We start from the raw sequence: 72,089 nt of genomic DNA on the forward strand, positions 1-72,089 counted from the left end.
TAGCGGCAATCAAAACCCTTTCCAACGTTTCCATGTCCCAATTAAATATTAGCCCAATGTACAAATTTAAAATTAAAAAGAAAGAAAGAAAAGGATGAAAAATGATGGGCTGCATTGCAAGTCCAGTGGATGCACGTCATGTATAAATTGTGTCATTCTTCAGTTGCTAAGCAAAGTCTGAGTTTGTTAAATTGCCTTTGCCGACTCAATGTAGTTGCAATTGCAGCAGGAAATTAGCTTTCAGTTTAATGGTGATGGGGCCACTCCTTTATCCAACATATATATTCTCCTAGTTGTAAAGACATTTCTGTGTCACCAAACCAACCAAATATCGATGGCGATATCATATCATATGATACATCGTGTGTCTCATGTATGTAACTCAGTAGCCATGTAAACAGAGTCAACTCAGCAACCATACCATAAGCCATGCAACTTCAAGTTGACAGATCCTACCGAGTCAACTCGGTTGACATGCAAACAGCTATCTCAAGATCCAACTGGAAGAAGACGTGGTGTCATACAAGTCAAGAATGGACAGCTAACTAGGTTGACTGTCAAACAGCCAAAGGTTGATATTTTCTCGTACATGTATGTTTTACTTTGTACGAATTCTCTTAAACATTTCATATTCCAGCCTTTCCATATATTCCGTATAATCAAATATGAACAATATAAATATCACACTTTCTTTCACTCTAACTCAACTTGATCCTAGAGTATTTAAACTCATCTGTGTATAACAGTATAAGTCTCTTTAATATCTTTATATACATATTTTTTTAATGAAATAATAAGTATCAAAATAAATTACAATTATAATTAAATAATTCTTAATATACATCTTGTTCTTTCTTTTTTTTTTTAATCAAAATCCACCACCAATTTCAACCAACAATCGGCCCCATAATTAGATCAAATTTACTTATGATAAAACTTTAACTTTGAGTAGACATGATGTATTTGATTTCATAGATTTCATGTCATTTTTGTTATTTACAAATTTTGTGCTTGAATACTCTTCACATCAAGCACTCTTTTTTTATTCTCACGAAATTGCATTTGCCCCGCAATTTCTCATTGTTGCTTCCATCTTAATGCTAGTATTCCCTTTTTTGTAACACCACGCCACATATTTATATCAGGAAGGCATTATACCTAAACTTTCTGTGCCGTGAGAAGATGGTGGGGTGGGGCATCATCAGGCATATGGAATTTTTTTTTTTTTAATTAGTCTTTGAGGATTCATGTTCTTCTTTTTATTGAAAAAAAAAAAAAAAAACCCTACTTAACGGTTTTACAGACCGTGGATCAGATTGGGCTCTGAGAAAAAACGGAAGAACAATATATATATATATATATATATATATATATACACACACTATGGGCAGCTCACAGAATAAACAAAAATCACATCAATAGTCCATATGATAAAAAAAAAAAAAAAGTGTTATATCATCAATTAATTTGTAACTTTGTTCAAATTTAAATTTAAATTTTACAATCTGCAAAGTATAAGGACTAAATCTATAAATGTAATATCAAATAGTTAAAACACATTTATGACATTAAATTATGGTAAATTGTCAATAGAATATAATGCCTGATTGAAATTACTGAATGAGTCAAAAGGCTTTTCAGATGGATTGAAAGCATTTAAGAAGATTAAATGGTTAGAGGATTTTTTTTTTTTTGTCAAATATGAAAATGAATTACAAGCTTTAAAAAAATAGCGCTTGAGATGGATTTGATGTCGTTAATGCGATATCCTCTGATTTGTCGAGCTACTATTTTATCCCTATCCACCCCATCCCTCCATCTCCAAACATAAACAAATGTAATTTCTGTTTCGCATTCTTTTACATATAAGATTCTTAAGTGGTTCTTAAAAGTTTTCCTTAAAAATTTAGAGAATAATAGACAATACTAATGAACTTGTTAAAAATAACAATAATATACATGATGCATCTATGTAAATTTTGAGTCAAAAGTGAATACATTTAAATAATGATAGAGTTTTTATTATTAATTTTTTTCTACATAATCATTGAAAGCAAATAGAAGCTTCTATCTTTTGATCATTTTGCAATTAGAAGATCAATTCAGTGTCAAAATAGAAGTTATTATCTTTCCTCACTTGCAAAAGTTTTAGCTGAATCTATTAATTTATCATAACATATATTGAATTTAAGAAACATATATCTATAATATAAAATCTATAACAGGCTATATTATATTTAGCAAATTCACATCTAAAATGTTTCGTTGGTTCCTAAAGATCATAGCATTTAAAAAATAACAATGCTAATTATATTTAACTAACAAAAACTGATAGATTAATCGTGTAATTTGTCATTAACAAATATATACATAATCCAAATAAAACCAAATATCTATTGAATTCATTTTTAAGTTATCGATATAAAATTTAAGAGTTTCATAGCATGCATAATGTAGTACCGATAATTTTGCAAATCTGCATCAATATTTCATTAAGATGGCATAATTTAAAGTTGCAAATCTGTGTCATTGCTTTTGAAAAATTTGTTTCACTTGAAGCAAAAGTCATGGATGCCATTAAACAAGCCCAAGCCTGTTGGATGCGCGTTGTTCTTACGTTGGGAATTTATTCTTCATCTCATCAAAATTTATTATATTTTGAAATTTGTAGTGTACTTGCAAAACGTAACTAAAAGCTAAAATCCAATTTTCCTTTTCTCAATCTCTGCCTCCGCCTCCAAAAACGTCCCTGCAAAGAAGAAGAGCCAAATGGAGGAGGTGTGTGAGGGAAAGGACTTCTCCTTCCCTTCCCAAGAGGAGCACATCCTCTCCTACTGGTCCCATATCGATGCTTTCAGGGGTCAGATGGCTCGCACCCGCAACTTACCCGAATACATTTTCTACGATGGTCCACCTTTCGCCACTGGCCTCCCTCATTACGGCCACATCCTCGCCGGCACCATTAAAGATATCGTCACTCGCTACCAGTCCATGACTGGCCACCACGTCACCCGCCGCTTCGGTTGGGACTGCCATGGCCTCCCTGTTGAGAACGAGATCGACCGCAAGCTGGGAATCAAGCGCCGGGATCAGATTCTGAACATGGGCATCGATAAGTACAACGAGGAGTGTAGGAGTATAGTTACCAGGTATGTGGAGGAGTGGGAGACCATCGTCACCAGGACTGGGCGTTGGATTGATTTCAAAAATGATTACAAGACTATGGACTTGAAATTTATGGAGACTGTCTGGTGGATTTTTTCTCAGCTTTACCAAAAGGGACTTGTCTATAAAGGCTTTAAGGTCTGTTTACAATTACATTCTATTTTTCTTGCCATTGCTTCCTTCAAATTTTGCTTCCTTCAAATTTCCTTCAAATTTTCAGGTCATGCCATACAGCACGGGGTGCAAGACCCCGCTATCTAATTTTGAAGCCGGTTTGAACTACAAGGTACTTTTTTTTTAATTATTACTCTAATTATTTCTACTCAAGTTCGCCTAATAATTTCGTCCTTTTAGTTCTTTATATATATATATATATTTATATTTATATATTGTGTTATTGTGGGCCTTTTGAAAATGTTCCAAGTTCAACACCGATACTATTTTTTTCTTTTGTCCCAATCATGTCTAACAACACTTAAATGTGCAGCTTGTGCCTGATCCTGAAATAATGGTTGCTTTCCCCATAGTTGGTGATCCAGATAATGCTGCTTTTGTGGCTTGGACAACAACACCATGGACCCTCCCTGGCAATCTAGCACTTTGTGTCAACGCAAATTTTGTCTATGTGAAGGTCTGTTGGCTTTCACTTGTTACTTATTTAGGTCATTAGCACGAGATGGACGAGTTGTTTATCATGCCATATCTACTGCATGTTGGGCTGATGTAATAGTTAATCTTTGTTTTAGCGAATACATGATACCGTACCACTTGTTATTTTGTTCCTTGACTCCCACACCCAACAAACCTGTTTCTCCATCATGCTTCCCGTAGTCCTTTTACTTTGTTCATTATTATTTAATTTATGTCTTCTTCCTTAAGGTGTTATATCTCTCTTCAAGCGAAATTGATAACACATTTACAAATAGATTGGATAGTAACATTGAAATGCATGAATATTTTAGCCTTCTTACTAGCACTTTCTTGGTTGATGCATGAGGCATAAATAAGTTGAATCTTCTTTTGTCTCTGAGGACTATAACTCATGGATTGTGGAAATTTTATGTGAGTATGCTTGCTTGCATAATGTAGATAAGGAATAACCTTTTCTCCCCTAAAGAAAAATTGGGTTTTGTAATTAAATTTCAGGTTCGCAATAAGTACTCTGGAAAAATCTATGTGGTTTCTGAGTCGAGGTTGTCTGAGCTTCCAACCGAGAAACCAAAGTTTGATGCTGCTAATGGACCTTCTGGTGATTCCAAGAAATCTAAGACCAAAGGATCTTCAGGTGAAAAAACTAAAGATTCTGCAGCAGATTCCTATGAAGTCTTAGGCAAATTCTCCGGTGCTTCACTGGTGGGGATGAAGTGAGTATTCATGGGTATAGTTATCTTTACATTGTCCTAGCAGGCTTTATAAAAGAACTTTATACAGGCTGTATCCTAGCAGTTCTCTTTTTAGTATAAATTGCTGTTTTGAATGGTGATGTATTTTTACCTGGCTATCCATTGAAATTATCTTGGATTGCCAACAACCGTGTGGTGTGTTGGTAGAGTGCTGGACTCTCAGTTTTAGTGTTTGGACTTGATCCCTGGTAACCTAAATTATATAAAAAATTTATCTTGGATTTATTTGTGTTGAGGATGTCAAATAATGTTGAGTTTTTTTTAAGGGGAGATCTCTAGTTTTCAGCAACTTGGCCCATGTTTCAATGATCCCCATCTGGATGATCTCTAGTGTGCAATATTATAAAGCTACGGTTCTCCACAAGTAGGGAATCGTGTTAATGTATTTTATCTGCTGCACTACACAAAGTACATATAAAAGATTACCTGCAGAGTTGACAATCGATTTTGGCTGCTAGTTATGATGTGTCTAGAGAAAATTAAAATTTGTGACTGTGGCTTTTTGAGATATTTAAAAATGGTTTTGAGCCTAGGCCAGTCTCTTTGTAGTGAGATACTTAGAGGAAGTATATGTTGCAGGTATGAACCATTGTTCAACTACTTCTTGGAGTTCTCAGATGTTGCTTTTAGGGTAATTGCTGACAATTATGTAACAGATGACAGTGGGACTGGAATTGTTCACTGTGCTCCTGCGTTTGGTGAAGATGACTACCGGGTTTGCATTGGGAATCAAATAATCAATAAGGTTTGCCCTAAATACCTTCTCTGGATATATTTTTCTATAGGTATTAATTTCTTTTATCCTTGGATGTATAGGTTCTGTCACATTTTGCATATTTTTCATTTGGTGCTCATGCCTTAGGTAACGATCTTGGTTGAAGGTCTTCTCATGATTAAATACTTTTTTTTTCAAGCTTTATGCTCTGGTTGTCTTTGTGGATTCTGAACATATTGTTTCCCTTATTTGACTACATTTTGATGTTGAAATGTAAGATTAGCTCATGTCCGAATCAGTGTCTAGGTCTAATTCCTAAGAAGGGTTAAGTTCTGGAGAAAATGGTGGGAGAGAGCTGCAGCTCACCCATTCTGTCGTTGTCTATCACAAATATAATTGAACTTTCAGAGAATTGAGGTTCTTGAGGCAGGAGTGCTGCTTAAATTTCCCATGTTTATTTGATTATATTTTTAGATGGTCTGTGTCACCTGTTGTTTTCCTTTATCACAAATGCATTTTGTTATTTTCTTTTTTTTTGAAAATTTAGTGGATAAATGGAAGCATTAGTTTCATTTCTTTCATTCATTATACTGGTTTGCATTTTATATGAACTGAACTAATTTCTATGTATTTATAGTGTTTTATCCCTCAGTTTAACATCGCACCTTCTTTCTACATCTTTTACCATTAATTTATCTATTTTTGGCCTGTAGGGAGAGAATCTGATTGTACCAGTTGATGATGATGGTTGCTTTACTGGGAAAATTACCGATTTTCATGGGTGCTATGTTAAGGATGCTGATAAGGATATTATTGAAGCAGTAAAGGTCAGATTGATGCAAACTTTTATGTTTTTGTTTGGCTAAGTATTAGTTCCAAGCCTTAATTAAGAAGGAAAAGAGGAATATTGTCGAGCATCTATGGGCAACTTCAGATTATTGTTTATTTCCACTTTGGGAGTGCCTGTGCTTTTTCTGATAGCTCCACCTCGATAGGGGGGATCTTGCATTGAATCCATGTCCTCGGATGCAAATTTAAAGTCAGTGGTGATAATTTTTATTACCATCATGAGCAAAAAGAAAAAAGAAGAATCTAGTTGAGATGTCTTAAGATTTGTTTCTCACTATGTTTTTATGCTTTCTGTTATTTTTCCTTAATTTTATCAAGCTCCTCCTTAATTTCTCAGGTAAAAGGCAGGCTTGTTAAGCTTGGAACCTGTACACATTCTTATCCCTTTTGTTGGAGATCTGATACTCCTCTTATCTATAGAGCTGTTCCGAGCTGGTATGTCTGATTCTATTACTTTTATTCAGAAAGAATAAGAATCTCAGTGTATTATACCTTTCCTAAATAAAAGTATAAGTTTTAGACTGGTTGAACTTTTTTTATTTGACCCTCCCTTAATGACTGTTTTACCAAGCCTTGTCTTTAATGTTTTTGCCCAAATCAGCTCATAAAGTAACTTTAGTTGTTGGCTCATTTAATTATCAATCCTTTTGATGGTAATATTCTCGAATACATTGGAGAGGAAATGCTAATTGTATTGCTCAAATTTGAACTTTCATTTTATGCTTATTTTGGTGGGGGAATGTAGCTATATACACATGTGCTTTTGGTTGATTCTTCTGGAACTAGTACAGACGAGCAAAATGCTTGCAACTCCCTTCGAGAGCATTAGTTGACTAGGGTTTCTCGTGGCAAAACAAATTTATCAAATTAAGCTGATGAATGTTGAATTGTTTATGTGCTGTGCATCCTATTTTTTATGCAATGATATACTTAATTGGTAATTAAAAATGCTTTTAAGTTGAAAGGAATCATTAATTTCTGTAAATGGAACTTTATCTTATGAATGGTTGGTAAGTTCTATATTAATTTGTGCATAAATAAGCAATTTTGAGTTGGTGTAAACAATTCACTTCTATATGGGATGGACAAGTAGGCTGCCGACTTTGATGGTTCATGCATGCTGCATTTTTTGCATTGCCTTTCTGCTAGTGCTGATAAAGCCTGTTGGAGTCAGTTGGTGGATGACTAGTTATTTACTCTTAGTGCATGGCGGTTATAGCTGACTTCAAAAGTTGGTTAGAATGCTGCATTTTTTGCATTGCCTTTCTGCTAGTGCTGATAAAGCCTGTTGGAGTCAGTTGGTGGATGACTAGTTATTTACTCTTAGTGCATGGCGGTTATAGCTGACTTCAAAAGTTGGTTAGAATGTGCAAAAGGAGGGAAGACAGTCTAAATTGAGATGTGAGAAGGTTTTAAATGTGCAAAGAAATCGTAGGAAAGTTAATCTCAATGTGATTTAGTAAAACTTGCTGTAGACATTGAAGGATGTGTAATTTTGATTGCATAAGTTCCACATACTCTTTTTGTAGAGGTAGACATTTTAAATTGCTTTGCTCTAGAAAACTCGTGCTTTGAAACCTCATATCCTCTGTATAGTTGGGTAATGCTATTAATTAACTAGTTTTGGTGTTCTTTATTTTCTTCTGTTCCTATTGCTCCTGCATTGCTGTTTCTTTCTCTGTTTTACTAGTTTCTACATTGTGTACTAACCTATAAAGAACTTTTGATGTCTGTATGTGCAAGGATTCTGGAGATCATGCTTTTGCTTCCTAGCTTTCATTTTCTACCCTATTCTAGTTATTTTAAGTCCTGTATCATATGTTTTAGGTTTGTGTGGGTGGAACAACTGAAAGAGCAACTATTAGAAAACAACAAACAGACCTACTGGGTACCCGATTATGTGAAGGTTAGATGACTTTTTTCACTGCCTGTTGATATTCTTTTTTTACTTTTATGAACAAGCTCAATTGGTCTGGTGTAGTGATTCTGTTTACATGGGCCTGGATTTTAGCTTAATGAAAAGCTTGAACAATGCCTAAGAGGCGGATGAAAATAATTTATCTTGTATTCATGTATCTTTCAGACTCTTACCTTCTCATTTTTTTTTTTTTTTGGTCATTTTACAGGATAAACGTTTTCACAATTGGCTGGAAAATGCAAGAGACTGGGCTATTAGTCGAAGTAGATTTTGGGGCACTCCAATTCCTGTGTGGATTAGTGAAGATGGTGAGGAAGTAATAGTCATGGATTCTGTTGAAAAACTTGAAAGGCTTTCTGGTGCTAAGGTTTGGCATTTTTCTCTTCTCAAATTTCCCATGGCTAGGATGTTACTCTCTTTAGGAAGAAAGGTGTCTTTGGCCTCTCTCTGTTTCCTCTCCACATTTGGTTCTCCTTTTCTCCTTGGCTGTGGGCTGTCATGATAGATTTAAAACTTTCCTTCTCTTATTTCATGTATTGGGCGTACAATGCATAGTGGGTTTGTTTCAGCACTGCTCTTGGCCAGTGAAAAAATTTTAAGGATTTACTAAATCTTCCTAAACAAAGAGAAAAACGATATTATGTTATTGATTGAACCCCGTGTTTTCAGCAGTTGACCAATATATGGGCCAATAATCTGGTACCTTCTTATTGCGTTGTTTGAAATTCTAAATGGTGGAGTTTGTTTCGCTTCGTATCTGTCTTGGTACCACCACATTATTTTATTGTTGGGAGCAAGGTCCAGTAAATTTCTTTTTGTATTCAATTTGCTATTGCTTTTCAATTTTCTTTTTCTATTTAGTTCTCTTGGAATATTATATTGTCTACTTTTATACCACTATTGAAAATATTTGGGCTCAACAATATGTATGGGTTTGTGTTTAATTTATTTTATTATTTCAGGTCTTTGATCTCCATCGTCACAATATTGATCATATCATTGTACCTTCTACCCGTGGTCTAGAGTTTGGTGTGCTACGACGAATAGATGACGTAAGCTGAGTTTTGGTTGTTTTGATGCGAAGAGCTGTTGTTATTTTTTGTAATTCATTAGATTCTATGTTGCTGATCTAGTGTCCAACCCTATCTTCAAATTTGATCAATGCTAATAATTTTTTTGACTTGGTTTCTGCTAAACATCTTCATTTGTCAGTTCATTTTACTTTTATGTCTCTATGCTGTATATTCAATTTTTTACGCAGTTTAGTCATGCTGAATTATTTTGGCAGGTATTTGATTGTTGGTTCGAGAGTGGATCAATGCCTTATGCTTACATCCATTATCCATTTGAAAATGTTGAACTTTTTGAAAAAAATTTTCCTGGGCATTTTGTGGCTGAGGGGCTAGATCAAACTCGTGGATGGTTTGTTCCCTACTTTTAGATCTGTTATTCATGATAATTACTGGATTTTAGAGCATACGTGGATCATAGCTTCTCTCTTATGTACTTTGTGCAAACAAAAGGAACAAGCCTCTGAGCTGCTGAATTTGTCCAGTTTCTTTGACTGTTGGTTTTAGATTTCTTTGACATGCGAGATTAATTGCAAAGCATTTTCCATTTTGTTATAACACTATAATGTTTTCTTCAGGGGGAGGGGGGTATCAAGCAATTATAGAGTTTAGATTGCCATCTCATTCAGTTAGTTAACATTTCAATTACCTTCTTAATTGATTACTTTTTTACAAAACTTCATTCTTTTCCTATGACAGGCCTTTCTCTTTTTAATTAATGTTTTTCTTTATGCTGCTTGTACGGTTTTCCAGCAGTGATGTCAAAATTAATTTTCATTTCTTGCGGATTGCATTTATGAGAATACATTTTTTATTATTTGTTTCATGTCATAGTGTCATCAGTTGTGGTTTTCAAATGACTAATCATTTTTAGGTAACAATGTGATTAACTATCTATGGGAATCTGTTTTGATCCATGTTTAACCCTTAAAGAAATTTCTTGAATGAAGTTTTGTTTTGGAATTTTATTTCTTCCATTATACCTTGCAGGTTTTACACTCTTATGGTGTTGTCAACTGCATTATTTGGAAAACCTGCATTCAGAAATCTGATTTGCAATGGACTTGTCCTTGCTGAAGATGGAAAGAAGATGAGTAAAAGATTGAAAAATTATCCTTCACCCATGGAAGTCATTAATGACTATGGAGCTGTAAGTTATTTTTAGTATAACTTTGTTTTAATCTTTTTCTATTTTTTTTTCACTAAATTCAGGCCAGTTTCTCATTTTGGTCTTTATTTATTTCTTTCTAGTTGCATGAATTTTGTTTCACTCATCCGCCACATAAATCATTTTTTAATTCTACAGGATGCTTTACGGTTGTACCTAATAAACTCCCCAGTTGTTCGGGCTGAGACCTTGCGTTTTAAAAAGGAAGGAGTTTTTGGTGTTGTAAGTATTTTCTGGGCATTATTAGATACCAGATCTTGGGTCCGTAGAGTTTTGTATCATCTCATCATTTCTTTATATTTTATTTTGGTGTTCTTTTGCATTTTTCAGACTTGCATTTTCCTTGTCTCTTATCTTGATCTCTGCTCAGGTGAAAGATGTCTTCCTCCCATGGTATAATGCATATAGGTTTCTTGTTCAGAATGCAAAAAGACTTGAGTATGAGGGTTCTGCCCCATTTGTTCCTATTGTTCTCACTGTTCTTCAGAAGTCATCTAACGTGCTCGACCAGTGGATAAACTCTGCAACCCAAAGTCTTGTTCACTTTGTTCGTGAGGAAATGGATGCCTATCGACTTTACACGGTTATATCTATAAACCATCATAACCTTTTCGGATTTCTTTAAATATATATATATATGTATGTATATATATACACATACATATATATACATACATATACATACATATATATACATACATATATATATATATATATATATATATATAAAAGAGAAACCTTAAAGATAATACGAAAGTCAGTTTTGAAAATTGGTAACATTTTTCTAGATTCTGATATAGATTGCACACTTTAGTTGTAATTTGAGCATTCAGATTTGTCATCAGCTTGGCAACTTTGACAGCCAATACCAGCTTTTTAAGATTTAAGAATTATGTGTGTTACAATAGTGATGATGAAAGAGATTAAATTGGTTTCAGAAGTTGTAACTACTATGCTACCATTACCTTAATATGTTTCAGATACTTTTTCTTAATAGATGCTATGTACCATTTTGTTGTACATCTGTTATGTCACATGGTGATAGAACTAAAAAGCATATATATGGTTACATTTTTTAGGTGGTTCCGTATCTATTGAAGTTTCTTGATAACCTTACGAATATATATGTGAGATTCAACCGTAAGAGACTAAAAGGCCGTACCGGAGAGGAAGAATGCCACACTGCTCTCTCTACTCTCTATAATGTATGGACCAGTGTCTTATTTTCATAATGGCAACTCATTTTTTCTAACTGATATTGTGTGTTCAGCAGCAGTCATATCCTTATGTACATGCTTAGGAATTTGTACTATGGTTTTAGGTGCTTCTAACTTCATGTAAGGTTATGGCCCCCTTTACACCGTTCTTCACTGAGGTTCTTTATCAAAACATGCGAAAAGTTTGTGATGGAGCGGGGGAAAGCATTCATTATTGTAGTTTTCCTCAAGAAGAAGGAAAGGTATCGTTAATCTTTTCTATAATTATGCTACTATTGTTTGGTATATGTAACTCATTAATGGTTTATTTGTCAATGGCTTCATGGACTATTTGCTCCCAAAATTTTCTAGTTGGAGTTTTTTGAGAAGTATGGACATTTATTTTTTTAATTATAGATGGTGTATTATACTCCACTAGATAATTACTTGGCTGCTTTGTTGAATTAAATGCCATTGATTTCTTAGAGAGGGGAGCGAATTGAAGAAAGTGTGGCAAGGATGATGAAGATAATTGATGTTGCTCGTAACATTCGTGAGCGTCACAACAAACCTCTCAAAACACCTCTCAGGTCTGCTTATAAGCTATCTCTAGCCTCATATTTCTCTTATATGTTTCCGCTCTTTCTTTACTCTCTTGCCCATTCGTTCTTTGTACTTTAGGGAGATGGTAGTTGTTCATAAAGATGAAGACTTTCTTGGTGACATAGCTGGCAAACTAAGAGAGGTGCGTGAACAGTGTGGAACCTTTAATCCCTTTTTCACTCTTAGTTTAATGAATGCCCTTCTTTCTAGTGATCCTCTTTTTATCCCATGTGGTCGTTATCTATACTTAAAAATTCTTTTCAAAGATGCATTCAAGGCCGATTATCAAGATTGTTTTTTCCTGTCATTCCTGGGGTTGTAATCTTTTAATGTCCTTGTAGTTTGTACCACTTATAGGAACTACTGTTTTTCTTCTTTACTGCTATGTTTTTTTGGGGATATCCAATGGAAAAAAAGAGAAATAAGGTAAATAAACAAGTCCTCTGTTGTTCATTGCAGGTTGGTAAATTTCATTTTAGCTGTTGCATTTTTTTTTTGGTTTACTATCCCTCATTATATACATCCATCAGATATTTGGGGCATCATCAGTGACTTTTGCATTATTACCTTAAAGTTTTGGGAAACTTGCTGAATTGAAAGACAGCCCTTGTTTTGGTTCCTTTACATTTTAAAAATCTAAGTTTCTTTTTCCAAACTGTTTAGATTTCTAAGGAGTTGATTCTGTATGTTGATATAGGAAGATTCTTTAAGAAGGAACTAGACGTGAGTCAGATGTTTACAATTTTTTCCTGTAACTTGATGGCATTTAGAAGTAGAATTGATGCAATGAGATGGTTAATATTATTTTAAACACCCTCCACATAGTTCAACCTCCTTCCTGAAATTACTTATTTCCCTTTGGGTGGTGTGTTCATCCAATTGAAATAAAAGTTTAGTGGTTGGGAAACATTTCCACTGTTCTCCTTGTATCTGATTTTCCTCTTCATCTTTTTTCCCCATGTTCTCTTACTGTAGTATGTATTGGAGGAGCTCAATATAAGGTCTCTTGTTCCATGCAAAGACACTTTGAAGTATGCTTCTGTACGTGCTGAGCCCGATTTTAGGTATGCAATGAATTTTTTTAGGCAACAATGTATGATTCTGTAAGTGCAAAGCCTGATTGTATAAGGTCTCTTGTTCCATGCAACTTTCCCCACTGCCCCTCCGTGCCTTCTTTCAAGAGGAGCAGGCGAGGGTACAGAACTACATTTACCAAATATTATTTGCTTATTCTATTATTTCTTGCAGTGTATTAGGTAAGCGACTAGGGAAATCTATGGGAGTTGTTGCCAAGGAAGTCAAAGCCATGTCCCAGGAAGATATCTTAGCTTTTGAGAAAGCTGGGGAGGTGACTATTGCTACGCACTGTTTGAAGCTTACTGATATTAAGGTATGCCAACTTATACTGGTAGGTTAGTTAAGCATAGCTTTTTATTGAATCTCATTTAATGTATTTGTTAAAATTGTTTTGCTCTGTCTCTTTGTTTAGTTTTTGTGGTGATAGCATCACTTGAAACGTTCTGAAATGATAAATGTTTTCCCAAGTGGGCAAATAAGAATGGATTGTAGAATTTTCATGGAGATAAGTGACTAGCTGTTTCTTGAACTGCTGGCTTTTGTCTGTGCTTCTTTACTTTCTTGAAATAAGAAGTGGATGCTACTTCCTCTGTGATTGCTTAAAGTTTCTACATTCATTTGATAATGGTCGTATTTAATTGCTTTGCCAACAATGGTGTTTGATGTAAAATATGTTGTGTAAATAAATGTTTTATTTGTTTCAAAACTGTTCAGCTTGTGTGGGAGTTTAAACATCCTGATGGCATGACAGTTGAAGAGATGGATGCTGCTGGAGACGGTGAGGACTATTAATGACATTCTGATTGGTGATTTATTTCTATTGAAATGGAAAACAATCTCTCCCTTCCCATAAAGTGATGTGACAAAGTACTTTTTTTTCTCAATTTTCTTTGTTGTAGGTGATCTTTTGGTGATTTTGGATTTACGTCCTGATGAGTCATTGTTTGAAGCTGGTGTTGCACGTGAGGTAAATAAATCATTGTGCTTGTGACACCATTAATCCTAATTCAAAAAAATGTGGTATCTTTTCATCTTCTCTCATTTCTTGTTAGTTAGCAAATGTGTTTGTGGAAATATGATGACCTATATTGGTTGATAATGCCAGATTGTGGTTAAGTAAATTTGTTTCTTTGATATGGGGAAAGCCACTTAAAAGTTTATGGTAATAAATTCCTTGGAAGTGCCAATATTGTAAAGCTATTTCTGATGCATTGGACTCTTTTAACTTAATTTATTGTAGGTTGTTAATAGAATTCAAAAATTACGAAAGAAAGCTGGCTTTGAACCAATGGATACGGTGGAGGTCTATCTTGAGTCCTTGGATGAAGATAAGTCAGTCATCCAACAAGTTTTGAACTCACAGGTAGTTTGCTTTTTTTTTTTGTTGTCAAACAATTTGTTAACTTTGCATGTTCTCCTTCCTAAGTTTGCTGGAATGAGAATCTAATAACAATTTTTATGAGGACGTTTGCTCTTTGTCTGATATAATGAGTAATTTACCTTATATATATATATATATATATTTGGTAATGGAACCGCATAAGCATCCTAGCACCTGTGCATGAGATAGGTGTGAAAAAATTAAGAAATAAAATTATGTGAATAACTAAAAGTAAAATTGAATGTATATTGAAAAACTGCTCATAAAGAATTATACAAGCACCTTAGGTTTATATGCAACTAACTAGTAGGTAAATTAGAAAACTAAATCTTCCTAAAACTGATCCTATAATTGAGAGATTATCTATCCTAATTTTTTGTCCTTAATTCTAGGGATACAAATACTATTCTAGAGATACAAATATAAATATACAGTTTATAAAATTACACCCAGCTGTAAATGAGTGTTTTCCCACAATAGATAGTGTGTGAGAAGAGAATTTCTGTGCACTTGCATCATATATTTGTGAAAGATTTTGTCGTCTGAGGGACAGTGCAAGTCCCTCCAAATAAGGCATGTGATTTGCATTAGTTGACAGGCATTCTGTTGCCCATCTTCTCATAAATCTTAATTTGCAGTGTGCTGTATATAATAGCTTAATGTTGTATCTTATGGCAGGAAAACTACATTAGGGATGCAATTGGATCTCCATTGCTTTACTCTAATATGATGGCACCGCATACAGTAAGTTTGATCAGTTTGAGTTTGAAATACCTTAATCCTGAATTAGCTTCTTTGAATTTGGTTGATCTAAAAAGTATAACAGCAAACCAATGTGCTTAGGATCTTTACATTCTGAGATGACGTGGAATGCATGTATTCCTAAGATTAGTGTTATCTAATGCTGTAATTTGCTATATGCATGTACCTGAAGGATTAAATTTCTTAATCCTGCCTTAGGTTCTCATTCATTTCAAATCCTATCTGGTCGGTAAGCGATACAGTCAACAGATGTGTGTTAACAACTAACAATTGAGTGTTCCTATTTGCATTGATAGGATCCTGTCTTTCTTACATTACCAGTGGCTTTAAGCTTGTAACTTTCTTCCTAATGTATCCTGTAGATTTATGCTTGCAGTTTATATTGGAGATCTGTGCTTGCAGTTTATGTGTATACAATATAATGGTTCTGTGTTTGTTTCAAATGAGATAAAATCTGTAGTGAACATACCTATGTATTTTTAGAAAGATATTACCTCCCTCCCCCACACCCCCCCCCCCCCCCCCAAAAAAAAAAAAAATCAACCTTTTTCCATTTGCATGGCAGCAGCTTTTAGTCAGTGAGTGTGCTTTTAGAATGTACGGGTTTCTTATTCTATTGTTTTACTTCATAAAAATTGCAGGTTGTGCTTTGTGAAGAGAATTTCGAAGGCATTTCTAACATGTCATTTAAAATAAGCTTGGCTAGACCTGCCCTATTTTTCAAGTCAAATGCTATTGTTGCAATATGTGCAGGTTAGGCTGCGTTTTGTCAAATCATGTTTTGCTGCTGCCAAGGTGAAATGTTTTTCTCTCTCTGATTCCATTAATTGAATGATTGCAGGAGATACCAAATTTGCACAAAGTCTGCAGAGTTACCTTCTATCAAGGGACTATTCTTGTTTGAAATCCGAGTTTCAACTTGGACAGGGCAAGGTTGGGTTTGCTTATGAATCGTAATATACATCAGTAATATTCTAGCAGTGGTTGGCCAGCTACATGTAGCACCTTGTCTCAATTGTTTTTCATGTTTCCTTTTGCATCGCAGATGAAAGTTGATTGCATTGAAAATCAGCCTGCAGTGGAAGTGACACTGGGAGAACACGTATTCTTGACGGTGGGAGATTACTACTTGACGGCAAAAAAGGGCTGTTGATATTCCTTCCACTTTCCATTGCAGGGGATCAATACAAATTTACACAAACCTGACAGCATACGCTCATAGTAACTTCTCTGTTGTACAGACTACAGATAATAAAATAGAGTGAAAAACATTCTTATTTTGAAAAACTAATGCAACTTTTTCATCGTATAAACATCATCAGCGTGGTTGCTGTGAAGAATTGTAGATTTTCATTTTTTTTTTTTTTTTGGCATTAAGGTCTTGATGTTTGCAGAAAACTTTTTTTTGGATTATCGACTTTTCTTTTTAAATCCACATGCGAAAGTATCAAGCTCAAAAATCATATTTACCATTGGCTAATTTGACTTCACTTCTTTCATATTCAACATCGTTTGCTGACTGGTCTGTCACCTTCTCTTGAAACTTTAATTAAATTGAAATACGAGCAATTAAAGTCATATAAAGTGTTAAATTTTTTTACTGATTGATCATTTGAGTTATTATTATTATATTAAATAAAATTATTTAAATGATAATATGAGATAATTATTTGTCTATTTTAATAAATTATCCATCAATGAGATAAAAGGTCTTGTAAAAATTCATCATATATAATATAAGATAATATATTCACAATAAAATATTATTTGTTTTAATAACAAAATTTTACTTTTAATCTTGGTTTTCTTAGTGTAATTCCATCGGTTTTGTGAAGAATTTCTTCGATCGAGACATTTCTACATACGAAATTTATTCTAGTTTCAAAGTAGTTAGAATAAAAAATAAAACAAGTTAATATGATGAAAATAAATAAAAAATCATATTTATTATAAAATATACATCTACCTAAACCCACTTTCATAATACACATTCACGGATGGGTTATGAAAAAAAATAATAAAATAAAATAAAATAATTTTTTATATTAAATTTGATTATTACAAATAAAATCACAATATTTCAATAATTAATAATATATACATTTCACTAAATTATCAAATATATAAATTATTTCAAACAAATATAAATCTTAATAATATATAAATTACTTTAAAATGAGATAGCTATTAATAATATATAAATTATAACATCGAATCAACATAAATAATTTTAATTTTTATAATTATTATTAAAATTTTAAAAATATTAAATATAAAACATCTATCAAAATATATATAAATCTTAATACATATCAAACCTAAATTGACAAATATAAATCTTACACATTTAAAAATTAATAAATCTATAACAAAACCTAATAAATCTCAATAAAACTTTCACAAACAAAAATAAATAACTCAACAAATAAAAAAATTCTCCACTAATATTAAAAATAAATCTAAAAAAATTAACAATACTCAATGTTAATACTCAACAAAAAATTCAACAAAAATATATAACTAACCAATTTTAACAACTATATAATCAAAATCCAAATAAATTTTAATAAATATAAAATCAACAAAAACTCAACAAATTGCTAAACAAAACCCAAATAAATTTTAACAAATAAATAATTAACAAAAACTCAACACATTGATAATCAAAATCCAAATAAATTTTAATAAAAAATTAAATCATATCCTCAACAAATATATTACATAAAATACAAAATAAAATAAAATAATTAAAAAAATTACCGAAAAGAGGGGACACATTGACATCTGTTAGCGCACCTGGACAACAATGGAGAACAACGTGGCAGGGAGAAAGGGAAGAGAGAGAGAGAGTGTGGGAAAAAAGAGGGAAAAGGGATTTAAGGATTTAAGAAAGAAATCAAGCGAAAAATAAGTTATTCGACAGGGAAGATTTAAAAATTTTTTACTTTTGGTGACGATTTCATTTATAAAAATTTCTTCGATAATATTAAAAAAATTTAAAATACTTTTATCAACAATTTTATTGACAAAATTTTCATCGATAACATTAAAAAAAAAATTTTTAAATTTTTTTATCGACGAAAGTTTTTGTCAGTAACTTTTATTGACAAATTTATCAATAGAAATATTTATTGATAAAATTGACAGTAATTTGTACCACATTTTTAACGATAAATTACTGATAGATTTAATTCTATCTATAAAAATATTTTCTTTTTAAATTTCATCAACATTTTGTTAATAATTAGCGATAAAAAATTTTTTGTCTAATGTTTAAAATTCTAGTAGTGGCTTGGTAAAAAGGGTTTCATGAAATCTTTTTTGCAATCTGTCTTTTTACACTATGTCATGTTTCCTTTTCCCCAAAGGTTTGTGCCAGAAACTGAATATGATTATGGGAACATACTAATTGAGTCATAATAAGGAGCATAAAGGTATTCATTAGATGGCCTGGACAAAGCTTTGCAAAACAAAGGAAGTTGAAATGGGGTTTCCAGAAATGGTAGCCTAGTGCGAAAAGGATCTATGTATAAAAAATTACAAAAGCTATATATATATATATATTTACAAGTGAAGGACGGTAAACAAGAGAGAAGAGATAAAGTGAGAAAGGAAAGGATGAATGAAAGGAATTGGCCTCATCGAGCTTAGATACAATGAAGCTTTAAATAGAAAAATTATAACCTATGAATAATAATTTTGTACAGTTACCATTACAGTATACAATAGAATTTTATCTACAGTACTACTACAATGACTTGCTACAGTGTCTTTCGCAGTAGGTCTCTATCTTTTTCTGCTACAGTGACTGCTACAATGATATTTTATTTGTCTGCTACAATGACTGCTACAGAATTTTTTGTCTGCTGGTTGTGGGCGCCGAATGTAATTTATCTTTTAGTGTCGGCTATTTGTTTTGGCTTATCCTGGATTAGAATATGTACAATCTTATCACTCCATAGCATTGTTTAAGTTATGAAATTCTTCATCAAGTGCGTTAAGAGACTGGAAAGATTGAGAAGATTCAGAATGTGTTTTGTTCCACATTTGCCATCCTTGTTGATACTAGTATAGTAACTTAGTTGGATGATCTAGATCTTCCATGTTTGATAATTTTTTCAGTAGCTCAATTGCATCTGGAGCATTTTGTATATCAAGATCATCATGTAGTTCAAAAAATCTGATAACAAAAATACGTCTACCATCTGTCCAGCAAGCTATTTTTGGATAGTCTGATTTTGTGGCTAGATGGAGAAATAATTTTACTTTGTCCATAAGATCAGTTCCTGTTTGGATTGGTATATTTAGGGATAATTTTGTTTAAATCATTTGAGAACTCGATATGATCTGTAGGTGGATCAAGTATATTAAAGGGTTGAAGAAAATGTCCACCGAAAATTGTATCAAATTCTTATATTTAATAAGGTTGGTAAAATCTTTCTCTTTGAAAGGTACCTAAAAGACTATATATGATAAAATGAATGTAGTAAAAATGTTTTGACCATTTTACACATTCAATAAAGCGATGTTTTATAAAGGCCGAAAAAACTTTTAAAAGGTGAAAAGAAAAGTTTTGTACATTAATCTGTCCGACTAAACAAATTCAATACTTTTTACATCAAAGGTTTCATGATCAAGTCAAAATTTAATTTTAAGTATATATTCGATAAAAGAAGTATTATACATATATGTAAAAGTATAATAATCAAAAAAAATTTTCATCAATAGGTTTTCTGTTGAATGTAAAATAGAAGAATTAATTTGTTGGAATGATTCTTTGGTTAAGAATGTTACAGTTTTTTTAAAAAGAAGAATTCTCTTAAGCTTGTTTAGCTTAGAGGAAACATAATTTTTTTTTCAAAATATTCATATAAATTCAAGAAATTGTTTATCTCTTAAAGACTGTACTGATTTTCTTTCAAAGCAAAGAAATCAATATCTTGCTGTTTTAGCAAATTTGTTGATATAAGACTTTGGAAAACTATTTCTTTGAAATTCTAAAATTTTTTAGCCTGGTTGACTAAGAACTTAGCTAATTTGATCATCCATTTTTGAAAGCTAGATTTGTTTTCTGAAAGATGGGATTTTCGAACATCATTTAACAATTTGTAAACTTGTGGTTCAAGTCCAGGGTTATAAAAATCTTTAATCTCTGGGTTAGAGAGTTTTGTTCTTTCAAGCAGTTGTTCTGTTGAAGAGACTGTTTGCGAATAACTCATAGGAGTCCATTCGTTTGAATCTTGAGCAAATTGAAAAATTTCAGGTTGAATTCTCATGAAATGAGGTCTATAAAATGGTTGTTAGTAAAGATATAATCCTTGGTTAGGATTAGTGTAAAAATTAAATCCTGGGTTAGGATTTGTAGAGATAAGAGGTCTTGAAGAAGAATGAGTAAAAAAAAAAAAGAGGATCTTTTACCTGTCTTCTTCTTGATTGTTCTCAATCCACCTGTATCATAGATTGGTTGTTTTTCTCGATTCATGTAGTCGACTCAGAGAATCTACAAGGAAATTTTTATCTCTGTTGATGAACTCTACCTGAAAATAATACTGACAAAGAAAGTTATACCACCTAATTCGCCTGGGATTATCAAAAAGCTTTCTATTTTAGAGAAAGTTTTTTACTGCTTAATTATCTGTTCTGATAACAAAGATCTCTGGGACTAAATAGATGTGAAAACGTTGTACACTATTTTTTATGGCTAATAATTCTTTTTCAAAAATAATATAATTTATTTCATTCAGTTTGAACTTATCGAAATTGTAGCCACAAATCAATTCATTTTTTTTATGTAGATTTTTAGCTTTTAAGACACATCCCTAATGTTCATCACTGGCATCTGTCTCTAAAATAAGTAAATCACCTTGTTTAGGTAGATAGACTTTATGTATAGTGGTTAAATCTAATTTAATCGGTTTGATAATATCAGAATCTTTGGGTGTCCAGACAAAATCATTATCTTTTCGTAATTTACGCAAAAGATAACTTTCTCTTTTGAAAATATTTTTAAAAAATTGCCTGCCATAATTGAGTATACTTAACAGCTGTTGTAGCTGTTTGACATTATTTAGTTGTTCTGGAACTCTTTGATCTTTGATATAATGTGATCCTGCAATGTTAGTCCATTTGCAGATAGATTAAGACCCAAAAATTCAATTTTTATTTTTTCGAGTTCAACCTTTTTAAGATTCAAAATAATACCATATAGAATAAATTCTTGAGCAATAAGATTCAGGTGTTTCCTGTGCTCATTAAAGTATTTGAAAATACTAAAATATCATCAATATAAACATAGCAAAATTGTTTATATTTGCTAAAAATACTATCAATTCAACGCTAAAAAATTTGAGGGGCGTTACATAGACCGAAAGGCATAATAGTCCATTGAAAATGACCTGATGGTGCACTAAAAGTAGTTAAAAGTTTAGAAATATCATTTAGCATGATTTGCCAAAAACCTGATTTGTAGTCAAATTTAAAAAAATATTTAGCATTTTTTGCTAAATTAATTAAAACATCTTTAAGAGAGATAAAATAGCCATCAAAAACAAGAATTTGATTTAATTTCTTGTAATTAATAACTATACGGGGTTTACCTCGTTTAATCTCAGAATGATTTCTTACCAAAAATGCCGTACTAGAGTGCGGACTAGTCATTGGTTCTATCAGACCTTTGTTGAGCAATTTTAAAATTTGTATTTCAAATTCTTCTATATCCTGTTTGGTATAAATCATAAGTTTTACTCTAATAATCTCTTTGGAGAATGAAGAGTAAGTGCACAGTATCTAGGACTGCATTTCCAAAGCTTCAATGGGTATTCACTTAAGTTTTCCTGCAAAATCTTATAAAGCCAATGTTTTTCATTAATAGCTTTAAGTTCAAAAATATGTGTTATTTATGGATGAAAACCATTATCACAAACATGATTATGCTTGGATAAAAGAGGAACATTTATTGATTTTTTATCAATAGTAAAAATAAGATAATAAGGGAAAACAGAAAATGGTAAATATTTATGTATAAAATTATTTCCTAACAGAATGTCTTCATGCATATTAGGAAAACATAATATTTTAGGTATAATAAATTTCCTATCATTTAAGGCAACAGAAATATGTTTAGCTTTTAGGTTAACTATGGTTTCTTTACCATCGATAGCTACTTTTATTATAGGATGCTTCATAAGTTGTCATTTTGTTGAAGGCAAAGCATTGGGTTGACAGCTAGAGATTGTTGCTCCTGTGTCAATCAAAATATTTAAACTATATGGTTTATAGTTTGAGAAATAAAAATATCCTTCTGTATAAGTATAATATTGAACTTTTTTAGCAAAAAAAATTATTTCTGATACATTTTGTGTAGAGATACGATAATTATTTATATAATGAAATATTTTAATATCTTCATTTCTAGTTTTTCTAGTTGAAGTAGTGTGTGAATTTAACACAAAATTTACATAATGATAATAGGTTTGGTTATCACCTGCATCTTGTTGAGATGGATTATCTCCTGTAAAAATAAGAATATGAGCATTTTCAGTATTACCTTATTGGCGTATACTATTTGCTCTTCGTAAGGCTTCTGTATTGTTTGTACTATGAAAACTTGAAAAAGAACTTTGGTAAGGAGTACAAAAAATTGATTACTTGTTATACTCTCTGTATCATCATCTTGTTGATGATCAAAAGCATTTGTGGGAGGTAAAACTAGGTTTTGATTAAAACTGGTTGATGCATTGAGATTTTTGAAGTAAAATTTTTTTTTTGATGAGAAAAATTTTAAACTTGGTATTTTCTATTTTTCAGAAGTATTAGAAAGATCTTTGAGACACCATCTTTTTGGGATTGATAAATCTGGGAGATTTACAAGTTTGGGTTTAATTTCTAAACAATCAAAATTGTTTGGTTCAAAAATTTCAATAATATTGAAATCTATCAGTTTGATAGAAGTATTGGTAGTATTTATAAATTCATAAACTGCTGACCAATTGATTGAAAGATCATGCGAAGTAGATTCGAAATTAGAATTGCTTATTTTGATTCGAAGGCATAAACATTTTTCAATGTTTTCATCAAAAATAGAAATAAAATAATTTGGTTTAACTTTGAATAAAACTACTCCTGCTGCTAAATTGGATTGGATTCCACCAATTACAACATTAGCAGGGTTTTGAAATCGATGATCCATTAAAACAGCTATTATAAAAATATCCTTTGTGAATAAAAATAGTAGTTTAATGGTAATCAAGATCATTCCGATATGGATGTATTTGACCTTTGGATATCTAGAAAGAAAATGACTTTTTTTTTTAGTAAAAAAGAAGATTTCTATCGATCTTTGTTTAGAATCGTTGGCGACCGTATCACCAGATAGTTTTTCTATATGACGTTTAGACCAAGGTTGAAATTGTTTAAACCAACTTGTTTTGTAAATCTCATTTGGTTTGATGAGTTGTAATTGTTTTAGTTTTTTATCAGAAATAAAATGAGTTTTTCTCATAATATTTTTAAGTTTAACCATTCCGTCTTCGTTGGTAGTTGTTGTACCTATAGAAGAGGCTACTAAAACATTATTTTGGTTAGATTCAGTATTTATCATAAAAATAAAATCTGATTCAGCTTCAGAAGAACTATAATCAGTTTCTAAAAAAACTTCATAATAAATTTTTTCATCAAATAATTCATCAGCAAAACAAATTTGAAGAAAAGTTTCATCAAGTGTTTTAATCATTTTTTTCGCACTTTTTCCTTTGTTAGGATAATTGTTTGCATAGTGACCTTCTTAATCACAAAGAAAACATTTACAATTATGTTTAGAAGATTTTTTCTTCATTTTAACAACAAATTTACCTTTTTAGGTTTAAAAGTTGTTATAGGTTTTCACTTTTTTCAAAAATATTTTCGTTTTTTCTTAAAACGGTGTTTCTTTAAAAAAGACTATTTATTGCAGCCAAATTCATATTCATTTTCTAAAATCTTTGTACATTGTTTATACGAAAATTTAGATTTTACCTACTTGACAGTTTTTTGCTTGAGGCAGTATTCATTGACCTGATTTTGAACATATTGTATTCTACATCCAAGAGTATCATAAAGTTCGATACTGAGATTTGCAGCATGAACTATTTTGAGTTTTAATTCTAAATAAACGGGATAATTTTGTAAACATAATTCATCTCATGGTGAGGAAAGTTTGAGAAAATATTTTTGTAACCAAAAGTTTGAATGTTTTTCATCCAATTTTTGATATTCAAAAAGATATTTTTTAGAAAAATCATTAAGATACTGAATATCACATAATTTTAATTTTGATTAAATAAATTGAGCTTCTTGAATGGGATCCAGAGATTCTGTATTACCACAAAACTTATTTTTCAAGATTTGGGTTAAATCTTTTAAAAGTTGAGGTATGTTTCCAATGGCTAACAGAGTTGATTTCTGTTGTTCTTCGAGGGTTATAGTTTCCTATTTTTTGAGAAATTGAAGGATATCACCTTGCCATGTACCACAAAAAATAATTGAGGAATCTTTCTTTGTTCCATTTCTCCTTGTATCATATGACAACAATAGGCATAGATTGTGCCTAATCCTTTATGGTTTTTCCATAGTTTTCAAGAAGGACTTTGGTTAAGTCTAAACAAGTACCGCTTTGAGAAACCGTTCGTTTGTTTAACGAATCGATAACATGGGTTTCAATCTTAACCTGACCTGTTTGGCCAAAATCAAATATTTATTTTATCTCATCGTTGTTTAGGTGAGAATATTTTTCTTTTAAATGAGAAAGATATTGATCCATTATATCGAGATCAAGTAAATCTGAAAACTTAGCATATCTTCAATATCTGGGTTAGATATTGCTTCTGCTTTTCTTTTCCCATGCTCCTCTATTTGAGGGATAAGAATTTCACTTGGTTCTGGATCTAGTTGATCTTCAAAACTATCATCTTCATTGAATGTGTTTTCATCTGATGAGATTGGTTCATTTTTTACTATTGGGTTAGTAGCAAGAATTTCAAAATTATTAGCAATTATATCATTATTTGCTTCTTCACTATTGGCACTAATTATGTCATAGTTAAACATATAATGATATTTATACTTAATAAAGAGTTCTTTATGTTCTTCATAAAGAATCTCTATTGCTTAAAGATAATCAATTGTTACAGATCTTCAGTTTTTTTCATTTTATATTTAAAATTTTCAATTATATATTTATAAGAGTCAAAATCAAGTTGTTCTTGTTTCGCCTTTACTAAGGAAGATAAAGGCTTATCATCATTTATCATAATATTACCATAGTAAAGAGGTCCAAAATCTGTAGATGTATCGAGATAATATTTTTTTGTCCATCTTTTCTACAAGCATGTCTACTTTATCTTTTATATTATCTATTTTTACAAAAAAATTTATAAAAAAATGAAAAAGTTAAATCTATTAAATTATTTATAATTTTATTTATACTAATATTATTATATTCATACTTAAGATTTATATGCAAATCATGATTATAAGATTTATTTTGATAAATAAAAACATTTTCTTCATAAATATCTATATTTTTTGTGCTTAAAATCGGTGTGCTATTCTGACAACGCTAGCCAATAAAGATAACTCTAACCACGAAAACCAATAACAACTTCAGATATGCACGTATAAACTTTGAAACACAGAGCTTAAAAAAAAGATACAAGTAAAAAAAAAAAATCTTATAAGATGAAATATAAGTAGATATTTATTATTGAATCTGTAATATAAGCTTTAACAAACTTTTGTATAAACTTAATGCTCTGATTTCATTTATAAGAGAGTGTAAAAAAAATTTATGTATAAAATATTACAAAACCTATATTTATATATTTACAAGTGAAAGATGTAAATAAAAGAGAAAATATAAAATGAGAAAGGAAAGGATGAATGAAAAGAATTGGCCTCTACTGGCAAAACAAGGGTGGAGATTGCTAAAGGACAAAAATCACTAGTCTACAGGGTTCTAAAGGCTAAATACTTCCCTCGTTCTTCTTTTCCTTAGGCAAATGTGGGACAAAGGTCCTTTTATACGTGGAAAAGTATTTGTAAGGGTAGGGAAATACTGAAGCTAGGTCTCCGTTGGAGAGTGTGAAACAGACAAAATATCAGGATATGGCATGATCCATGGATTCCAGGGACTAAATCTTTCACACCCACACTGGCAGTAGGTGGCAACCCGGATGATGGAATGGTTAGACTTTATTGATGAGGAGGTAGGTAGATGGGATAGGGGTAAGCTATTACAAAAATTTTCAACAGATACGGTGGAAAACATCATGAAAATACCACTGAGCGGCGGAGTAGATGCACATGACGTTCTTGTCTGGCACCATAACAAGGACAGGGTGTATGGTGTAAGAAATGGATACCACATTCAGAAAGTACATAAACAACAAGCGCAGGTAACTCAGGAAGAAAACGTGGATGGAGTAGAGGCAAGGGAAAGGAAGTTACGGGAAAAAATATGGCATATTGATCTCCCAAGCAAACTGAAGGTTTTCGACTGGAGGATGTGCAACGAAATCCTTCTTGTCTATAAACATTTATAACGAAAGAAAATAGTTGCATACGCGGGGTGTCAGAGATGCTATGCAGGGGAGGAAACAGTGCTACACGACATAGCTGAATGCTCGAAAGCAACGGCAGTATGGCAGAAAGTGGGATTGAATAGCCAAGACGAGGAATCCCAAGAACAGAGGGTTGGTCAATGGTTAAGAGGAATAACCAGGGATTTTAAGGAAGAAAAGATGAAGAAAGTGTTAACGGTATCTTGGGCGATATGGGCAATTAGGAACAATATTGTCAAGAATCAAGTAGACCGAAGTAGGTAATATATTGCTCATTTTGCCATTCAATACAGGGAAGAGTATAAGAGAACAAAAGAGCGTACCGAGAATTCAACAACAAACACCAAAGGCTAGTTGCGGGCACCATAGGATGACAAGGTTAAGATAAATTGTGATGGGGCTTTGGATGTAGACAAGTGCCTGTGGAGCATAGGCATTGTAGTTCGTGACTGAGCAGGTGGGGTCCAAGAAGCAAGGTGCAAACAGATCCCAGGTGCAAGAGACCCCATGGTAATTGCAGCATTGGCAATGCTGGAAGCAATAAAGATGGCATCAGAGATATAGACCTTCGCCAAAATAAGCAAGAGGGTGACGCAAATGAGATAGTACATCAATTAAAGCCAATAGACACGAACCTATCCCATATTGGCAATCTCATGGAGGAGATTAAAAGTGGACTACAAAATTTCACGTCATGGGAGAGAATGCACGTTACTAGGGATCGGAATAGGTGGCCCACTATATGGCAAAAAGAGCTTTGGGGGTAGAGGGCACGAGTGCCTGATTGGAAAATTTCCAGAGTGAATTGGTTCTTTTATGTGAACAAGACAGAGTTGGAAATCGGTAATGAAATTCACTTTAACTTTCAAAAAAACAAAAAATTCCCTAAACCCAATCACATTTGCGACTAATCTTAAATGCCGACGGTTGTGGGAAAGAAAAAGATTAATCTATTTCTCATGATAGCATGTACTCCTGGTACCTGAAGGAAAAAGTGCATATTTTAGTATATCATGATGCTATTTGTCGAAGACGTAGGGAGAGCAATGAACTTGGCTTTGCCTACGAATTTTGACACATTGTATTGTATTACCGCTGGAGTAAGGAATCCAAAAGAATGGATGAGTTTACTTGTTATTTTTTATTTATCACTAATATGATGTCTGTGCTTCGCTATGAAATTTTTTGTTTAGTATAATTAAAAATTAAAAATATATAAAATTTTTATTTAATTGAAAAAAAAATACTAAAAAATAAATAATCAAAATAAAATAAATTTAAGAATTTATGTATAAAAAAGTAAGATATAATATACAAAATCTATGGAATTGATCACAATTTGTAAGTTATACATATAACATTTTTATAAGGACAGCTTCATGAATTGTAATTAGATAAAGATAGTTATTAAAAGAACATGTCCATGTATTGTCAAAGATGAAAAGATTATCCTTTACAAAACAAAAAAGTTGATTTACAATTATGTGAGGTATTTGTTAAAATTTTCCAAGTCATCAAAACCTTGCAATCTTAGGATTCAATTATTGAAAAAAAATGATATTTTAATTCATTTTTTGATAAATAATGAGATAATGTAGTATTGACATATGTTTATAATAATTTTTGTTGAGTCATATGTCAAATCTCTTTTAAATACTCATATATATATATATATATATATATTTAAATTCCTATTCTACTTCTAACTTCTCTCGATTCCACTATCTACAGTAAACTATAAGAGTATACTTGATTGGGGGAAGGCATTTCACCTTGAATGTTGGCGACCCTCCTTATGCCAATACCATGATGCCCCTAAACCAAAGGCTCATTGGTTCAACCATTCACATGTTTAAAAATTTGTCATTCATCGCAAATTTCAATTTCTTTAAACATCTTTTAACATCCATATCCCTTGTAGGCATTATACTCTAAGATAATGAATATCACTTGGTACTTTATATAAAATTTGTATAATTATATTTTTAAAAAAAAACTTAAAAGCACTTTTCAAATATGACTGATATCAAATTTAAAAAAAATTAAATATTATACAAAATAAAAGATAAATTTGCAAATGAATAGAAAAAAAATGAATGGAAAAAAAATTGAGCCTAAGCATTTTTAATGCGTCACCTAGCAAGAAAATTAAAACTCTATGATAACACATCTAAGATCAACTTGGTAGCTCTTCTTATCTTAGTTGTTTTCTTGTTTACGAATTCTACTTACAAATTCTCAAAAAATAAAAATAAAAGGACTAAATACCAATTAGCTAATGCAAAGTTTTACCAAACCTATGAAGCCAAAATTTTAGCAATATTTTAGTCTAATCAAACATAGAACAACTACACAGAGAATTGTTTTCTTTTATACTTAGTTTTTTTGTCTAAATTGGCAACGTTACCACACACATGTTTTGATAAAACCAATATTGAAAAAAGAGCAATGTATGCTATAGCTATCAATCCAAATCAAATTACTATTTGGACACATACTCGTTAAAAAAAAATTATTGCCAATAGTCAAGATTAGTATTTGATAAGCTATTCAGAAATAATTTCAGAAAAATATAAATAGAATAGGAAAGAGTTGAGAAAATAAATATAGCTTTCAAAATCAACTGCATGTAGCTATCAACTGTGTCTATATCAAGGTCCAACATCCAAGCCAATGCAAAACATGAAAGATACAACAACAGGAAATGAAATGTCAAATTGGCTAGAGAATTTTACCTACTGGATAAGCCTCTTGGTATAGGAACTTAATTTCTTACATATTGAAGCTATCTTGGAAGATTCAGGACCAAAATTAAACGCATGAGAAAAAGTAATTGAATTTTTCAATACTAACCACGCATTATCTCTTGAACCAACAGTCAAAGCTAGCAAACCTGCAAAAAATTTATCAAATTGATTATTGAAGCCTTGTGTTTAACTTCTTCTATCCATGTGCGCATAACCATTTGCAAATTGTTTGATCCTTTTCTGATAGAATTCACACATTGATGCAACGATGTAGAGATTTTGAACAATAATGAAAACTATAACATGACCATTATATAGACACTCCAAATTGTATGAGGATTGACTTGATTTTTGTTTTTGTTAATAAAAATAATAAAAAATAAAAAAATGAAAAATAAATGGTTGAGTTTGATTGAAGTTGTTTGTCTGAGTTTGAATTAAATTTGAGGTTTGAAGTTGAAGTTTAAAAGAAATTGAGATTTCTATCCGGATTAGGGTTCTTTGGATCAAAACCCTATAAATATAGACCCACATCCACACAGAGATACACGAAAATAAGTAAGAAAAATACAACAAAGAATTCAACAAAAAATCAAAAAGAAGATTTTTTAAAAAATTTTTTAAAAAATTTTCAGATTTCGATAAAATTTTTTTGTGAATCTTGCACTTTCAGACGAAATTCTCCAAATTTCAATACACTTCCCTTGTTTCTGATGAGTATTCTGATGGAACTTGAAGTTTTTGTTGTCATTTTTTGAATAAATCAAATTTTTCAACCGATGTTTAAACAATTTTAGAGAGGGGTTAGAGAAACAGTTGACTAAAGAGAGAAACAAAAAGAAAAAGTTAGGTGAAAATTTTTTTTTGCCTTTTATATTTAGGCTTAAACGGTGTCATTTTGGAGGTTAAACAACCCTTAGGATTCATGCGTTTTCATTCGGGTAGCCCGACCCGTAGCACATTAACCCATGACCCGCTTTTAGCAGCTGGAACCTGAAGTCGAGTTGAGCCACTAAACCGCATCTCTAGAGCTATCTTTTGTGCATAAAGCTGAGCCACACCACAGTCGCCAAGTCGAGCTGTTCCTATTTTTTATATTTTTAATTTAATTTAATTAATTTGTTTATTTATTTTTAAAATATTTTTTACATGATTAAATTTAGGAAAAATAAAAATATAAAACAAAATAATTTTTTTAGAATAAATAATAATTATCCAATGATGAAATTTTTAAAATTTTCAAATAATAAATTTCTATAAAATTCTTAAGTGAGAAATTTTTTCTAAATTTATTCAAAATAGTAGAATAATTTAGATAAAATTTCAATAATAATAATAATTAATATTTTTCAAATAAAAAAAAGGAAAAAATAATAATACAAAAATTTAATAAAAATTTTGGTTAAAAATATTTGACAATTATCCAAGGATGAGAATCTTAAAAATTTCAAATGATAAATTTTCTAAGAAATATATAAGTGAGAAATTTCTTTAAATTTGTCACAAATGGTAGAGGAATTTAAATGAAATTTCATGAAAAAATAATTGTCATATTATTTTCTTTCCAAAGATAAAAAAAATTTTCTAAATAGACCAAAATGGTGAAAATTTTAAAAATTTAAAAAAATTCTAAATAGGCCCAAATTGTGGAATATTTAGAAATTAAAAAGAGAAGATATTTCTAATTTGGCCCAAATGGTAAAATAATTAGATATATTTTCAATAAAAACTAACCAAAAATAAAATAAAAAAATGATTAAATTTTTTTCGACGATGGAGCATATTCAAGAAAACAAATGAGATTCTTGAATACTTTTGAGGTGAGAAAATATTTTTAAAAATTCTGTTAGATTCATAGAGAATCTTAGAAGTTATTTCCAATATTTCAACATTAAAATTAAAATCATTGAATCAAAACCTTAGGATAATTTAAAATAAAATGGTATCATCTCTTGTATGGGCATGTGGGGGTGCCATAGCCTTATTCATATATAATTGACCTCCTAAGCCCTATTCTAATTAGTAGATCAAAATTTATTCTTTTAGAGACTTTTAATCAAGCTTAGGAGCTCATTAAAAAGATAGATTTATTAGGTGAACAATCACACCTAATTAAAAAAGATTGGTGGCAACTTCATTTGTTAAGTCAGCTATAGATTTGTAGATCTATATGTTATGATAGTTTGGTGACTTCACTGGAGACTGCTATAGAGAGTCAAGACATAAAATTTTAAATTTATCATATCCTTTGGTCTAATGATTTTAAAATGTAATGATTATGCTATCTATTTACAACTTTTTTTTTATTTCTGTCTTTTATTTATGGGGGTTGACATTATTTATGGGGGGCTGACAATTATATGTTCTTTCACATATATTATCATATGTATTTACATTACATGAGCTCAATACCTGAGCTTTGTCCCTCTTAGAAGGGAGTAAAGTGCCTATGCTCTAGTGAAATGATAATCTCTGAAATGGTTAGCGAAATATTCACACTCAAATTGAATTTTTTTCGTTGGTAGCCTATGATGGGTGAAGATTGGAATGCCTTACTAGTCTATGATAGACAATAATGTAAGGAACAATTTGAGAACCTTTAGTGGTCAAAATCACTTAACCTAGCATATAATCTACACTTAAGAGGCTAGCCTTAAGATAAAGCCCTTCATACCATTGATAGATATAATCCGAAGTTAGGATGTAAGAAGGAATAGTTTGTGATCTAATTATTTTGTTTGTTTAACTTTGTGCATTTGCATCTTTTTTATATAAGGAATATTTATCACATTTTAGATTTCATCCACGGAAATATACATTCCATTCATACATCAAAATACCAAACATAAAACATAGCATTTCTTATAACGTAATTATGGTATTCAAAGTTCAAAGATAACTCCACCAAGCAAGAACCTCACACAATCAACTCATCAATACAATATAAGAGCTCGAGCTAGACAAATGGAACAAGAAGATTTCAATCATCTCAAAAAGATAGAGAAAGCTCAAGAGAAGCTTGAATAAGAGTTGAGTAAGATTCTGGATGCTTTGAACAAGTTAAATAAAGGGAAGGGGATAAAGAAAAATACTAGCCAACTCGACCATCCATCACAAGAGGTGATTGACCCTCTATATCCTTCTGGTTTTGGTCTACAACAAGATCAGTCCATACAAGAGGCACCACTATAGCAATTCACATACATTGTAGGTTACACATACCCCGGAATGCCATCAGCTTCAAATTCAGGATAATATCAAAGCTATATAAATCTTATCTTTACTACAAAAGCAGTGGAACCAATTTAGGTCCTTGATTTAGATGATCTAAAAAAGAAAAAAATTAAAACAAAAAAAAAGACGAGTCATCAAGGAACTCAATAGTTGATAGAAAGATGAGTATGCTAGAAGAAAGGTTACGAGCAGTGGAAGGAATTAATTTTTATAGTTTCATGGATGCTACTAGGCTCTATTTAGTCTCAGATGTTGTTATTCCTTCAAAGTTTAAAAAATATGATGTTACAAAGTACCCAAAGACCCACATCATCATGTACTATTGAAAGATGACTGCCTAAGTTAATAATAAGAAGCTACTAATGCATATGTTTCAAGATAGTCTTACTAACTTTGTAGCTAGGTGATGTATCCAACTAGATAGGACTCGCGTTCAGTCTTGGAGTGATAAGGTCCGTGACTTCATTCGTCAGTACATACATCTCATAAATTTAGCTCATGATCATTTATCTTTGTAGACTATGAAAAAAAAGATAACTAAATCATTTAATGAGTATAAGCAAAAGTAGAGGGATAGCTACTCAAGTGCAACCTCTTTTAACTGAGAAAAAGATTACAGTGTTGTTTGTCAGTGAAGGATACCATGAGATTTGGAACTCTTTCAACGTTTATTGGAGTTAGAGGAGACAGTAAGAGTTTTCTTCCAACTTTATCCTCTTTAATGACATTAAAAAAGGTATTTAGTAAATCAAGTTATGAGACATTTAGGGATAATTTTTATATATTTCATAGATAATAATATTAAAAATTAATATTGTAGAAACATTGTTTTAAACAAAAACATATATATAATGTATGTATATGGGATTAGTGGGATGAGAAAAAATTTATATGAAATTTTTTACGTGAAATTTTTATTAAAAATAGTTTAATAAAAATTAAAATTAAAATTAAAAATTAATGAATTGATAGAGTTTAATGAGAGAATCAATAGTATGTAAAAATAAAAATAAAAAAATAATTTATAATTATTAAAAACAATTTAATAAAAACTAAAATTGAAAATAAAAATTGATATATTGATAAGATTGAACAAGAAGAATAATAATATGCAAAAAAATTTATTAAAATATCATTTATAATTTAATTTTGAGAAGTACTTATTTAACAACAAAAATTATATCAAAATTTTTACTAAAAATATATTTAATATAATTTTTTTTTAATTTTACACACTTAATTTATAATAAATTTTTTTTATTTATCGATTTTAATTTTAATTTTTATTAAATTATTTTTAATAAAAAAATTATAAACTTCATCTAAAAATTATTATCTAAGTTTTTACTATTGAGCGTACAAGAAATTGCAAGTTGAGTGATGAAGATGCATTGAATTTGAATGGCACAGATCTATTCTCATTCACTCACCACCAGGGATGGCAACGGGTCGGGTCGGGGCGGGTTTTTGCTCGCCCCGAACCCGACCCGATTTTAAATATACAATACCCGTACTCGTACCCGACCCGAAAATTTTTTTATTTTTAATACCCGAACCCGACCCGACCCGACAGTGTATAAAATCAAATCCGACCCGACCCGACCCGAAATTAATAAAATATTATTTTAAATATAAATATAAAATTAAATATATATAAAAATATATATAATTAAATGTAAAATTTAAAAAATAATTAAAAAAATAAATTTTTTATATATATCGGGTCGGGTAGGGTCGGGTTTGCTTAAAACCCGACCCCGACCCGACCCCGAAATTTTTTTGACTCTACCCGACCCTACCCGACCCGATACCCGATTTTCAAAAAAAAAAAACCGACCCTAAGGGGTCGGGTCGGGTCGAAACCCGACGGGTTCGGGTGATTTTGCCCACCCTACTCACCACTATATTCTTATGTCCGCTTGACATCTAATTTTAAAGCATGAGTGTACGTATATCGTTGCATCGGTCACAGTGTCACATGTGCCACGATCTCCACAACCCCGCTTGTGACTCACTTGCCAATATTCATGACTAAACTCTCTAAGGCTGGTATTGCTTAGTTAATATGTGTATAAATTACTAGTAAATTTTAATGAAAAATAGAAATAATGAAAAAGGGGCAAATCTTGATGTAAAAATGGCATGGAAAATGACTCGAAACAGAGTGGACCCCAAATGAGATTTATATGGAAGACAAGTTATAAAGTATGATGTGGTGGTGGTGGTGGTGGTGGTGGTGGTGTTAACAGACCACAGAATACATATTAAAAGCCTTTGATCATGTCCAGGGGTGAAGAACCTTGAGAGAACACTCTTCATATTTTCCAAAACCGGCAGCTTGCATGTGTCCAATTAAGCCCTACTTCTGCTTCTGTTGGGATCGATTCACTGAACCCACCCAACATTTTCTCTCTCCCAACATTCAATGTTCAAGCCTACTGCTATATTATGAGTAAATTACATTAAAAAAAAAAAAAACACCATTTGATTTGAGATAATTTAAAAGTGTTTTCTGATGTTTAAAGTTTGACGCTTAATTTTCTTGAGGGTTATTTTCACTATCATTTAATTTGTTTCTGTTAGTTTTAACACTAATACCGTTAATATCATTTTCTTTTATTTACCAATAGCATTTTCCCTTATTTTTCTTCTTCTTTCTTACCAGTTCTTGACCTTTTCTTTTTGCAATCATTTTCTGATTAAATTTTCTAATCTCATTCTTAGTTAATTTTTTCTCTCTCTATGCCACTCATTTTCTTCAATTTTCCTAACTCAATCATCCTAAATTTCACTCAATTACCTAATTTAGCAATTTTAAGTATTTCCTCAATCCAACCACTACAAATCTGAAATCATGAAAATAACACTAACTACAATTACATAATTTAAGTTACATTTCCCCATTTGCCTTACAGGAAAAATCTTCTTCCCTCCTTGCAATTATGTGTTGTAACCATAAAATATCAAATTTTATAAAATGCATTTTTTTGAGGTATTTTATGAAGGAAAAGATTTAGATAAAATTTTTTAAGTAAAATTTATAAAATTTTTTATTAATAATAATTAAATAAAAAAAATCATAATCAATAAATAAAAATTTCGTTATATAAATTAAGTATGTAGAATTTTTTAAAAAAATTAATAAATTCTAATATAATTTTTAAATAAATATTTTTAGTGAAAAAATTGATAGATAATTTGTTTCATCCTTGATGTTAAAACTTTTTCAATTCTTGTCACAGATAGCAGATGTGACCGAAATTCTTCATTTTGGGATAGATGTAGATACAAAAATGGATTTTAGATAAGAGAAAATTGATTTTTAAATAGTTAAAAAAAAAAGATGGAAAAAACGAAAGGAAAAGCAAGAAAAAAAAGTTTAAAAAACAAAATTTGAAAAAATAACGCAAAAATATCGATTTTAAGGAAAAACAGATATAAATCAAATGTCATGACAGTTAAAGTATCAAAATTTAAGCTTTATGGGGCATTTTTAATCAGTCATAAATCATAGTGTTTTTTTTTTTTTTAAACTTACCCTGTTATTGTAGAATCGAATTTGCTCTCAGAAATGGAGAACATATCACTTATCAGTAACCAAGAAAGAATACAACTTCAACTTAAACAAGACATTGACAGAGAGATAAAGATGGGTCATTAACTCAAACACAGTGAAACAACGCAAAATCCGTTAGAATTCGCACATCTTCCTTTTCAGTTTCCTTCATTATTTCCTCGCTATCTATCCCCGGTTCTTCTCCTCTGCCTTTCCTCTTTTTTTTTTTTTAATTTCCCTTTAAAAATTAAAGGGAAAAAAACGAAAAACATTAGATTATCGCGAAGCTCATTTTTCTTGCCTTGTATCTCTCTTTTATGTCTAGATCCTTCAGCTTCCTCTTACTGATGGTTACCCATATTCCTTTTGCTAATATTGCTGCTGCTACGCTGCTGTTGAATAGCTAGAGATTATACATGTATTTTCTTTTCTGTTTAACATGCTATGAAAATGAAATCAACTTTTCTCTTTTTTTCTGTTTCTCTCTAAGCGGGTAGATCGCATTCGAGTCTTATCTTTCTTTACCAAATTAACAAATACTAACTTCTGAGCTGAGGTTTCTTAAGGTATTCTTGTTTAAGTGAATTTCCACCTGTCTAGATGATTCCTTTTTATTTCTACTATTACTTGTGTAGAGTGGTTCAATTACCTTTATGTTCTTCATTTCCGTAGGTTTTGATATTGTGACTGAGGGCTCCCTTGGTTATGAATTGATTGAAATGTTGGAATGCAGCTGGATCATTGGGGATGATGTTTCATGGCACACAATTTGAAGTCTTCTGAATCCCTGCTGAAAGATAGATACGTAATTTTGCATTTATAGTTGCTTCAAATTTGCATATGCTGAGTTGTTAACGAATGAATTGCTTGAGACTGTTGATCCTGTAGTCGCAAAATATTGTGCGTGACCTGAATCTTCGGTTGTTCCAGACTTCCAGTTACACCCAATACTTTTGCAAGTTGCCTGGCCGGCCTGCATTGCAGAATCTGAGTCGTGCCTCAATCACATTGTGCAATATAGCATCCTCACTTGGTTTGACGAAATTGGGTTTTCACTATTTTAACATTTGCTGCATTTAGTAATCTGGGTTTGGATTCAGCTGCTGCAATTACGAAGCATTTTTCATTCTGTCTTCATATCAGAGTCTGTCGCTGAGCTTCAATCCTTGCGTTGAAGACTACGTACTTAGTGCTAATTACCTAAACTTAGTCACATTCCCGATTCTAGGTTGAATTGCTATGTAATTGCATTTCCTGGGTTTTGCCTTGATTTATCTGTGTTACCGTCCGCACTCTGCATAAATCATTTCATTTGGCTGTGATTTTAAACTTGGTAGCAGAAAAAGGGTTCGATCTGATCCGGGGTGTCAAGCAGGCAAGTAATAGAATTTTAATGAGAGTTGAATTCTCTGGTTTGAACCGGAGATTTCCTGGAGATATTATTTATCGGCAAGATCGATACTCAAATAGCATTATGAATATCAGAGCAGTGAAAGTCCCTACATCCGTTGTTGAGAGAAAGGTTGAATATCATCGCTCTTTCTCACAAGGAGGTGCCAGAAGATTATTACCAGCGAGCTACTTTAGCTTGGAATCAGTACTTTTGCTTGTGTGTCTAACAGTATCCTTGCTGATCCTTCCCTTGATACTACCGCCGTTGCCTCCCCCACCTTTCTTGCTGCTGCTGCTTCCAATAGGTATTTTAGCCGTGCTAATGATATTGGCTTTCATGCCTTCTAATGCAAGGGATATAACTTATACCTATGTGTAAAATGGTGTTTAGAACTGCACCCATACGTTTTATCATACAATTTTTTAATTCCTAAATGTTTGAAAGATGAAAGTTGTCACTGTTTACATGTCCCTTGCCTACATTCTGGATTCTTATGGATTTCATAAGTTACAGAGCATGCTACACAGTCATAGTAAAATTGTTCTTGATTATAGAGGCCGAGATTCATTTGATACTTGATACCATTGTCCCTACCCGTTAATGTGGCACTAAATAATAATGCTCATTGTTGGCTGAGTATTTGTTATATATATATATATATATATATATATATATACATATACACACCTTGTATGGTTTGAATCCACCAAGCAAATGTCTAATGTACGGCTCAGGATTCATTGCATTATGTTTGAGATTTTTGTAATCTGTATTACAAAATGCTCGTTGCTTGCCGGCTGCTGCATATTTCACTTATTTCATGTAGATCATAAATTTCATCATCACATTCCTTCTTCCAAGTAAAAGCATGCCTCATTTCTCTTTTCTCGTTCACGTGAACTCTTGAATGAGTAGAATGGTAATCGTGAAGCGAGCCTGTTTGTTACTGCAGTGAAATGGTTTTTCAGGTCAAAAAGCTTTTTCAACTTCACGAAAAATATAAATTCATTTGCCAACAACCCACTTTTGCACTAGAGAAGTGCGGATTAGAGTTTAATTTATTTTTATTCTTATATATGTATTTTTTTTTTTTCAAGTTGACCATATTGTATTCCTTTTGGACTTTCTAACGTAGCAATGCTAAACATTTCTAATGCAATCATAATTTTCGACCACATTTTTTAATCACATTGCTATTTTCAATCTCAGCGATAATACCGCTGTGGAGTCTGATCAAGTATTGAATGCGTTACAGCGTTAGTGCCGCAAGATGACGTTTCGATTTGTATAATATATCACCAAATGCCATTTTAGCCCAGTTTATGCATACATATATATATATATATATATATATATCATGAATGAAGAAGAAAAACCAATAAAAAAGAATATGCTGTCTCTCGTATTATATATAGTTTTATAAATTTAATATTTAAAAAAAAAATAATTAAATATTTTAATTTTTAAATATTTTATAGTTTACTAATTAAATAACAAACATTATATGATCCCGATAAAATTATTTCACATGTCATTAATGTTTAATCATTGTCACATCAGATATTATCACATCAGTACAAATTTTATTTCTTCTCTCTCCAATTCTTTCTCTTTCTTTTTCTTTAATTTTTTATTATTAAATTTAAACTAAAAAATATTTAAACTTTTATTTAAATATTTATGTAATAACATAAATGATACGATGATGATTAGATATTTATGTCAATTGCCGTGATTTTATTTAGCATTAATAACACATAAACAAATTGGCTAAAATACTTAACAAAATAAACATTTGAATACCAAAATGAGAATTTGATTTTTTAAATATCAAACTTAACAAAAAAAACTATAGTATAAAAATTATTTTTGTATTTAACCCAAAATAATATTTATGCTACTTGTGAAAGGATATTATATTTTTCACAAGGCTAAAAGTCGGATATCATTTAAACTCTTGATAAATGTTTCTAATTTCTTTCTTTTTATTATTTTTTTCAATTTTTGTTCATATTTTATTTTTTTTCGTTCTTTCTTTTTATTGATTTTTTTATCTAAAAGCACAAAAAGCAAAAAATAAAAAAAACAAAAGCATGCAAAACATCTACGCCTTAGCAAAGGAACTCCAAGATGCAACACAAATGAATTTTGCATATAATTACAATTTCCCACCAGCAATTGTAGAAAAAGCAGAATTTCATACGTAATCTAAAAGCAAGGGCATAATTAGCTAACAAATGCACTCGACGGGGATCAGTAGAGAGTGATTATATAGTAATATACATTCCCATCATATATCAAGCCTTTTTTTTTTTAAATACTTGCTCTCCGTCTTACATTATACATGAGCATACACATCACTAAGATTATGACATGTGCCATAAGTGCCATAGAAGAAGCGTGTATATATATATATATATCAAACCACATGATGGAAGGAAATTTGACAAACCTCGAAGCGGTCACCTACCCACAGCTAAAATGATATTTATTACCTATGACACATGAGATATAGGGGTAAAAGAGAAGTGAAAATCCAAAAGATTCAGCAGATAAAAATTTTGCTAACCAACTGTGGGCGCTCGAACCAAAAATGGTGGAAGGTGATGCTCCAAAATAGCTAAAAGCTCTCTGCCTTGGCTTACCTCTTCTAATGCCCCACCTCCAAGCATTCGAACAGCTTCAACAAGCTGCCCTCTCAGCCTTTGTGATAACAGACGACCATCCACCTCGACACACTCCCTGTAGAGGGGCATGTATGCAATTACCACCCTCAAAGGAGCCGGAAGATCCCTTAAGCAAGTTGGAGATTCCCCCCTCTTCAAAATCCTCATTAGGTTCATGTAATGTTCTTGGCCTTGCTTTAATCCATCTGAGAAAGCTGCTTCTGACCAGTGCCCTTGAAGAAATGACTTCAGCTCAGGAGCAACAGCCTCATCATCAGACCTAGCAATGCTGTCTGCAACAGCATATGTAGCGGCAGCATCACCTAAGAAGTCAGAGTGGAGGAGAAATGCCACACCATCTAGAGATCCGCCACTTCGCTCACCTGCAGCCTTGAGAATTTCAATGCTGAGGGCCGTAAGGACATGCTGAGGAACATGAGGGAGGAGATATGCAGCCACATCAACTTGGCTGCTGGAAGTAGCAGCAGTGAGGGCCAGACAGAGCTCCATGTCTCGACAACCCCTTTTAACAAACCACTGGACAACCTGCATGCAGCCTCTTTCAGCTGCTCTCATTAAAGGGCCCAAAAACGCCATGGCATTACCCTCTTCCACTAGACATTCCATTGTCCCAATCTTGCAGTAGTGTGACGCAAAACCCAATGCAAGATCAACATCAACATCCAAGCTATTCCGTTGGGCAATCTAGAACAGACACATGCCACATGACCAAACAAAGATAATTAATGAAATAATAATAAAACTCTTTTTCTCCGATCAATTTAAAAAGGAAAACCTTTTCTTATTGCAAGTGAAGTGAAAGCGGACCTCACTTCCAATGGTTAACAAGGACCTCACTTCCAATGGTTAACAACATAGAGTATAAATCCTACGTGAGCGTAATTCTTGCTTGGGTTTTTAATTTGGGTTTTCCATGGTATATTTAAGGCAACTTTATGTCTAAACAGGAACAAGCCATTACATTTTCTCACAGGAGAATTCACCCATATCAGGTACCATTATCCCTGATATCTCCAAATTGAAATTAGTTTACATGCATGAAGCCCAAATAACTCTACGACTACAAGTAACCATATCTATATGTAGAGTGAAATTTTGCTCAAAAGGAACTAAGAAACTTGTACTGTCCAAGGACAAGATAAATTTGTGAGAATCAATCAGTCAAACCCAAGCAACCTACATGGGGATTTAATTCAAAGACTAAATCTAAAATTCCCTAACATGCGAATATTCCCTGTACAGCATATACACAATAGCACTACTCTTTTCAACCTACTTTGATAAAACAAATTCTGATTCAGATTTGGTTACAGGTAAACAGGAAAATAATAATAAAACTCTTTTCTCTTATCAATTAAAAAAAGAAAACCTTCTCTTATTGCAAGAGAAGTGAAAGCACACCTCGCTTCCAATGGTTAACAACAAAGAGTATAAATCTTATGCCAACGTACTTCTTGCTTTTAATTTGGGTTTTCCATGGTATATTTAAGGCATACTTATGTCTAAACAGGAGAAAGCCAGTAAATATTCTCACAGGAGAATTCACTTATATTAGGCATCATTATCCCTGATATCTCCAAATTGAAATTAGTTTACATGCATGAAGCCCAAATAACTCTACGACTACGAGTAACCATATCTGATGTATAGTGAAATTTTGTTCAAAAGGAACTAAGAATCTTGTACTGTCCAAGGCAAGATAAATTTGTGAGAATCAATCAGTCAAGCTTGAGCAACCTAAATGGGGATTCACTTCAAAGACTAAATCTGAAATTTCCTAACATGTTAATGCTCCCTGTACAGCAATATACACAATAGCGCTACTCTTTTCACCCCATTGATAAAACAAAATCTGATTCAGATTTGGTTAAAGGTTCAATTGAGAGAAGCCTTTTGCCCCCCATCCCAACCCCTTCCCAAAAAAAGAATGTTTCTAGTTACAGTTTTTCTCTACATATATTGTTAATTGAGAACCTGATGTTACTATTTATAACCTTCCACTAGCCGTGTATAAAAAGGGGAAAGTGATAGAGTTCCCCTTTAATTGTCTTCTTCCACTCTGTTGGATCAAATTTACCTTCATCACCACACAATCTCTCACAGGACAGCCCCTTCAGTCAATGTCAAAGCATCTTTAACAAATAATGAAGAAATAGCAAACAAGTAACTCCAAAATGTTGGGATTGTGCAAATCTGCCCCTAAGGAAAAAACATATACATGACATTGACAGAACTTTAAGTAGGCACAGAATTGGCCAAAAAAAAGTAGGCACAGAATGTCACGCATACAGAGACATGCACTCACACATGCATGCATGTAACATTCGAACTCTACTTCCTTGTAATAATTCTTCACAAATACCATAAAGAGAGAAGTCTTAGCATATTTAATATTTCATTCCCTACACTACTTAAGACAGAAAAACGAGAAGAGTTTTGCTCATTACAATAACACATAAAGGAAAGGCATGTAAGCAGTGTGAACCCACCTTATTGATTTAATTTCCCTTAACAATAATGCATTATTAAATAGACTATTAGGGAGCACATTATCAAAACAGAATGGACAAGACTTGTGATTTTTAGTCCAATTTTTGCATAGACATAAAGTTATACGCCTCTTCGTATTACCAATTAATTTGCAGCATAAGTTTCAAGTCATTCTTTTGACCCCAAAAAGTAAAATCTTGGACCTTAGAAAATAGTTGAAGAACATGCAAAGCAACAAACCAGACCTAAATTCAATCCTGTCCTTCAAAAAAAAAATACTCACCTGCAATAAAATGCGGACAAGTTCTGTACTGCCAAACCGAGAGGCTTCAAGGAAACATTGGTTAACATTGTCTGCACCCCCCTCCACCAACATATCCAACAATCCTTGGATCACGGTAGCCGAGATCCCAGAAGCCCAACCAGCATTAAACGAGCTAGAGAAGAGAGTAAGAGGAAAGCACGCTGCATCAAATGCCTCTGTAAAATCCTTCCCTGTAAGTTGGCTGCCAGCAAGATCTAGGAATGCCTTGAATGCTGCTAACTGGAGTTGGATTTCAATAGCTGAGCAATAATTCACTCGATCGTTGTTCCCCTGGCAACGAGAATGGGAACTTATACATTTCAATGCCCATTCAGTGAACTTTTGGACCTTGGCACCAGCTTCTGCCTTCAGGACCTCATCCCCATGACACTCTTGGAGGCGGTCATGCAACCTGATCAGAAGCAAAATGGAAAATTGGCACATAAGCCATGAATAACTGGTTATGTATTATCTTTTCCTAAAAATCTGAGAAGAAAATTGTAAACTCCATTTTTGTCTCATGGTTCCTATAGATGAAGTCGTGTCTTTCTCAAAGTTGTAAAATGAAACACATTTCTTTACCCGTTGCAGGGGCGATACAAGTACGCAACAATGGTTCTATTTCTATAAATATCTAGATAGAAGTTTGTTTGCATGTAAAAAGACACTGGCAAAGAGTGTAAACTGGCATGAGGAAAACATTAAAGCAGTAACTTTTTCTAAGTTCATTTCAGATTCTTTTTTTCCAGCTTAGTAACATAAGACAGACTGTGCACAGGATGTGCTTTCATTAGACCTACCTTATGAAATCCCTCTCTCTCATTTACTATAAGCCGCACATAAAAACTCCAAATTCTAATAACTAATTCTGAGCCATTTTTGTTAGACTTATTCAAAGCTTGCTTTCTTTAGGGAAAAAAATGTGTAAAGGTTCGTTCAACCAGATTTACAGAAAAAGAAAACAGCTTTTAATTCAATTTTCAAAAATTAACTAGGCCAGAAGTTGCAAGAAATGCACAATAGTAAGCATTCTCTACTATGAATCATACTATCAATCTACTGGTAAAAACAATCAGCTTGTTTACCTTTGGGCCATCACAGTTACAGTGTCAGCAAGACTCATGGTGCGACTCTGGCAAGCAGAGACACAAGCAGCAAGAAATGAAGTCCGGAGAGCAGCTCTAGTAAAGTCATAAGCACCATTAGCAATGATCTTCTTAATCAACCCAGTAACCCCATAAAGCTCCTGCTGGGTGCTCAAAAACCAGATAGCATCCAATGTGACACATAATGTGTCATTTAGAGTCTGTGGATCTGCCAGAAAGATTAAACTCTCAGCAAGTTCCCAATCATGGGAACTCACAGCCCCCTGAAATAATTGGCCCAACTCAATCCTGTCTTGTCTGCTGAGTTTCTTGCCATGCCCAGATTTCTCCTTCTGGCAGAGCTCAGACTCTTTTGCAGCCACCCTAGATTTGAGTTTCTTCAGACTACAACTACAACTACCAGACGTGGTTGACTCTTTACTTACAAGGGATGCCTCTCTTGAGAATACCACATTGCTTGCCTCACCTTTTTCCAACGCAAAGCCTTGAATTTCACAGTTTGGTTGTTCCATCTCATTCTCCTCAGTATCCATTCCAGTGAACCAAGGCTCCTCTAAGTGCCTGTTTTCACTCCCCACAACAAATTCGATTCTTTTTTCCATTATCTCCAACAAGCAGTTGAACCAATCCCGGCAACAAAAAAAAAAAAATCACAAATAAAGCGAACACTTAACTCTAAACCCTCCAGAACAAAAAAAAATCCATCCTCAAAGCGCACCAAACTGTCAGAAAAAAGTTTAAGAGAAAATGCGTACTCAATACCCCAGATGCATACCTCTTGCAGCAAAATAAACTGAAATCCGAAAAGTTTTGTATGCCTAATAATAATTTTCTAAAAGTTCAGTCACTTAAACCCGGTGGCAAGAGCAAACCCAAATGCCAGCAAAATTCAAGATTAAAACTCAATTCCCAAAAATAAAATTAAAATAAAGGAAATCACTAAGGCATAAAACGGAGAGAATGCCCAAAGCAATAGTAACTCTTCCCAAAACGATCTAATTTTTTGGTACCCAAAGAAAGAAATTAAAAACCGTTAAAAGGAGCAAAGCCGATATGGAAGAGCAAATCTAGTACAGATGCACATTAAAAGCATTAAATGGGGATACAACTATGTTCCATCCCTAGAAAACCCAAAAAGACCTTGTTCGTTTCAAACTATCCCACCCAAATATGGAGGATTCAGTGCCAGGGGCAAGGCCACCCTAAAATAAGAAATTCAGTTTGATCAATATACTCTAATAAATTCTTATCAGAGAAGAGGAAGATTCATGATGAAGATAGAAGCATTTAAGCAGTCAAAAAAAGGGGAGAGTTTGGTAAGTAGAAAAATAGTCTAAATGAATTCAAAAAAAATGGTAAGAAATTAAGATAGGGAACCTGAGTAATGGAATGGAGATTAAATAAGAGATGGAGAGAGAGAGAAGGAGAGACAAACAAACCCCTCCGCCGTTTGTATGGTATGGTTTTCAGAGATGGTTCCTTCTTAGATGGTAGACACCAAAATAAAATCGCTGCCTCTTGTTTTCTTCCATTTTTCATTTTTTATTTTCCTATTTTTTTCAACTACTTTTTGGATTTTAATCTTACTGCTAATTACGTCTACTGCTGTAATGAATGTTCCCAAAATTATAGTTGAATCTAATTAATAACTTTTTTATACTTCTGATAAAATTGCTTTTATCTTTTTGGCCCACTTTCTCTCAGGCGTCCCTTGCTTGCCTCCAATTTTTTTGCATCCTCTTGATAATGCTTTTTAAGTTTAAAGGTTATTGTTGACCTTTCTCACAAAAGAATCATACCTTATAATAATAAAAAAAACAAATTAAGGATCTATTTTTTTTAATGTAACTTTTAAAAAAGTTTTGAAATTATTATTTATTTAGTTAGTTTTGTAATTTTTGAAATAAGAAAAAATATATTTTATTAAAAAAAAAAAAAACCAAAGGTTTTATCATTAGTGCAAATTATATTTTGACACACCTTGATGAAAAAAATTAAAAATTATGTTTAAAAAACTTTATAGTTGGATAGCTTTATATTAAAATGTGTAAAAAAAATTGTTTAAAACATATAAATGCATAAATATTACTAACTTTATTTTGCCATTTTAATTTAAATTTGAACTTTAAATTAAATTTATTAATCGCTGTAACCAATTAACTGACATGAACTCAATTAAGCATTTTAATATTAATATGAAATAATAGATGTATTATTTTATCAATTGGCAAAGACATAAATAACAATATAATAATTATTATTAATTACTAATCTATATTAATATATTAAACTTGTCCACAATAAGGGCATTTATATTATCAATTATAGATAGATATTAGTGACAAATATTACTCTATACAAGGAGTACAAATTGCATATGTAGATATCTGAATGTGTTTGGAACAGGGCAAAGCCATCATCTTGGATCTAATAGGGTCTCTGAAACATAAAAATGACGTGATAGTGTATTAAAATATGTTTGGTGAATTAAAACTAATTGTTCAATTTCTTGAACAATCTTAGAAACTTTCCAAGTGCAATATCTTATGGATCCAGATATTCTTGGTTGGTTAGGACAAAGGTTATCCATTAAAGGTCTGAAACTCTGAACTCTATAATAATAGTGTAAAGTTGGTAAATATACCGTAAAAGAATTAAGGCTTCTATAAAACAATCTAACTGTATGAAATATTTGAAATAAGTGGAGAAAAGGGTATTTTAAGTGTAATCCTATAGGTCTAATACCATGATCAGCTCTTTTTCTTATAAGTATGGCTTGTAACTTGTAAATGAGATCTTTCGCATGACTGTCAATGGTCTTTTGTGCAATTATCTATTGGACATTAAGAGAAAGGTTTTGTATTAGAAAGATAAGTTTGAATTCTTTGTCGAGAAGATCAAGTTTTTTACCAGGGTAAGGATTTGTTTGAAAAGGATAGATGAAGGGATTTTTTTAGGATGAGGTTTGTGAGGAAGAAGAAGGTGAGGGTTTCATCATTAATGTTACAGGAATAATCTTCAAATAACTCGAAAAAGGTTTGGGAGAAGGTTTAAATAATATATCTAGGAGAATATTATCATTTCTTTTTATATGTGTTGTGGTGAATGAGTACTTTAAAAATCATTGAAAAAGTCTAAGTAACTATATTTTTTGCATCTGTTTTTTCTTGAAATTGAGCATCTAGTCAAAAGTTTACATATCTAGTTCCATGAGAAAAAGGTATCCAACGAAGTGAAATTCAAATATTTGGATTCCATATTTTATTGTTAAAATCTCTTTTAGCATAAAGTGATAATGGATTTATGAATCTTTGAATCTGCTACTTTTGTATCCATATATTTATGTGGTTTGATCTTTATCTTCAATCAAGATTGCCAACCAACATTTGTCACTAGCATCTTTCTACAATATATTTTTTTCATTTAAGGGAATCTTTAAGATTGAAAGTGACTTTGATCTTATATTCAACATCTGTACTGATGTGACTACTTATAGGATCACTTGGGTGATTCTTTCTTTAGCATTTATCTGAGAGGAAACGTAATTTGAGAAAGGTCTGGGAGAAATTCACCCATATAATTAACTATGCCAAAGAATTATTGTACTTATTTTTTGAAGAGTTTTTCATTAGAAAAATCTTCAAGTATCTTAGCAATGTAAGGTTGAGCAATATATTGATCATCTTTCAAATGTATACTTAGAAAAATTAATTTCTGAGGCACCAATGATCATTTTTTTCTTTGAGAGCATTATGTCATACTGTTGAGTAATTATTTAGAACTTATTTTATAATTGTGTATAAGATGTGATATCTGGAGAGAAGAGTAAGATATCATCAATGTAGATGAGTGCATGTTCAATAATTATGGCAAAAATCTTTGTCATCGCTTTTTAAAATAGTGAAAGAACGACTTTTAAACCAAAGGACATAACTGTCCACTGAAAATGGTATTAAGGGATGTAAAATGCAGTTTTGTATCTGTCCTATGGATGTATACCTAATTATCAAAATCCTACCTTGAGTTTAAACTTTGAGAAAACTTTTACTTGTGATAGGTTTGCAAATAAAAACTTTCTGTTATGGAGAGAAAACTTATCATCTATAAGGAAAATATTAAGATGCTTATAATTAATCACCAATTTTAATTTTTCATGAACTTGTTTTGATCTTTTATTGACATAAAACACTTCACACATCTATGGAGAAGAGGTTAGTTTAATTAATCATTGAGCCTAGAGTTGAGAACATTTTTCAATTACTAACTTCAAATAATCTAGGTTTATTCTTGAATGACTAGCTTTTGTGATATTGTTATTCTCAACTTTCTTGAAAAGAAGGGAAATAAAGAAATTAGAGTTTTGCCAAATTAGGTTTTTACATTTATGAAGGAATTTTAAATGACCATTTGCACATGAAATCTGAATAAACTTTTGCTTGAATTCTTGGAACATATCTATCTGGACTATGAAAAAGTTAGGAATGTTTTTTCAAGGTTGAAAATAACTTTCAAACTTGATACATTTTTCACTAAGTCTTAAACTTGGTGTATTGATAATAACATTAAAACCAATAACGAGGCCTTTCTGTGGAAGTAGGGATCCTAAAATTTTTTAGGTTTTCTAACAATTTGGAAATATTTAAAGGGTAACAAGATTGCTAATAAAGTCTATAGAAAATACATTTTCATGAAGGATTGTGAAGAAAGTTTTTTGTTTTTTTTCAAAAGGTTTTTAGTAAGATAATGAGATTAGCTATGGTTTAGGCAGTAGCATATCAAAAAAGGCTATAACTATTATGGGAAGAGTGTGTTTGTGGATAAAGATTTATACTGGAGCTAAAGGTACTTTTAAAGGTTGAAAGGTTTGAATCTTTTGAAGTTCTTGGACTGACATGTATTCAAAACAATGATCATCATCTGAGTATTCATTTATGTCTGACTCTAAACTGTTATCATCATACTGCTTGATCATGAATAACGATTTTTCAGTTTGTTTATCATCAAATGAAAGGATTGATTTGAGGCCATCATCTGAAATATTAATACCAAAAATATTAACAATATCCTGTATCATATTTACTGATTTTCTGTCTTGGTTTACCACAAAGAAAACATCTGTTTCCTTTCTTTTTTAGGTTTCTTTTCTTTTTGCCAAATTTAAACTTTTGAAATCTTTTGAGCTTTTTTGAATCTCTGAATATTTTCTTGTGTCTAGAAATGTGAGAGTTTTTAAGGGTTTTTATTTTTCTGAAGTGTTTTTTTTCTTGTTACTACAAAAATTTGAAGAATCTTTGGAAGAACATTTGATCGTAGGCCTGTTGAGGAGTGAGAACATGGTTTTTTTTTTATATTTTTGGAGTTATTTACTAAATCTGTAACATATATGCTCTTTGCAAATCCTGTCGAGAGCTTTTATCATCATCCTGTAAATATCACCAAGATTCATGGTTCTTAGATCAATAAATCTTAAATTGATCTGAGTTTTTATTTGCTGAATAAGTTTTTCTAGAACAGAATTGAGAAAAGCGTACTTTAGATTGACATAATTAAATCCACTAGGTATGTAAAAATACTAAAAAAACTGTTGATAGTGTCTTTCAATATTTTTTAGATGAAGTGAAAAGCATTTTAACTTGAAAAATTATTCTTTGAGCTTTTTCAATCTATGAGCTTTTTGGCTACAAAATATTACTGAAAACTAAGATATAGCTTCTGTAATTGTTGGCCATTAGAAAAATTGTAGTTGTTTATATTCACTAATATTATCTCAAAAATTCTTAAAGGTTTCAACTAGTCTTAAAACAAATATGATTAAAATCGTATTCATTGTAACATTGAGATTGGAGTTTAATTCAACAAGTCCTCATGCTAGGAACTCTTAAAATCTTGAGGGCCGTTTGGAAGAAGAAATATCATCAACTATAAATACTAAGAGCTTTGTCATTTGAATATATTCTTTTGGGGCTTGATATTTTGGTTGTAAAATGGTTTTTATGGATCTGAAAAGGAAAGAAAAAGTATTTGAAAAATCAATAGAGGGATTTATAATAAAAAAAATTTATTTTTTGAACTTTTTTGTTTTCTGGAATATAATTAACTTCATAAAGGAAATCTAACATAAAAGAATTCTCATAATTAACTTTTTGGTTTTCTTAGTATCAAAGCGCAACTCTATATGAAATTCTCCTTTTGTTCTATTTCTAACACTAAATTGGATAGAAAAAACCAAAAAAATCTTATTTCTCATTGATTTATCAAAAATCAGTAGTTCATAACCTTTTACTTTTAGATCTTCATTTAGTTTACCTTCTCTTCCTTCACTTGTAAGTAGAAATTCTTTTTCTTCTAAGTTTGATTTCCTTTATGAAGTTAATTATGTTCCAAAAAACAAAAAAGTCCAAAAACAAATCTTTCTATTGTAAATCCCTATATTGCTTTCTCAAATACTTGTTCTTCCCTTTCCAAATCCATAAAAACCCTTTTACAACCAAAATATCAAGCCCCAAAAGAATATATTCAAGTAATAAAGTTTGATCAATGTATTCTCCCAATTGGATCTCAATAACACTTTGTTACTTTTGAAATTCCTTCAGAATTTTCATAACAATGGCTAGACCAAGGATAAACTCACATTCACTTTGGTGATATTAGATTTGCATTAAACTTTCATGGCAGAAATAGTATTCTTATTTGTACCAGGATAGCTTTGCTAGATGCAAGATTCAAAGATTATTAACATGTAGCACTTGGCATAATTGAGACAATGCTCAATGCTGGAATTGTCTTCTTCATAGTTTTTCCAAACTACAATATGTCTTTCTATGATCCAACATTGCTAATGCTTCAAAAATTCAAGTACAGATTGTAGGAACTAAGATAAAAGGATTCCAAGCAACATTTCACTATCGAATGATATACAAAATTCAAGATCATGCTATAAACTTGCCTCTACCTAACTTTAGTGATATAGTATTTGTAAAGTTAAAAGCTATAGATAAAAATCCTACATGTGTTCATATTCTAAAATAGATCTCAAATGAGAAACTTACTACCCTTCTTCCTAAGTTATGGACAACAAGTTACTAAAAGATTTGAAAGCAAAATAAACCAATTTAACACTTTGATCCTTCATACAAAACAAACTCAGATGGTACTGTGACAATTAAATTTGATCACAGCAAAGGAAAAGAAATTCCTACTCCAACTATCTTTCTCACACAATTCATAACGTAAAGATGTCAAATTGAACTAAATGTACCAGTTACACACTTTAAACTTAATGCAAAATATGTATATGCACATAAATCTCTAGAAAAATATTGCTATTTGGACATTAATTACAAATGCAAAGGATGTCAAAAAAATAGCTATAGAAGCTCGATGATGATGATGATTCTCCAAAGAAACTAAAAAGAAAATATTCACAATAAAGGCTGAAAGAAAGATATGAAAAAAGAAACCTTGAAGTTGATCTCTTTGGTGAATTCTTAAGAAAGTTTGACTATTATGTCATCTATCCCAAACATAATAAACAAATTTTCTTCCAAAAACCTATAAAAACCAAGCTCCTCAAAACTCACAACCAAACTAATCCTTACCTCACATGTATATGATGCAACCAAATCAGTCTTTTTACAACTTAATTTTTTTTCCTTTCCAAGAATTTCATAAAGACCAATATAAACACATTTCAAAAATCTCAAACTTTACTGATAAAGATGAATATAAAAATCAAAAAAGTATTTCTCGAGCAGATGTAGTTTTGAACTGGTAGACATAGAACTCTATTCAACATAATACATATCTATAAGGATAGAGAACAAATTAGATAAAGTGAACCAACATTTTGATAAGAGTTTAGTCAACTTACAGAACATTATTCTTGATATTCAAATAAGGATAATAACTCAAGATCGAGAACTCAGATACATGGCAGAAGCCAACATTGGTTAAACTTATGCTTTTGTAGAAAAAAAAGAAATGAAAAGTCTTAAGATTTAACTTACAAATCTTCATAATCAACTCCGTAAAAAATAATAGCAACAACAGTCAACCTCTAGTATTTTTACTCCCATCAATATTGGAATATATGATATCCCTTACCAAGCCTATGCTCTCCCTTTTTACCGAACTTACACCTCACTTTCACCCCCTAAACTTTTTTTCACACCTTTTTAGTATAAACCTTTCCCTACATTAATACCTTCACAACCATGACAATGCTTCACACTAATGTCAAAATAACCAGAACAACCTCATTTTGGCACAACAGAAAAATGGATTTATAAATTCAGAGAAAAATAATTAGTTTACCAAAAACCTAAAAGAATTACAGAACAACCACTTTCTTAACCTCTAAAACCAAAATCAAGCACAAACACCACTACCGTTTCCTCAAACCTTACCTTTGAAACTACTTTTGTTGCCACAACTCTTGATTTCTCCCACACCAAATATCCTTTAAGAAATGCTGCAACAAATGGCATAAGATAATCTACCTCAATTTTTCATTGAAGATATTTTTACCCATTAGATATAAAACAAAATCTTATATAGAAAGTATTGACTATTGAGGCAAAAAACTCAAATGATTCAAATGAAATACTTTTACAGATCTTTATAGCAGAACCAATAGTTAAAGTTTCAGAAGATAACCTAGAAATGCATAACTCTAATGTACTGGATGCTGAACAACAACCTCATTCTCCTCTTCAGACACAAACTCCTTTTTTCATATCAAAATTCTTAGCATTTACAGTTGATGATATTTCTCTTTCCAAATGACTCTCAAGATTTCAAGAGTGTTTAGCATGAGGACTTGTTGAATTAAACTCCAATATGAATGTTACAATAAATACGATTTTACTCAGATTTCTCTCAAGACTAATTAGAACCCACAATAATTTTTTTGATAATATTAGTGAATACAAACAACTACAATTTCTCCAATAGTCAACAATCATAGAAGCTGTATCCCAGTTTTCAGTAATATTTTTTTGGCTAAAAAACTCACAGATTGAAAAAGCTTAGAGAATAATTTTTCAGTAATACTATTCACTTCATCTAAAAGATCTTGATAGACACTATCAGTAGTTTTTTTAGTATTTTTACATACTTGATGAATTTGATGATGTCAATCTAAAGCAAGCTTTTCTTAATTCTGTTTCAGAAGAACTTGCTCAACATATAAGAACTTTGCTCAACCTAAGATCTCTTGATCTAAAAACCATGAATCTTAGTGATATCTATAAGATAATGATGAAAGCTCTTGATAAGATTTACAAAGAACATAGATAAATTACAGATTCAGTAAACAACTTCAAAAAGATAGAAAGATCATGTTCTTACTCTTTAATAAGCCTACAGATCAAATGTTCTTCCAAAGATTTTTCATATCTTTGTAGTCAAAAGAAAAAAAATACTTTAAAAAATAAAACTCCCTCAGAAACTCTTACATTTCCATACACAAGAAATTATTTAAAGCTACACAAAAGCTCAAAAGATTCCAAAAGTTTAAATTTGGTAAAAAAAAAAGAGACCTAAAAAAGAAAGGAAACAATTTTTTTTTATGGTAAATCATGACACTTTGTAAAAGGCTACCCAAAGTTAGACAGAAAATCAATAAAAATGATATAAGATATTACTAATATCTCTGGTATTAATCTTTCAGATAATAATCTCAAATTAATTTTTTCCTTTGATGATGAACAGACTGAAAGATCATTATTCATGATCAGGCAGTATGATGATAATAGCTTAAACTCAGACACAGATGAATACTCAGATGATGATCATTGTTTTGAATACATGTTAGTCCAAAAATTTCAAAAGATTCAAACCCTTTAACCTACAAAAGGACTTTTAGCCATAGTACATATCTTTACTTATAAACATTCTTTTTCTATGACAGTTACAGCCTTCTTTGATATATGTGCTACCCAAATCATAGTCAATTCCATTGTCTTACCAAAAACCCTTTGAAAAAAATAAAAACCTTTTTTAAAATTACTGATGAGAATGTATTCTTTATAGACTTTATTAACAATCCTGTTGCCCTGTAAATATTCTTAGGTTGTCAAATAATCTAAAAAATTTTAGGATCTTCACTTTTATAAAAAGACCTCGTTATTGGTTTTGATGTTATTACTAATATACTAGGTTTAAGATTTAGTGGAAAAGGCATCAAGTTTGAAAGTTATTTTCAGCCTTGGAAAAACATTCAAACCTCATCACAATCCAGACATATATGTTCCATAAATGCAAGCAAAAGTTTATTCAAATTTCATGTGCAAATAGTCATTTCGAATTTCTCCAAAAATGTAAAAACTCACTTTGGCAAAACCCTGATTTTTTCAGTTCTCTTTCCTTCAAGAAAGATGAGAATGCCAATCTCACAAAGGCTAGTCATTCAAAAATGAACCTAAATCATTTAAAGCTAGCAATCGAGGAATGTTCACAACTATAGTCTTAAAGAATAATTGAACCAACTTATCATTTTATATTAACAAAAGATCAAAACAAATTTGTGAAAAATTAAGATTGGTGATTAATTACAAGCCTCTTAATGTTTTTCTTGTAGATGATAAGTTTATTCTCCCCAATGAAAGTTTTCGTTCGTAAACTTGTCACAAGTAAAAGTTTTCTCAATATTTGACCTCAAGGTAAGATTTTGGTAATTAGGTATACATTTACAAGACAGATACACAATGGCATTTTGCATCTTTCAACACCATTTTTAATGGACAATTATGTCCTTTGGTTTAAAAGTTGCTCTTTTACTGTTTTAGAAAACGATGACAAAGATTTTTACCCAAATTTTCAAGCATGACTTATCTATATTTATGATATCGTATTTTTCTTTCCAAATGTCACATCTTATGCATAATTATTGGATAAATTTTAAATAATTATTTAATAGTATGAGATAATACTTTTAAAGAAAAAGATGATCATTGGTGCCTTAAAAATTAATTTTTTAAGTATGTATTTGAAAAATTATCAGTACATTATTTAATCTCATATTACTAAGACATTTGAAGATTTTTTTGATAAAAATCTCTCCAAAATAACAAGTATAATAATTCCTCAACATAGGCAATTATATAGGTGAATTTCTCCTAAACTTTGCTCAGATTATCCATCCTTTCAAACATATACTAAAAAAAGAACCATCCAAGTAGTTTCAGAAGCAAACACAATTAGTATAGATGCTGAAAATAAGATCATAGTCACTTTTAACTTTAAAGATTCCCTTAGATGAAAAAATGATATTGCAGATAGATGCTAGTGACAAATATTGATCGACAATCTTGATTAAAGATTAAGATGGAACCAAACAAATATGTGGATACAAAAGTAGCATATTTAAAGTTTTGGAAATTCATTACCACTCTATGCTAAAAAAAAGTTTAGCAGTAAAATATTTGAATTTCACCTCATTAGATACCTCTTTCTCGTAAAATTAGATATGTGAACTTTTGACCATATGCTCAATTTCTCACACAATTCATAATGTAAAGATGTCAAATTGAACTAAATGTACCAGTTACACACTTTAAACCTAATGCAAAATATGTATATGCACACAAATCTCTAGAAAAATATTGCTATTTGGACATTAATTACAAATGCAAAAGATGTCAAAAAGATAGCTATAGAAGCTCGATGATGATGATGATTCTCCAAAGAAACTAAAAAGAAAATATTCATAATAAAGGCTGAAAGAAAGATATGAAAAAAGAAACCTTGAAGTTGATCTCCTTGGTGAATTCTTAAGAAAGTTTGACTATCTATCCCAAACATAATAAACAAATTTTCTTCCAAAAACCTATAAAAACCAAGCTCCTCAAAACTCACAACCAAACTAATCCTTACCTCACATGTATATGATGTAACCAAATCAGTCTTCTTATAACTCAATTTTTTTCCTTTCCAAGAATTTCATAGAGACCAATATAAACACATTTCAAAAATCTCAAACTCCACTGATAAAGATGAATATAAAAATCAAAAAAGTATTTCTCGAGCAGAAGTAGTCTTGAACTGGTAGACATAGAACTTTATTCAACATAATGCATATCTATAAGGATAAAGAACAAATTAGATAAAGTGAACCAACATTTTGATAAGAGTTTAGTCAACTTACAGAACATTATTCTTGATATTCAAATAAGGATAATAACTCAAGATCGAGAACTCAGATACATGGCAGAAGCCAACATTGGTTACACTTATGCTTTTGTAGAAAAAAAAATGAAAAGTCTTAAGATTTAACTTACAAATCTTCAGAATCAACTCTTTAAAAAATAATAGCAACAACAGTCAACCTCTAGTATTTTTACTCCCATCAATATTGGAATATATGATATCCCTTACTAAGCATATGCTCTCCCTTTTTACCGAACTTACACCTCACTTTCACCCACTAAATTTTTTTCCACATCTTTTTAGTACAAACCTTTCCTTACATTAATAACCTCACAACCATGACAATGCTTCACACTAATGTCAAAACAACCAGAACAACCTCATTTTGGCACAACAGAAAAATGGATTTATAAATTCAGAGAAAAATAATTAGTTTACCAAAAACCTAAAAGAATTACAGAACAACCACTTTCTTAACCTCTAAAACCAAAATCAAGCACAAACACCACTACTGTTTCCTCAAACCTTACCTTTGAAACTACTTTTGTTGTCACAACTCTTGATTTCTCCCACACCAATTATCCTTTAAGAAATGCTGCAACAAATGGCATAAGATAATCTACCTCAATTTTTCATTGAAGATATTTTTACCCATTAGATATAAAACAAAATCTCATATAGAAAGTATTGACTATTGAGTCAAAAAACTCAGATGATTCAAATGAAATACTTTCACAGATCTTCATAGCAGAACCAATAGTTAAAGTTTCAGAAGATAACCTAGAATTGCATAACTCTAATGTAATGGATGCTGAACAACAACCTCATTCTCCTCTTCAGACATAAACTCCTTTTTCTATATCAAAGTTCTTAGCATTTACAGTTGATGATATTTCTCTTTCCAAATGACTCTCAAGATTTCAAGAGTTTTCAGCATGAGGACTTGTTGAATTAAACTCCAATATGAATGTTACAATAAATACGATTTTACTCAGATTTCTCTCAAGACTAATTAGAACCCACAATAATTTTTTTGATAATATTAGTGAATACAAACAACTACAATTTCTCCGATAGTCAACAATCATAGAAGCTATATCCCAGTTTTCAATAATATTTTTTTGGCTAAAAAACTCACAGATTGAAAAAGCTTAGAGAATAATTTTTCAGTAATACTATTCATTTCATCTAAAAGATCTTGATAGGCACTATCAGTAGTTTTTTTAGTATTTTTACATACTTGATGGATTTGATGATGTCAATCTAAAGTAAGCTTTTCTTAATTCTGTTTCAGAAGAACTTGCTCAACAAATAAGAACTTTGCTCAACCTAAGATCTCTTGATCTAATAACCATGAATCTTGGTGATATCTATAAGATAATGATGAAAGCTCTTGATAAGATTTACAAAGAACATAGATAAATTACAGATTCAGTAAACAACTTCAAAAAGATAGAAAGATCATGTTCTTACTCTTTAATAAGCCTACAGATCAAATGTTCTTCCAAAGATTCTTCATGTCTTTGTAGTCAAAAGAAAAAAAATACTTTAAAAAATAAAACTCCCTCAGAAACTCTTACATTTCCATACACAAGAAATTATTTAAAGCTACAAAAAAGTTCAAAAGATTCCAAAAGTTTAAATTTGGTAGAAAAAAAAGAGACCTAAAAAAGAAAGGAAATAATTTTTTTTTATGGTAAATCATGACACTTTGTAAAAGGCTACCCAAAGTTAGACAGAAAATCAATAAAAATGATATAAGACATTACTAATATCTCTGGTATTAATCTTTCAGATGATAATCTCGAATTAATTTTTTCCATTGATGATGAATAGACTGAAAGATCATTATTCATGATCAGGCAGTATGATGATAATAGCTCAAACTCAGACACAGATGAATACTCAGATGATGATCATTGTTTTGAATACATGTTAGTCCAAAAATTTCAAAAGATTTAAACCTTTTAACCTATAAAAGTACTTTTAGCCATAGTACATATCTTTACCTATAAACATTCTTTTTCTATAATAGTTACAGCCTTCTTTTATATAAGTGCTACCCAAATCATAGTCAATTCCATTGTCTTACCAAAAACCCTTTGAAAAAATTAAAAACCTTTTTGAAAATTGCTGATGAGAATGTATTCTTTATAGACTTTATTAACAATCCTGTTACCCTGTAAATATTCTTAGGTTGTCAAATAATCTAAAAAATTTTAGGATCTTCACTTCTATAAAAAGACCTCGTTATTGGTTTTGATGTTATTGCTAATATAGTAGGTTTAAGATTTAGTGGAAAAGGTATCATGTTTGAAAGTTATTTTCAGCCTTGGAAAAAAACATTCAAACCTCATCACAATCCAGACATATATGTTCCATAAATTCAAGCAAAAGTTTATTCAAATTTCATGTGCAAATAGTCATTCCGAATTTCTCCAAAAATGTAAAAACTCACTTTGGCAAAACCCTGATTTTTTCAGTTCTCTTTCCTTCAAGAAAGATGAGAATGCCAATCTCACAAAGGCTAGTCATTCAAAAATGAACCTAAATCATTTAAAGCTAGCAATCGAGGAATGTTCACAACTATAGTCTTAAAGAATAATTGAACCACCTTATCATTTTATATTAACAAAAGATCAAAACAAATTTGTGAAAAATTAAGATTGGTGATTAATTACAAGCCTCTTAATGTTTTTCTTGTAGATGATAAGTTTATTCTCCCCAATGAAAGTTTTCGTTCGTAAACTTGTCACAAGTAAAAGTTTTCTCAATATTTGACCTCAAGGTAAGATTTTGGTAATTAGGTATACATTTACAAGACAGATACACAATGGCATTTTGCATCTTTCAACACCATTTTTAATGGACAATTATGTCCTTTGGTTTAAAAGTTGCTCCTTTACTATTTTAGAAAATGATGACAAAGATTTTTACCCAAATCTTCAAGCATGACTTATCTATATTTATGATATCTTATTTTTCTTTCCAAATGTCACATCTTATGCATAATTATTGGATAAATTTTAAATAATTATTTAACAGTATGAGATCATACTTTTAAAGAAAAAGATGATCATTGGTGCCTTAAAAATTGATTTTTTAGGTATGTATTTGAAAAATTATTAGTACATTATTTAATCTCATATTGCTAAGACATTTGAAGATTTTTTTTGATAAAAATCTCTCTAAAAAAACAAGTATAATAATTCTTCAACATAGGCAATTATATAGGTGAATTTCTCTCAAACCTTGCTCAGATTATCCATCCTCTCAAACATATAATAAAAAAAGAACCATCCAAGTAGTTTCAGAAGCAAACACAGTTAGTATAGATGCTGAAAATAAGATCATAGTCACTTTTAACTTTAAAGATTCCCTCAGATGAAAAAATGATATTGCAGATAGATGCTAGTGACAAATATTGATCGACAATCTTGATTAAAGATTAAGATGGAACCAAACAAATATGTGGATACAAAAGTAGCATATTTAAAGTTTTGGAAATTCATTACCACTCTATGCTAAAAGAAAGTTTAGCAGTAAAATATGGAATCTAAATATTTGAATTTTACCTCATTAGATACCTCTTTCTCGTAAAATTAGATATGTGAACTTTTGACCATATGCTCAATTTCTCACACAATTCATAATGTAAAGATGTCAAATTGAACTAAATGTACCAGTTACACACTTTAAACCTAATGCAAAATATGTATATGCACACAAATCTCTAGAAAAATATTGCTATTTGGACATTAATTACAAATGCAAAAGATGTCAAAAAGATAGCTATAGAAGCTCGATGATGATGATGATTCTCTAAAGAAACTAAAAAGAAAATATTCACAATAAAAGCTGAAAGAAAGATATGAAAAAAGAAACCTTGAAGTTGATCTCTTTGGTGAATTCTTAAGAAAGTTTGACTATTATGTCATCTATCCCAAACATAATAAACAAATTTTCTTCCAAAAACCTATAAAAACCAAGCTCCTCAAAACTCACAACCAAACTAATCCTTACCTCACATGTATATAATGCAACCAAATCAGTCTTCTTATAACTCAATTTTTTTTCCTTTCCAGGAATTTCATAGAGACCAATATAAACACATTTCAAAAATCTCAAACTCCACTGATAAAGATGAATATAAAAATCCAAAAAGTATTTCTCCAGCAGAAGTAGTCTTGAACTGGTAGACATAGAACTCTATTCAACATAATGCATATCTATAAGAATAGAGAACAAATTAGATAAAGTGAACCAACATTTTGATCAGAGTTTAGTCAACTTACAGAACATTATTCTTGATATTCAAATAAGGATAATAACTCAAGATCGAGAACTCAGATACATGGCAGAAGCCAACATTGGTTACACATTTTTGCTTTTGTAGAAAAAAAAATGAAAAGTCTTAAGATTTAACTTACAAATCTTCATAATCAACTCCGTAAAAAATAATAGCAACAACAGTCAACCTCTAGTATTTTTACTCCCATCAATATTGGAATATAAGATATCCCTTACCAAGCTTATGCTCTCCCTTTTTACCGAACTTACACCTCACTTTCACCCCCTTAAACTTTTTTTCACACATTTTTAGTACAAACCTTTCCCTACATTAATACCTCACAACCATGACAATGCTTCACACTAATGTCAAAACAACCAGAACAACCTCATTTTGGCACAACAGAAAAATGAATTTATAAATTCAGAGAAAAATAATTAGTTTACCAAAAACCTAAAAGAATTACAAAACAACCACTTTCTTAACCTCTAAAACCAAAATCAAGCACAAACACCACTACTGTTTCCTCAAACCTTACCTTTGAAACTACTTTTGTTGTCACAACTCTTGATTTCTCCCACACCAAATATCCTTTAAGAAATGCTGCAACAAATGACATAAGATAATCTACCTCAATTTTTCATTAAAGATATTTTTACCCATTAGATATAAAACAAAATCTCATATAGAAAGTATTGACTATTGAGTCAAAAAACTCAGATGATTCAAATGAAATACTTTCATAGATCTTCATAAAAGAACCAATAGTTAAAGTTTCATAAGATAACCTAGAAATGCATAACTCTAATGTAATGGATGCTGAACAACAACCTCATTCTCCTCTTCAGACACAAACTCTTTTTTCCATATCAAAGTTCTTAGCATTTACAGTTGATGATATTTCTCTTTCCAAATGACTCTCAAGATTTCAAGAGTTTTTAGCATGAGGACTTGTTGAATTAAACTCCAATATGAATGTTACAATAAATACGATTTTACTCAGATTTCTCTCAAGACTAATTAGAACCCACAATAATTTTTTTGATAATATTAGTGAATACAAACAACTACAATTTCTCCGATAGTCAACAATCATAGAAGCTATATCCCAGTTTTCAATAATATTTTTTTGGCTAAAAAACTCACAGATTGAAAAAGCTTAGAGAATAATTTTTCAGTAATACTATTCATTTTATCTAAAAGATCTTGATAGACACTATCAGTAGTTTTTTTAGTATTTTTACATACTTGATGGATTTGATAATGTCAATCTAAAGCAAGTTTTTTTTAATTCTGTTTCAGAAGAACTTGCTCAACATATAAGAACTTTGTTCAACCTAAGATCTCTTGATCTAAGAACCATGAATCTTGGTGATATCTATAAGATAATGATGAAAGCTCTTGATAAGATTGACAAAGAACATAGATAAATTACATATTTAGTAAACAACTTCAAAAAGATAGAAAAATCATGTTCTTACTCTTTAATAAGCCTACAGATCAAATGTTCTTCCAAAGATTCTTCATGTCTTTGTAGTCAAAAGAAAAAAAATACTTTAAAAAATAAAACTCCCTCAGAAACTCTTACATTTCCATACATAAGAAATTATTTAAAGCTACAAAAAAGCTCAAAAGATTCCAAAAGTTTAAATTTGGTAGAAAGAAAAAAGACCGAAAAAAGAAAGGAAACAATTTTTTTTATGGTAAATCATGACACTTTGTAAAAGGCTACCCAAAGTTAGACAAAAAATTAATAAAAATGATATAAAATATTACTAATATCTCTGGTATTAATCTTTCAGATGATAATCTCGAATTAATTTTTTTCCTTGATGATGAACAGGCTGAAAGATCATTATTCATGATCAAGCAGTATGATGATAATAGCTCAAACTCAGACACAGATGAATACTCAAATGATGATCATTGTTTTGAATACATGTTAGTCCAAAAATTTCAAAAGATTCAAACCCTTTAACCTACAAAAGTACTCTTAGCCATAGTACATATCTTTACCTATAAACATTCTTTTTCTATAATAGTTATAGCCTTCTTTGATATAAGTGCTACCCAAATCATAGTCAATTTCATTGTCTTACCAAAAACCCTTTGAAAAAAATAAAAACCTTTTTTAAAATTGCTGATGAGAATGTATTCTTTATAGACTTTATTAACAATCCTATTACCCTGTAAATATTCTTAGGTTGTCAAATAATCTAAAAAATTTTAGGATCTTCACTTCTATAAAAAAACCTCGTTATTGGTTTTAATGTTATTGCAAATATAATAGGTTTAAGATTTAGTGGAAAAGGCATCAAGTTTGAAAGTTATTTTCAGCCTTGGAAAAACATTCAAACCTCATCACAATCCAGACATATATGTTCCATAAATTCAAGCAAAAGTTTATTCAAATTTCATGTGCAAATAGTCATTTCGAATTTCTCCAAAAATGTAAAAACTCACTTTGGCAAAACCCTGATTTTTTCATTTCTCTTTCCTTCAAGAAAGATGAGAATGCCAATCTCACAAAGGCTAGTCATTCAAAAATGAACCTAAATCATTTAAAGCTAGCAATCGAGGAATGTTCATAACTATAGTCTTAAAGAATAATTGAACCAACTTATCGTTTTATATTAACAAAAGATCAGAACAAGTTTATGAAAAATTAAGATTGGTGATTAATTACAAGCCTCTTAATATTTTTCTTGTAGATGATAAGTTTATTCTCCCCAATGAAAGTTTTCGTTCGTAAACTTGTCACAAGTAAAAGTTTTCTCAACATTTGACCTCAAGGTAAGATTTTGGTAATTAGGTATACATACACAAGACAGATACACAATGACATTTTGCATCTTTCAACACCATTTTCAGTGGACAATTATGTCCTTTGGTTTAAAAGTTGCTCTTTTACTGTTTTAGAAAACGATGACAAAGATTTTTACCCAAATTTTCAAGCATGACTTATCTATATTTATGATATCTTAATATTTATGATATCTTATTTTTCTTTCCAGATGTCACATTTTATGCATAATTATTGGATAAATTTTAAATAATTATTTAACAGTATGAGATAATACTTTTAAAGAAAAAAATGATCATTGGTGCCTTAAAAATTGATTTTCTAAGTATGTATTTGAAAAATTATCAGTACATTATTTAATCTCATATTGCTCAGACATTTAAAGATTTTTTGATAAAAATCTCTCCAAAGAAACAAGTATAATAATTCTTCAACATAGGCAATTATATGGGTGAATTTCTCTCAAACCTTGCTCAGATTATCCATCCTCTCAAACATATAATAAAAAAAGAACCGTCCAAGTAGTTTCAGAAGCAAACACAGTTAGTATAGATGCTGAAAATAAGATCATAGTCACTTTTAACTTTAAAGATTCCCTCAGATGAAAAAATGATATTGCAGATAGATGCTAGTGACAAATATTGATCGACAATCTTGATTAAAGATTAAGATGGAACCAAACAAATATGTGGATACAAAAGTAGCATATTTAAAGTTTTGGAAATTCATTACCACTCTATGCTAAAAGAAAGTTTAGTAGTAAAATATGGAATCTAAATATTTGAATTTTACCTCATTAGATACCTCTTTCTAGTAAAATTAGATATGCGAACTTTTGACCATATGCTCAATTTCAAAAAGAAGTAGATGCCAAATACACGGTTACTTAAACTCTCTTAATGATTTTCGAAGTACTCTTTCACCACAGCATATATAAAAAAAAAAAGGTAATATTTTTTTATGTATGTTATCCAAACTTCCTCCTAAACCCTATTCAAGTTCTTTAAAGATTATTCCTGTGATATTAATGATGAAACTCTTACCCTGTTCTTCCTCACAAGCCTTATCCTAAAAAAACCTTTTTGTTCTTCTTTCAACAAAACTTCATGTTAGTGATGAATTTGACCTTTCTGATGAATTTTTCAATATCTTAATTGAACAACTCCATTCAAAATAACCAAGACTAATTGCAACCAAAACCCTTGATCAAGAAGCCTCACACCTTCTGTTCAAGTGCCGATTCAAAATACTCAGAAGATTTAAAGACACTTTCATTCAATCCTTTAGAATACACCCAAACTATCATTTCATTCACCCTTTTAAACTTTTTTTATCCACTTTGGTTCCCAAAAGAAATTATTTGTTTCATGTGGTACCTTTGCCACCTTTATTACATTGTTGTAGAATTCTCACTCCCAAAGCTCAAAAGATTATTCTATACCTTTCACCAATCAATCATCAATCCAAAAAGAAACCAGCTGAACCGCAGCTATCAACACCTTAAGTTTTTTTTTCAATAGTTCAAACCTATTCCTATATGGATCCAATGGATAGAAACCTATGAAAGATATTATAAAGTTTTCTCTGATCCTCATATCATTCTAATTTTTCATAAATCTTACAGTTATTTGGTAGATAAACTATAGTATTTTTCTTACATAATAATTTATAGCTTGTAAGATTATTCACTACTAGACTTCCTGTTTGATCACCTTACTGAATAAATAGAGTTTCAAAGACAGATATGTGAGATAAATCATAAAATTTTTATTCAAAATTGGCCAAAACTCCAAGATAATATTTTATGACAAAATTACCCTTTAGATTACATTTATCAGCTCACAATTGATAAAAAAATTTATGAAACAAGATTTGATGGTATATGAAAAAAACCCTTTTTAACACAGCAAAATATGAACTTGATCATGTTTGACCAATAGAATGAAATCTATATTGGACTCCCCCTGATGTCATCAAAGAGATGGAATGGTAAAATTCACAAGACTCGTATGAAGATTTTGACCTAAACCAATAGTTAAAAAAAATGGGTTATAATTTCACTCCAAGTGCAAATAATTCACATTTGAACCTCTCTCCAGACCATACCTATCGTTCCTCTAAGTAAGATGATGTACCAGTAAAAAATTCAGTCATAGTGTTAAAGCCATAAGAAACTTCATGTTCTAATCAATTATGTATAATTATGTGTGATGCTTCCCAGATTACTCAAAAAGACTCCAAGACAAGTGTGATAATGATGTGTCCACATCAACTAAAGCTTTTCTTTAGTCTACATTAAGTTTGGTATCAACTTTATGTCTACTTTATAATTTGTTAGGTCATGTTGTCGAGCCAAGTCTACTTTATTAAAATTACTTTAATAAAGGATAAGAAAATTTACTTTTACTTTATTAAAACTACTTTATTAAACTCATTTTTAGTCTAGTCATTACTTTATGGTAAGTCATAGACCCAATGTAATTATTATAGGTCCTATTTGCTCATTTTTATTTTTTGTATAAATTTGTAACTTCTCCTAGAAGAAGGCAGATCATTTTTCATCTAGAAGTTCCTTCTTATATATAAAAATGTTCTTCTAAAACCTTTCATCTCTTTTGGTAATTTCTTTTTCCTTTTTTAGCTATTAGGTTTAAAATCAGAAAGAATTTTCTATATCAAGGTTTGTAGTGATACAAGTTAAGTATGCTTAGTAGTTACCATAGTTACCTTATAAAATTGTTAAACGGACCATTGATCCACTTAAACAAAAAAAAGTTATTGTACCAAGATCTTACTGAAATAGGCTACCATAGTGAAAGGCATGTTTCTATAAAAGTCATGTTACCAGTTCGACGTTATATCAAAAGAGTGCAAGTCTTTAACATTAACTATAATATCTTAGTTATATAATTGAACTATGAATTATTTATATTTAATATTATATTGATGTGAGCAACTGATCCCCTCATTTCTTGGACCGATCCCTCTTTTCTTTTTTTTTTTTTTTATGAGTTTAAGTTTTTATCATTTATTATTTATAATAAACTAAAATAAAATTTTTTTAAAATATAATAAATATAAAAAACAAAAAATAAAAATTAAGTTACTTTTTTTTATTTTAAATATTTTTACAAAAAAACTTATATTCTATATTAAATGAAAAATCATACATTTGATTAAATTATTAATAAAAATACAACACTAATAATATAATGTAAAAAATAAAAAAAATGTAATTGCAATATACAAAATACTATATATTTTAATTTTAACATTTTTGTCAAAATGTGTGAAATACTATTCGAAAGTAGCATGGAAATTTAACAAAGAAAGCTTTTCTCTTCTTCATCGATCAATTCTTAAACATTTATACATGCCCAATATATTTTTATTGCACCCTCTTTGTGACGCGCGGGCCTCTACCTAATCAATATTCCTAAGATTAAAATTGAGTTTGTCAGCACATTTTTAGTCCCTTAACGGATACTATTTGCCACGTCATCTATTCAGCTTAATTGGTAGGACAAATGAATGACCTTGTCATGTTATAGAATTATATTTGTATATTTCTAAAAATAATGTAGTGAAAAAAGGTGAAGCTGCATTTAACGTGAAAAAAAAAATTAAGAGATGTTTGATCGAGAAAAAAGTTAAATTATTGATCGAAATTGTATTTTTTAAATTTTAATTTTTTAATTTGATTTATTAAATTTAGTTCTTGAAGTTTTTTAAATTTTTTTAAAAAATATAAAATTTGTTTCACTTTTAATTTTAATAGTAATTTATTATAATTTATTTTATTTTTGAAAATCAGCATGTGATTGCTTGCGCTTCACGGCTGTCCCCACATTCCAGCATTAGAAATTTAAAAAATTAAGAAAAGTTTTTTTCAAATTTTATTTTAATTAATTTTAAATTACACAATAAATATTAAAAATAAAAAATCTATCAAAACACACAAAAAATTAATTACCACAAATCTCGACCTTAACCAAATATTCAAATAACAATCATACAAAACAAAATGCCCCTAGATACAAAAAATTTTTGGATATTTTATATTTGAAAAACAAAAAAAAAAATTAATCATCACAAGGAAGAAGAACAAAATCAACCAACACCCATAGATTGAAAATTTTTGAGATTTTTCTATATTTCAAAAAAAATAAAAAAATATGCACAAGCCTCCATTAACACAATCAAACAATATACAACTAAAAAAAAAAAAATAACTTGAAAGAAAAAAATCTTTGGTCTAAAAGCTTTTAAATTTCTTTAATTTTAAAAAAAATATATAACTTGAAAAAAAAAAAAAAAAAAACTTAGGGTACTTTGGATTCCACTGAACCTTTGGTAAAGGTGTGATTGTTAGAGAAATTTGTGCCAAACGACATTATACATCCATTTAGATGTCACAGTACGGCATAGTGGGAGGCTTGCATCTCCATTTCTCCATTGGAGGGTTTTAGTATAGTGAGAAAACGGACCTTACCTTTTTTGTTTTGTTACCGTCATGTCCTTTATTTTATGTTAGAAAGATAAAAATGTCTTCATAATTTAACCATTTTTTTTCATTTTGATTTTTTTAATTTAAATTTTATGAAATATAATAATAAATTTTATTACTATATTATGAATTAATAAATAAATTTTATTATTACATGATATTTAGTTAAATTTTAATTATTTATTAACAAAATTATTATTATCATAAAATATTTTAATAAAGTTTTAATTATTTATTAATTTTATAAATATTAAATAATTTAAAATTTTATTATATACTAATTTTAATATAATATCTTTAATTTTTTTTGTTATAATTTATTTCATTACTACCATTACATTTGCATATAAACACGTCACAATTAATTTTAATTTTATTATTATAATAATTAATCTCATATTTATCATAATCCTAAATCCATTGAAGTGAACCCCTAATGAAAAGAAAGAGCAAAAAAAAAAGGAAAGAGTGGAAGTGAAAAATAAAAATTTTTAGAATAGGGAATAAAAAGACAAAAAATAAGAAGGGAGACAAACGAAATAAGAAAGAGAGTAGAAGAAAAGCAAATAATTAATGAAAGAAAAAAGGAATGGTAAGATTAGAGTTTTATTTTTGTTATTTGCATTTTTGGAGAAAAAGGAAAATAAATAAAAATAGAAAAAAAAAAGGGGGCTTCTTCAATCTAAGCCCCATCAATATTTGTTGTCTTGACTTGACAAAAGTGGTCTAAATTAATTGACTTCTCCCTCAAATTATTAAGAAAAAGGGTTACGCCATTAGAAATAAATAATTTCTAAATTTTTTTATTTGATGATTATTTATTATGTTTTATTGTGCTTTTCAAGTTAAGTTAAAAATTTAAAATTTTAAATAATAATAATGATTATTAAAAGTTTCTCAACAATAAAAAATTTTAGTCAATTTATAATGACATGTTTCTAAACAATTTCCAAATAATCATAATATAGTAGGTTAACTTAAAAAAAATAATAAAGAAGAATGTAAAAAGTAAAAATGAAAATATTAAATAAAGTGAAATATGAAAAATAAAATAAAATAAAAAATGAAATTTGAATCATTTAGATATTGCATTACTATATATCTATTTGCATCATATACATTCAATTATACAAGTAAATAAAAATATACCAATGTGTAATGACATTATATAATTTCAAGAAAATTGTAAATAAATAATATATATTTCTTAATTTTTAGATAAGTTGATATTTCCAAAATTAATAATTTCTATCAAAACATTTCGATAAAAACATTTTGAGTTTGAATTATTTTAGATTTTAATTATTTAATATCAAATGTATTTGGTTTATTTGCTTTACTTAATTTTAAAAATTAAATATTAATTATAAATTTTTAGAAATTTTTATAAAAACCAAATAAGATTTCTAGAAATTTTTAGGAAAATGAAACAAGGTTGTTTTGAGGTATAAAAAATACTATTTACTTTTAGTATTTTTAGTAAATATTGATACTATTTATAATATTATTTAGTTTAATAATATTTTTCAATAAATAAATTTTTAAAAAAATTTTCACTCGTAACGTAGATAGTATCAATGTCATGTTTAATAATAATAATATAATTATAATAATGAGACAAAATCAACTGATATTATCAAATTTTTTAGTTTTATATTTTTTAAATTATTAATTTTAATAAATTTAAAAATACAAAAGACACAAATAAAGTAAATGATATAATATGATCTTTTAAATTTATTAAATTAAAAATAAAAAAATATATAATTTTTTTAATATGACTTGAACTTTCCCATAATAATAATATCCGGACTGGTTACAACGGGGACAGCTCAGTAATCTAAATCAATTAAATAGTAGATCGGAGGATAACTTTTGTCTTTCTACTTTTCTAGAAGCTTCTTATCCGTGTCATTTCCATTGGTTACAATGGGCACAGGTCAGCAATGTAAATCAATTAGATTGGAGGGTAATTTTTGTCTTTCTTCTGCTCTATAAGCTTATCCCTGTCACTTCCATTGCTTTCCATGCCCTTTTCTATTTACTTCTTCAAATCCCTCTTACTACCAAGTAAAGCCAAAGAGTCGAGTGCCACAATCTTAATATCTGTAATAATATTTTCTGTTTATTTAGGTCCCTTCGATAGGTAGGAGGGCTGCTGCACTAACTGTTATTGAAACGAATTTGACCTCTGAACAAAATGGGGACGTTTTAGCTGTCACGGGCTCCCTTAACATCTGCACAGAGGCTTTCTGCCTCCCTTAACATCAGTGAAGGAAGAGTTCATTGATCTGCAAATGTTAAGGGAGGCTTTCTGTTGGTGTTTGATGTTTTTGTCTCTGTGTATGCATGATGTTCGATTAATTGTGCATGCATGATGTTTTTGTGTTTGGATTTTTATTTGGTACATGGTGTTTTTTTTTAAGTTTCATAGCTGGGGTCTTAATTATCGCGTTGGATTGGTAAACACCCTGAATTTGATGAGTTTCTTGTGCCTTTTTGTTTAAATTTTAATATGATTCACCAACTTTCGTTTTTTTTTCTTTATCTGGTTGATAATTTAGATTTGTTTGGATTTAAAGTTTGAGCCTTTTTTACGTTTTTGGGTGTTAACTAGGGAACATCAAGTTAGATTCTTATACATATCTTGAATAAAGAAAGGGCTACTTTTGTTCTGCAAGAAAATGGAGAGGTAAGTTGTTTACACTGGAATATACTGTACTATTTATTTTGTGCATGGCAATTTATGCTTATCAATGTTTTGGATGATATTAGTTACAAGTTAATTAGGGAAGTTGGTGATGGAACTTTTGGTGTTGTGTGGCGAGCTATTAATAACCTGTCTGGTGAAGTTGTGAGTATACCTGGGATTTTGTCTATTTGAAATTGTAAGAACATGTTTCTTTTAATATGTTGATATTGATATATCATTTTCAAAAAAATATTTTTTGTTTTGAAGGTTGCAATTAAGAAAATGAAGAAGAAATATTACACTTGGGAAGAGTGTGTGAATCTGAGAAAAGTTAAGGTAATATGAGTTGCTTTATTCTGTTTTGTCTCATAGTTGTCTGTTTCTTTTCATGATACTCTGTTTTGTTTGATAGTCTCTACAAAGCTTAAGGAGGTCTTTAGGGGAAATGACATTCTATACTTTATGTTTAAATACATGGTAAGTGAACAGCTTGTAGTTGTGTTCGACTTATAACTTGCTCTTTAATCATTGGGGTTTAATTATTTTGCTGAAAACGTGAAACTGTTCTGCGAATACAACCTTTACCAACTTATGAAAGACAGGGAAAAGCTTTTTTCAGAAGTTGAAATCAGAAATTGGTGTTTCCGAGTATTACAAGATCTTGCATACTTGCACCAGCGTGGATATTTTCATCGTGACCTAAAGCTAGGTATTGTGTTTAATATTTGTCTATAAATTTTATGTATATTTTTGTTACATCAACTCAAAGAAAATGTCCATAACTAACTGCCTTTTTCTTCCAGAGAATTTGTTGGTTACTAAAGATATAATCAAAATTGCTTAATTTTGGTCTTGCACGTGAAATAAATTCACATCCCCCATACATGGAGTATGTCTCAACACGCTGGTAGGTTTGATACATTGAGAATTTAATAGCTTTTCCACATTTTCTGTTATTTTTTTATATTTATTACAATTTTTCTGAGCTTTGAGTTCCTTGTATTTTAGGTATCGTGGCCCTGAAGTTCTTCTTCAATCATACCTATATACTTCAAAAGTTGGTCAGTTTTGAGTTCAATCAATTTTAATTCACTTAGGATAGAATTGGTGATAGCCCTTTTAATTATGCTCTTTCTCCTTGATTACAGATATGTGGGCGATGGATGCAATCATGGCTGAGTTGTTCACTTTACGTCCTATTTTTCCTGGCACAAGGTATGTTATTTTCTTT

At 30.6% G+C, this 72,089-nt stretch overlaps 2 protein-coding genes, 1 long non-coding RNA gene and 1 pseudogene across 4 annotated transcripts in view; 3 read left to right on the forward strand and 1 right to left on the reverse strand.

Moving 5' to 3' along the window:
• Positions 1 to 2,515: 2,515 nt before the first annotated feature.
• LOC111296418 (isoleucine--tRNA ligase, cytoplasmic-like) lies at positions 2,516 to 16,643 on the forward strand. Its single transcript, XM_022890706.2, has 27 exons — positions 2,516 to 3,303; positions 3,386 to 3,451; positions 3,653 to 3,796; positions 4,312 to 4,529; positions 5,148 to 5,313; positions 5,997 to 6,110; positions 6,470 to 6,567; positions 7,960 to 8,038; positions 8,259 to 8,417; positions 9,013 to 9,102; positions 9,339 to 9,472; positions 10,111 to 10,270; positions 10,427 to 10,510; positions 10,659 to 10,871; positions 11,368 to 11,493; positions 11,610 to 11,747; positions 11,971 to 12,074; positions 12,166 to 12,229; positions 13,063 to 13,151; positions 13,336 to 13,477; positions 13,879 to 13,942; positions 14,064 to 14,131; positions 14,405 to 14,527; positions 15,224 to 15,289; positions 15,949 to 16,060; positions 16,149 to 16,240; positions 16,353 to 16,643. Exons 1-27 carry the CDS (start codon positions 2,770 to 2,772, stop codon positions 16,458 to 16,460), a joined length of 3,555 nt encoding a protein of 1,184 aa, XP_022746441.2. The 5' UTR covers positions 2,516 to 2,769; the 3' UTR covers positions 16,461 to 16,643.
• Positions 16,644 to 36,530: 19,887 nt separating this feature from the next.
• Positions 36,531 to 38,410, forward strand: LOC149515942 (uncharacterized). Its single transcript, XR_016326233.1, has 2 exons — positions 36,531 to 37,004; positions 37,111 to 38,410. It is a non-coding gene; the product is annotated as an uncharacterized LOC149515942 (long non-coding RNA).
• A 1,688-nt stretch (positions 38,411 to 40,098) lies between these two features.
• On the reverse strand, positions 40,099 to 45,914 carry LOC111296462 (ankyrin repeat protein SKIP35-like). Its single transcript, XM_022890779.2, has 3 exons — positions 44,398 to 45,914; positions 43,292 to 43,724; positions 40,099 to 41,202 (listed from the first exon to the last, which is right to left on the reverse strand). Exons 1-3 carry the CDS (start codon positions 45,018 to 45,020, stop codon positions 40,396 to 40,398), a joined length of 1,863 nt encoding a protein of 620 aa, XP_022746514.1. The 5' UTR covers positions 45,021 to 45,914; the 3' UTR covers positions 40,099 to 40,395.
• A 24,404-nt stretch (positions 45,915 to 70,318) lies between these two features.
• Positions 70,319 to 72,089, forward strand: part of LOC111296592 (cyclin-dependent kinase F-4-like) — a 2,265-nt pseudogene continuing 494 nt past the window's right edge. Inside the window, exons 1-8 of the transcript XR_016326234.1 lie at positions 70,319 to 70,858; positions 70,942 to 71,020; positions 71,126 to 71,194; positions 71,271 to 71,335; positions 71,461 to 71,567; positions 71,662 to 71,765; positions 71,867 to 71,919; positions 72,007 to 72,073. The product of XR_016326234.1 is annotated as a cyclin-dependent kinase F-4-like (transcript). The remainder of the gene's footprint in view (positions 70,859 to 70,941; positions 71,021 to 71,125; positions 71,195 to 71,270; positions 71,336 to 71,460; positions 71,568 to 71,661; positions 71,766 to 71,866; positions 71,920 to 72,006; positions 72,074 to 72,089) is intronic.

The sequence above is a fragment of the Durio zibethinus genome, chromosome 12, assembly GCF_047325235.1.
Source record: "Durio zibethinus cultivar Kanyao isolate XHJ-2024 chromosome 12, ASM4732523v1, whole genome shotgun sequence".
NCBI classification, from domain to species: domain Eukaryota; kingdom Viridiplantae; phylum Streptophyta; class Magnoliopsida; order Malvales; family Malvaceae; genus Durio; species Durio zibethinus.

Coding starts and splice junctions, on each gene's coding strand:
- LOC111296462 (XM_022890779.2), bottom strand. CDS start 45,020: ATGGAAAAAAGAATCGAATTTGTTGTGGGGAGTGAAAACAGGCACTTA. Junction 43,725..44,397: donor GTAACTGTGATGGCCCAAAG/GTAAACAAGCTG, acceptor GCTTCTGATCAG/GTTGCATGACCGCCTCCAAG. Junction 41,203..43,291: donor TTGTCCGCATTTTATTGCAG/GTGAGTATTTTT, acceptor TGTCTGTTCTAG/ATTGCCCAACGGAATAGCTT.
- LOC111296418 (XM_022890706.2), top strand. CDS start 2,770: ATGGAGGAGGTGTGTGAGGGAAAGGACTTCTCCTTCCCTTCCCAAGAG. Junction 8,418..9,012: donor AAAGGCTTTCTGGTGCTAAG/GTTTGGCATTTT, acceptor TTATTATTTCAG/GTCTTTGATCTCCATCGTCA. Junction 9,103..9,338: donor TGCTACGACGAATAGATGAC/GTAAGCTGAGTT, acceptor TTATTTTGGCAG/GTATTTGATTGTTGGTTCGA.